Genomic DNA, 72,089 nt, shown 5'->3' with positions numbered 1-72,089 from the left:
GGAGCAGCTTGAACGCTGTCCTGATTGGTTAATGCCATTCTGCTGGTCTGAGCATGTGCAGGCAAGGGTGCAGGCAGGGTTGCTCAGCCCCACGTGGCTACCTCCAAACTGCAGGACCACCTGTGCCTCCAGGTGGCTCCCAACATCTCCCCCTAATTATTGTCTTTAAGAGCAATAAGGCAAAACTATTTTCCAATCTGGTCCCCACCTAGACGCAGCATGCCAAGGATATCTGCTCCCACCCATCCCCAAGGAGGGAAAAGGCAAAATAGAGTCAGAGATAAGAGGTTGCACAGGGTGTTGCTCAAGTCGATGGTGTGAAACAGCTGCTCTTGGCACCGCCCAGAAGGTCATCTCTGCTGTCTCCGTACGAATCTTCCACAGCAGGACATTCAGCATCCATTGGGTCATCTTCTTTATCTCTCTGGTCGGTCTCGCTGGCATCCAGATGTATGTCAGCATTCCTAGAAAAACATAAACAAAACTCTCCTCCCAAATTAACATTTAAGAGTATTAAAAACTCTCAGTGTAAAAATTCAGCACAATCAGTACTGGAAGTAGGCTGGTTTTGAACTTAGAGACCTGCAGGTCTCTGTATCACAAAGCAAATCTTGTTTGCCTGTACCAGCAAAATTTTGAATTAAAAATTAAATATAAAGAATGCAAGAGAAAAATCCTTTCTCTGGGGGAAGCTGTCACTGGTAGTGTATTCCCCCTCTATTGTTTAAAAACCAAAGCAGTTGTCACTGGGAATTGAACTCATGACCTTTGGAAGAGCAGGCAATGCTCTTAACCTCTGAGCCATCTCTCCAGCTCCCCTATTCAGATGGAAAAACCTCTAGGTAGCATTTTACCTCACCCGGTGCCTCAGGCAAAAGGTCCGCCTATGTTACCTAGGATACGGTAACCAGGTAAACACGCCTTTATTATGATAATTAGGACCAGTTCTTTGAGGGAGAATGGGCGTTGCTCATCAATCTATGACTGCTTCCTGCTGACGAAGGGGCGATGTTTGGGGGATAAATGTTTTTATCTGACTGAATTTTTGGCGACAAATGTTTTTATCTGACTAAATTCTTGGCGACCTTGGCTGAGGGCGGCGGCAGCGGACGGCGGACGGCGGCGGCTGCCACAGCTCCGCCTCTGAAGCCCAATGTGGCGCGCTCCGCATGGCCCCGCCCCGGGCCGTGCGCGGGCTCGCCGTTTCACCTCAGGCAATGAACTCGCACCACCGGCTGTGAGTCTTTTTCAAGCTCCGGCGAGGGGGGGCATCCGCCCACCCGTGGAGGGGCTTCTCCTGCCCGGTCCGCCCGCGCGCAGAGCCCCGTTCTCTGGGAACTCACCTCCCCGCTCGCCCATGTTGCTATGGAAACACAGTTTTTCCGCAGAGCCGATTCAGCTCCTCTCTGCCTTCTATGGCGCCGCTGCTCACCACGCAGCTTCCGCCTCAGTCAGGCGAGTCCGCTCAGGTGCTGAAAAAGTCCTCCAAAAACCATAGCCCCGCCAGAAGGCCGGGACATATAGCCTCTGATGTCACACGGACTTTAGCCCGCCCGTCGCCATGGTGACCTGGCTGTTCGTAGGCCTCCAGCAAACTCCCCGCCAGCAACTGGTTGCGTCTCCCTCCTGAGTAGCTGGGATCACAGGTGTGCACCACCGTGCCTGGCCCACTTCCGTGTTTCTAATCAGGCATTACCGCTCAAAGGCGGGCCGGCTGCCGCCAGCACTCTCAGCACGATCAAGCAGCTTGTCTTTCTCAGTCAAAAATTAAAGTTTTTTGTACGTGAGAGCCAGAGACTGAGCTCTCTTATCAAAATTAGGCGAAAATCACCTCCAAAAGCTCTGTGGCTCTTTAAGAACAGGGAAGGCAGTGATCAAGCTCGCCTCCCTACGAGACTGTTGCCTCCAGTCTCTAACAGCGAGTACGCAGGTGGACAGAGAGGGAGCGGAAGCCGCGGTCTCCCGTACCCCATCGTCCTCAAAGTCCCGCCTTAGTTACCTCGCCTTTTTTGCTGCTGTTTACATTCCTCCTGCACTGAACTTAAGGGATTTTTCTTCCCCGTTGCTTTCTGTACCTTCTTTCAGATACCTTAACTTTGATTTTTTTTTGTATTTTCTTTTCTATTTAGGCCTATCCTTTGAAATTCTTTTCCCCCCCTTTCTGGAGGATTAACTGACGTCACTCACCGCTCCACGTTCTCAGAGTTCTGAAATTCAAGGCTCTCTGTGCTGGTGTCTGATTTCAGCTTTTTCTCCCGGGCTTTCTCAGGGTCCCCCGGCGTAGTTGTCAGGGTCCCTCAGCGTCCGGGGTTTCGAGCACCAGTTGCGGGGCGCCATCCTGTCCAGCAGGAATGAACCCCACCAAAAACGAGAATTCCTTCTCTGGTCACATCTTTATTTGGAGCATTCCCTTGAGGAAAATTGGGGGAAGGGACGATAGAACAGGGACGAGAGAAAGCTTAGAGAGAGAGCGTTGGGCCCCGAGGCAGCTGCTTTTAAACGGTGGAGCAGCTTGAACGCTGTCCTGATTGGTTAATGCCATTCTGCTGGTCTGAGCATGTGCAGGCAAGGGTGCAGGCAGGGTTGCTCAGCCCCACGTGGCTACCTCCAAACTGCAGGACCACCTGTGCCTCCAGGTGGCTCCCAACAGGTTAGTGTAGCCTCTTGGAATACCTGAGGGGATTATCTTGATTACCTTAACTTAGGTGAAAGACTTACCCACTCTGGGTGGCACCATTCCCTAGGCTAGAGTCCTGAACTGTGCAAAATAGAGAAAATAACTAGGTGTGGTGGTATTCACCTTTAATCCCAGAACTCTGGAGGCAAGGCAGGTCTCTGTGAATTCAAGGCAAGCCTAGTCTATATAGCTTCCAGGAACAACCAACAAAAACAAGCAAAAAAAAAGTAAAGAAAAAGAAAAGAAAGGAAGGAAGGAAGGAAAAGAAAACAAGAAAAGGAGCTAAGTGGAAGCATCCATCACTCTCTGTGTTCTGACTACAGATGTACTATGTATGATCAGTTCCTGTTGCTGTGACCTTCCCAGCATGGTAGAATGTAAGCCTTAATTGTGAGCCAAAATAAGCCTTTATCCCTTAAGTTGCTTTAGTCAGGGTATTTTATCATAACAGCCGGGAAAGACAATGAGGTTGCTTACCTCCTGGCACCTGGGAAGGAAAACAAGAAAAAGATGAAGGTGCTTGGGGCAAGAGGCAATTCCCATGGCTCACACACAAAGACCCACTACCTTCAACTAAGTTTTCTCCCATTGACACCCCAATAGCCAATTAAATCATGAACACATTGTGGCTGACAAGGAGGGCTGACTGAGAAGCCAAGGACAATGGCACTGGGTTTTGATTCTACTGCATGTACTGGCTTTGTGAGAACCTAGTCTGTTTGGATGCTCACCTTCCTAGACCTGGATGGAGGGGGGAGGACCTTGGACTTCCCACAGGGCAGGGAACCCTGACTGCTCCTTGGACTGGAGAGGGAGGGAGAGAGGGAGGGGAGGGGAAATGGGGGGAGGGAGAGGGAAATGGAAGGAGGTGAAAAATTTTAATAATAAATAAATAAATAAATAAATGTTTTTTAAAAATAAAAAATCATGAACCCATAGTGAATTAACTCATGGATGAGGTCAGAGCCTCTATGACCCCACCAATTACCAAAGTCCACAGCTGGCAATGATGTCTTACCCACAGGATCTCTGGACATTTTAGATACAGACTATAGTAGTTATTATGGAATTCCACCATCTACTTGATACTGATGACACAAACTTCAGGTAAAATGTTTCCTTCCCAACAACATGAGAGAATACTTCACCGTGCTTCTCAGAGATACACTAGAAACTTTCACTAGGGTATTTATTTACCAGTGGAACCTTCACTAGATTATGTCTTACTGCTGTTAGAAATGAGGGATTGGTCCTGTTACCTCTCAGGATACATGGCCACCTATCTCACATGCTAATACCATCCTAAGGTTTCCACAATGCTGGGCTTTCTGGGCCTTCCCTTAATATTCTGTTAATGTTCTGCTGATGTGGGATTCTCCTCTATATACTGTGAGTGCCATTGGTTAATAAAGAAGCTGCTTTGAGCCTACTGCAAGCAGATAGAGGATGAGAGAGTAGACAGAGTCAAGGAGAAACCATGTAGCTGCCTAAGGAGACAGACACTGGAACTTTACCTGGTAAGCCACAGCCACATGGTGATACACAGATTAATAGAAATGGGTTAATTTAAGATTTAAGAGCTAGACAATAAGAAGTGTGAGCTAACAGGCCAAGCAGTGTTGTAATAATAAAGTTTTGTGTGATTATTTGGGGTCTGGGCAGCCGGGAAACAAATGAGCAGCCTCTGACTCTATTCTGCCATCACTATCACATGGCCATGGGTAACTTTCTAGGCTGTCTCACTACAGTACTAAGATCAGATTTATACTTCCAGAACATTGGATTATTTCTGTGATTCTATAAATTCTCTTACCCTGTTCATATGCTGGACCTCACTTCCTCAAGGTCTTAGCCTACACACATTCTCATATCCTTGCTTGCATTTATATATATATGTTGTGCAATGAAACCTTTCCTGGGGAGCTGCAATACACACATCTACTTATCCCAGATAGGACAATCCAAGTACAGATACCACCAAAGTCCAACTTGGTGAACCAATGAGTTTTATTGATGTTAGGTACAGGAATATGGGGGAGGAATTACTTATAGAATCAGAAATTAATGACAGACAGTTGCATTACCAAAGCCCACCCCGCACAACCTGGAGCACACTGCGCAGACTACAGGCAGCTCAACAGACTGCAGAGTGTCCTTTCCAGGTGCCTCAGTTGGTCTAAGGCTCTTTCAGGGAGCTTGGTTGGTTTCTGCTTCTTCTAACTAGCTGGTCTGGTCTCGGGGTCTTTGCAGTTTTGCTTTTCCTGAGAATCTTCTTTGAAGTGTGGCTTATTTGAGAGTGACTCTCAGCAGTCTTTATTGCTTATTCTGGGAGAGAAGGATCTAGTGAGTCTGGTCAGTTTCAGGGACTTCCTGAAGCTGTTTTGAATTGTTGTCCTCAGGCTTAAGAAGCTTCCCTGCAGAATGGAATGTCTTAGAGGAAACTGCAGCCCAACAATATGTCCTGGTTCTAAAAAAGCAAAGTTTCTTTTTGTAGGCAGTTTTGAACTTCCCTGTTCAACCTACGTAGAGACGTGACACAGGTTATTGTCTAGAACAAACAAATATGGCAAGGAAAGACATTAACTTTCCATGTGGGAAAAGTCTATGGCCTCAAGTAAATGAGAAGAGCTTGTTTCTGATGATCAGGGATTCTGAGAAATTGGGTATTAATTGTTCCCAGGTACATTTACCCATGTGCTAACATATCTCACAGCTTAGCTTTTGTCAGTGTCTTCTGCAATGCCACCAGATATACCCAGTTGTTCTATTACCAGAATTCTCCCCCATCCCCTGGTTTTTAAAATTTTATTTGTTTTTATGTCCTTTCACATTTTTTTCCTGCACGAACGTCTGTGCAAGGGAACCAGATCATAGAGAGTTGTGAGCTTCCATATGGGTTCTGGGAATGGAACCCAGGTCCTCTGGAAGAGCAGCCAGTACTTTTAACCTCTGAGTCATCTCTCCAGTGCCCTAGAATTGTTATTTAGACAGAATTATTGAGGTTTCATATTTGCTTTTCTGCTTTAGAGTTGTCCTATCATGATCAGATTAAACGTCTTTATTTCAGCCCAGTCAGTCCTTCAGTTTCAGGAAATGCCGATTTCCTTTAAGCTGCCATGAAACAGTTCTGGCTCATAGCACGATGCTGATTAAGAGCTGTGTGAGTCTATATTGCTTTTGTGAGGCTTCTGATGACGTCAGAAGCAGAAATTCTAAACTACAGTTCTTATAATTAACCCTGCAACCACAATATTCATGTAGTGAAGGCTCAATCTTGTAATGTTATGTCTCATTTGTACCTAGGGAAATTACCCATGGTGGAAATTCTCATAACTGAGATGCCAGAGTACACCAGAGATTGTTACCAGAAGGTGCCTACACCAATTGCCTTTTCTTGTATTTTCTACAGCTTTGTAACAAGATGTAATTGATGAGCTAGTAATATTGGCACCCCATGGAAGCTTGTTGGAAATAACCTTGGGTCTAAGTTCGAGAGATCTGAATCTAAATCTCTGCTTTTATAGAATTCTCCAGGTAATTCTTATAAACATTGAATGCTCCAAGCAAATCTCAGCATATAAGGATCTTAACTCTAGAAAACAACTTGAGGCAAGCATGATCTGTTGCCGTGTAATCCCAATGAGACTGGAGAAATAGGAAATTGAGACAGAGACGAACATAAAGTAGAAGTACTGACAACTCACCACAAATACTCAAGAAAACACAGTCCAAAAATTTAGGCATGCAATATATGTCCAGAGAAGTGCCAGGGAGTCATTGTATCTTGGAACAGACTGTCACTGGGAGGGACATGGGGGAAAAGTGAGACATGTATTTGCTCAATCACCTATTTCCTATTTTGCATGTTGAAAGATAAACCCAAAGTGTTAACTGTACTCCTAGATGTATTACTGGCTCTTCCGTACAGACATATAGGAAGTCATCGCTTCTTTGGATCTCACTGGATAATGCTGGGGTGCTGGAGCCATTAGCTATTGCCAAGTACCCAAGAAAGCCCTCTAGTCTGAAAACCGGTAGAACAAAGTAAGTAGATAAAATGGGCATCTTAGAGGAAACAATGTAGCAGGACAAAAGGGTTTTAAAATTCTGATAATAGTTGCAGAAAAGACAAGGTAAATTAAAGGGTACTACTGATTATAGCATTCAATATTTCACTTAAAACTATAATTCAATCATACATCCTACAGCTAAACTTTTACCAGTATCTTCTACTGTTACCAGATATAATTTTGATATATGAAACATGTTAGTCTTCAATGAGATGAGAGAGAGAGAGAGAGAGAGAGAGAGAGAGAGAGAGAGAGAGAACTGCCAAAGCAAAAAGAGAAGTAGTTTTAAGGAACAGACAGAAAAAAGAAATAAAGAAACCTTGATAATGAAAATATCATAGCAGAAATGAAAGTTAATGGAATAGATGAGGGGTAATATTGAGAGACACTCCAAAAAGCATCAAAAAGAGAACATGGAGATCTGCTGAAATAAAATAACAAGCTGGGCGGTGGTGGCACATGCCTTTAATCCCAGCACTCAGAAGGCAGATGCAGGAGAATTTCTGTGAGTTTGATGCTAGCCTGGTCTACAGAGCAAGTTCCAGGACAGGTTCCAAAGCTACAGAGAAACCCTGTCTCGAAAAACCAATACACACACACACACACACACACACACACACAGAGAGAGAGAGAGAGAGAGAGAGAGAGAGAGAGAGAGAGAGAGAGAGGGGAGGGAGGGAGGGAGGGAGAGAGATAAATTCAGGTCTTACAATAAAACAAAAGTGGTTTTGAAGAAAGGGATACAAAGTAAATGGGGCAGAAATTTTTGAGAAATTTTTATATGTAAAGGCCTTGTATTCATAAACTGCAAGAAACTTATTTCATGACTACCTTAATAACAACCTTAATAAACAACAAACAGATTCCCACTGTCCACGTCATCGTGGCATTTCAGGACACCTAGGACAAAGCAGTTAAGGATTTTCTGTCAGGAAGGGGTTGTGCATGCCCAACGAGAGAGTCAGACCTACCCAGTATGACACTGACACTAGAGAGGGACAGGTGTGTGGATCTAATGGCTTTAAAAGACTAGAATAAAGTTTGAGAAAATTCTTTAGCGGTCAACTTTTCAATCAAATATAAGAATAAAAGAAATATACTTTCAAATATTAAAGTTCTGAAAAGTGTTGTATTGCATGTGCCCTTTAGCTGGGGACAGAACTCCAGTAACCCAGGGGTGTTCAGAAACGGGGAAACTGAGTCCAGATGTCTAGATGTTGAGAATGAGTGAGCTCCAATGTTGCTCCTCTCCTAGGACAGGAGCTGTGGCTAAAGTACCCTTCGGAAGGATGAGAGGGCTCAAGAGATAGGAACATGCTCGAAATGTTTATGTTTAGCTATGCGAAGGGTTGCCATTAACAGGTAACCCAGCCGATGGCAGCACTTGAGTGGCTGTAATAATGTCGACACCATAGGCAGATTTAACTACATTATCCATAATTCAGCTGTTTCCTTAGGAGGGAAGACGGAGGGTGTGTGAGTTGGGGGTGGCGAGGGGAAGAGCGCAGGAAGAGCAGGAATTAGTGGTTCCCCTTCCACACTAAATGTCAATTTAAAAATCAAACATAGGAAACACATGTTTTATATGATCTAAGCTTTTATTGTCAGTCTCTATAGCCTTAATTATGTTGCATTAAGTGTTTGGCATCATCTGGACCTACCCTTTATTACTCCAATCGCTGGACTGGAGCATTTGTACAATCATTTATGTTTAATTACTCAAAACTCTGTCGTGCTTACTTCTCTTTTGGAGTTCAATTATTTAAAGAACCCGAGTCTTCACAGAATCCTTATGTTTAATTGAGAATATTGACAGTGCACTTTTGGCTTCCTGCTAAAGCAGGCAGTCACACTTTTTCCTATGGGCAGCTTTTCCTAGTGTTTCCTCAGACATGCCGTGGTGATTTATATTCACTCATCGCACTAATGAAATATATGTTAAAAGATTAATTAAAACGCTTATTTTTAAAATGACCAGAGGACAATACTTCAGCAGTTCGAACTGTCCTAAATGGTTCTCACTAAAAGCAGGGGGGATCTATTTTGTGTAATGTGGTATTAATCTCATTGTCTCCAAAAATAGCAAGACTTTTTTTATTGGCTTAATTTATAATCCGTAGACAGCATTAGAGTAGCAATCATAGAACTATATTTTGGAGGGTGTAGAAAATTAGGAAAGGCAATCATTATTACTATCACTAAATAAATGAATTTGCCAAAGCTATTTTGCCCTTATATAAATACGGCATATGCTCAGGTTCAGCAATTATTTGTTTGCACATCAACCTCTGACATGAACACTCTCCCATCTCTGTCATAGTGCTTCATTTTCTCGGAAGAACACCATGTAAAGGTAGGTTTTACTATTATCTCTGTTAAAGGAAACAGAAATTCAAAGAGGTTACACATCTTGGCCAAAACCCTCAGCTTTGAACGTTTGGGAAATAGCCACTGTGTTCTGTTGTTCATGCTGCTCACACCACAGGTTAGTGCAGAAGGCTTCGCTGGTGAGCAGAAGGGCCGTGTCTTTTCCGCTCTACCTACTCTTCCTTGAGGACGCCACCTCTTTCTTATCCCTAAATGATCCACTTGTTTTCCAGCTTTGAGGCTCTGAAGCAGTGGCTCTCTACGCCTGGACCAGTAAAAATAGAATTCCTAGGAACTTATTGCCTTTTAGCTATCTCGGAACGTTTGGATCAGAATGGGGACTAGTGGGTGTGCCTAACAGGTAATTCTGAAGTTTGGGAATCTCCACACATACCTTCATCTTTGGTAAAATCTTAACTCTGAAGTTATTGGCCTGAGTCTCCATGCAGTTTGCCTTCGAGGGAATAAACGTGGGAATTAACCTGGTAATTTCACCAGGTGTATCACTCCTGAAACTGCCTTTTGTTAACTTGTGGGACAGATTCTCATCTGATCGCCACTCTGAGGTACCTTCACTACTTCTTCTCTTAGTGCCTGCTCTCCTAGGTAGGTTTGTATTGCTGTGATAAAGCACAGACAAAAGGCAACTAAAGAAGCAAAGAGTTTATTTCATTTTATAGCTTGTAGTCCATTGCTAGGGAGGTGGAGGCAGGAACCTCGAGGCAGGAACTGAAGGAGAGCCCATGGAGGAAGGTTGCTTACAAACTTGCTCTTCATGGTTAACTCAACAACCCAGGGTTACCTGCTCAGAAATGGGGATGCCCACAAAGTCTGGACCTTGCATATCAATTGTTAATCAAGAAAATGCCTCATTGAGTTCCCTACAGGCCAATCTGATAGAGATATTTTCTCAAGTACCTTCTTGACCCGGGCCCATGAAAAATTGACAAGACAAAACAAACCAAACAAACAAACAACCGGCACATCTACTGAAACAGAATCCCTAAAATGTATAAGTTTCCACAGCCTTGAGCATCATGTATATATTATATTCAACACTGGCTTCCAAATTGTTGTCTACTTCCCAGAAAGCACCATTAGAGAGCTGCTTTGCGGTTGTTAACTCAACCTCTGTTTGCTACAAAGAAGCAGGCACAGTCCAACACTTGGGGAGGGGCTTTTCAGAAGCAGGAAGAGAAATTTACAAAGCCTTTAGAGCATTAACTCTTCATGTCCAAGGACATTAGCGGATCGTGACTTACAAAAATCACCCTTCTTCCCTAAAATGAGTTGAGTGGCAGGCAAAGTATCACCATCCACATTAAGACTATCTGAGTCTTCCCTTTTCCTTCACGTCTTTTACCTGAGGACTGGAGAAGTCTGCAAGCTTTCATACTTCTTTAAATATATGCGCCACCCATTCCTTGTTGACAATGCAGTGGGCTCTGGTCTCACGGATAGTGTCAGGCTGCATATACTATAACTATACCAAAGGAATACACTCTACCCGTTTCTCCATTCCTTTCCTGCCAAATACATCTTCCATAGTGTTTTCTGATTCGTTTCCTTCAGATGTGATATCTTGTCTCATCTTTACCCAGCTTAAAATCCCTCCGATAAACAACTGGAATAAATGCTCGAATGGTTCCCAGTTGCTCACAGAGAACAGACTCTTACACACACTTGAAGTCCTAAATGCAGCTTTAAATTTAACTTCCCCACCACAGCCTCACTGGACTCCTCGTTGGAGCCCCTGTATGCCAAGCTCTTTCTGCTTTGCTGTCCTGCTCTGTGTCTGGACGGAAGGGACTTCATCAATGTTTCTCCATGCTGAGCTGTTCCATATCTGGGCTCAGTGTTGATGTCCCCTTTCTTGAAAGTTTTTCTCAGTCTCTTCTAATGCTGCTCTAGTTCCCACAGAAGCAACAGCTTTCTCCTTCAGGCTTCTAGACTATTGTGTTGATTTGAGTAGCGAGGGCCTTTGGATTTTACACACCTTGAGAGAAAGGATTGCATCAACTCACCTAGAGAGCCCTGGCAACTCACTCAGTGCTTTGCACATTAACAGATGGTTAATAAACCAATTAGACTCTGATATAATCAGTTTGGTTTCTAGACTGCAGCTCTCTGGAAGCAGAGAATATTAAAAGAAGAGCAGTTTGACATTCTAGACAGGTACATTGCAAAGCTGACATGGAGAACAGAACCACAAGCAGCATCCTTCCAAGCACACAGCAGGGGGGATGCCAGGCTGTTGTCCACAGTGTCTTCAGGCTTTGGGGTGGGGGAATGCTTGTTAACTTAAAAGACATTAGATTACATTTACAAATATTCTTTGAATAAAAGAAATGTCATGCCTCCTTAAATATTTTAATTAAAACATCAGGAATTTAAACTGATATTTATAACATTTGCAATTGGTAAAGAAATTAACACCAAGATAGAATTGTTTTTTTTTTTAAATAATGAGGGGCAACGAAAGAAACATAAGGTTAAATGTGGTAAATATAAATATATATACATGATATACTTGAATAAAACTATCATTTTAAAATGCACCACTCTAGTAAAAACTTGAAAAATAAATGGAAACATCGATTTCTTTTAATGGGACCTTTTTGCTTTGTCTTGCTTTATTTTTGAGGCAGGGTCTGTCTACATGGTCCTGACTTTTCTGGAACTCATTATGTCCATCAGGCTGGCCTTCAACCCACAGAGATCTATCTGCCTGCCTTTGCCTTCTGAGCCCTGGGATTGGCCCACTCTGCAAAAATGAGATCTTTTTATTTGTCACACAGACTCTGAGACACAAAGAAAGAATACAAAAACTGAGTATGAACATTTAAAATTTGCAGTAGTTTTATATCTCTGTGGCAGCCAGTCCTTCCCTTGTGTACTAACCTCACTGGACAGAGTACAGATCTGCTCTGGTGTGATTTGGTTTTCATTTTAAGTCATATGATGCACTAACAATGTTAAGTCTTTCTTTCTCTCTCTGTCTCTGTCTGTCTGTCTCTCTCTCTCACACACACACATGCACACCAAAACAGACATGAAAGATTTAAGATTTTTTCAAATTATGTTTATTGGTGTATATGTGTATGTGTCTGTGTCAGACATGCACATGTATGTGAAGGTGCCCATAGTGACCAGAAGAGGGCATCAGATCCTCTAGGACTAGAATTATAGGAGGTTGTTGTAACATGAGGGCTTGCTTGTTGGGGTTTCTGTCCTGCCTAGTTTCCACGGCCGGTAAATCTCAAAGAAATCACACAGAGAGTCTACATTAATGATAAACTGATTGGCCCATTATCTCAGGCTTCTTATTAAATCTTATAACTTATATTAGCCCATTATTCTAGTATACGTTAGCCACATTGCTCAGTATCTTTTTCAGCAGGGCAGGTCACTTCTTCCTTCTTCTGTGTCTGGGCAGGACTGCAGAGGAATGGGCTTCCTCCTTCTCAGAATTCTCCTGTTCTCATTGACCCACCTCTACTTCCTGTCTGGTTGCCCTGCCTATACTTCCTGCCTGGCTATTGGCCAATCAGCATTTATTTAAAACATGATTGACAGAATACAGAATTGTCCTACACCAGGTTGTGAGCCATCCTACATGGGAGTTAGGAACCAAACCCAGTTCCTCTGCAAGAGCAGCAGTGACTCTTAACTTTCGGGTCATCTCTCCAGACCCATAGGAAAAAGTTTAAAGACATTTTTTTCACAAGGAGTTTGGGGCACTTGTGACTACATTAAGTTAAGGGAAGAGCTAACATTTCTGGCTTTTGGCTCAGCCTCAGCTACCTGGCTTCCTCACACCTCTCAGATGGTGGCACTGACAACTTTAACCCACATCTCTGACCTGTTGGGAGCTCCAGGGCCATTTGTCATTACAGCTAAGCCCACCACAATGGGGAAATATTTCTAAAATTTCACTAGCTCTGGACTGGTGGTGGACTTTAGAATGGGTTCTGGTGTGGGAGAATTGTCTGTATTCTGTCAATCATATCTTAATAAAACGCCGATTGGCCAGCCAGGCAGTATAGGCGGGAAAGCCAGACAGGAAGTAGAGGTGGAGCAAAGAGACTGGGAGTATTCTGAAAAGCAGGAAGCTCCCTCGGCAGTTCTGCCCAGACCACCGGGGAGGAAAGATGTAAGTTGCCCCGCTGGAAAAGGTACTGAGCCATGTGCTAACGTAGATAAGAATAATGGGGTAACATAAGTTATAAGAGCTAATAAGTAGCCTGACCTAATGGGCCAATCAGTTTATAATCTTATGGAGTCCGTCTGTGATTTTCTTTGGGATTTGCCGGTTGTGGGGCACTGGGCGGGAACAGATACCCCAACAAGCAGGCCCTCATGTTACAGGGTTCCAAAGTTCCTCGGGGGCACAATATTGGCCTCCACTCACAGTTCTTAACCTCATCCCATTGTGGATCTTGCCCTGTACGGTCACCAGCTTTGGAAATCTGCATTGCCTAAAGGTTGCCAGTGCACTGTTTCCTTTTGCCTAAAGCACGTGTGTGTGTGTGTGTGTATGTGTGTGTGTGTGTGTGTGTGTGTGTGTGTGTGTGTGTTTGCACAGAGGAATTTGGATCAAATCCACTCTCATTTAAATCAATAATCACCAGATCCAGGAAGGGTGGTAGTACAAGCAAGCGATTCTAGAACTTGGGAGATGGAGGCGAGAGGATCAGGAGTTCAAGGCCAGCCTTGACTGTACAGCAAGTTGGTGCTCAGTCTGGGTTACATGAGACTCTGTTTCACATATATAATGAGTTATGAGGTTCCAGACAAGCCTGGACTTCAGAGTGAGACTGTCCATAGATAGATAGATAGATAGATAGACAGACCGACAGACAGACAGATAAACATGCATGCTAGGTATAGTAGTTCATGGCTATAATTACAGAACGCACATCAAACAAAAAAAAAAATCTTATTTTTGACAGAATTGTTGATAATGAATGAATTGAACTGCTTCTTTCCAAACATTCAGTTTTAATGGTTGGTCATGTCAGGCCTGTCAGATGGCTCTATGAGCAGCCTGCTCAGTCAGTTGACTGTCTGTTTGTAGGTCACATTGCAGATGCCGCAGCTCTTTCCTAGGGCTCTCCATTCAATGTGTGAGCAGAAGGACTTTCCCTCCATTATACCTCCACATGGCTCTGCATGCCTACAGGCTGTTCTTTGCCTTGGCTCTCTCTACCCTGCAGGTGGGGAGGCTCTTAAAACTTCTCCACCTTATAAACAAACAGTGTGTGCCCACAGACATCCTGAAATTGGGATATAGTGCCATCAGCAAGTGCCACCATACCTGTAGTTGGATTGTGTTTCTGACCACAAAGAAATGCTTTCAGTGAAGTCTGAAGGAGAAAACTGATCTCTAACAAAATGACCGCTTTTTACCTGTACTTATAGTGCCAGATAACATACTACAAAGATCACAGGACCACTAGCTCCACCCAAGTGCTGTTTCCTGTTGGAGTCTTTCCTTGTGTTGCAGAGAGGAGCCACAGCCACTTGTGCCTGGATGAAAGAGTGGTGAAGGAACATGGGGAAGTAGAGAGAAGACAAGAGAGGACAGTGTGCAAGAGCAACGCCTGTCTGTCTTGTCCTTTACTGAGCACTTGGCCATCTCAAAGGATTTTCAAGTTTACATTTCTTTCTGTGCTCAGCATCAGTTAACACACTCTCAGGGCCCACTTTATTCCCCTTCCCTTTTTTCAATTAAAAAAATTGAGGCTTATAAAATATTTTTTTTAAAAACTTCCTGTAAGTCATAGAATAGAAGCAGGGAGCAAAAGAATGGACTCCAGAAACCACTGTTCAGCTTTGACTCAGCTTGGCCCTGACTCCTACATGGTTGGGTTTTTTTTTTTGACATTTTTGCCTAAAAGAATATTGGCCAAATAGTTTCATCAACATTTCCTTTAGGTAATGAGTTTGCTTCTAGCCATGACTTCTATGCTCTACTCATATAGTTAAATGGCCTTTTACAATTTTTTCATACAGCTCATTTGACTCTAAAGTCTTAAAGGCAGATCTTCTCCATGCTCCGCACAGTTATAATATAATATAGGTGCTCACCAGGCCCCCATTTCATTCTTCCTTTGGCTAGGAGTTTCCTTTGGGTGCTTTGAATACAGCCAGTGATCATCAGCCATTCACACCAATCACACAGTTCTGGCTGAACTTAGACCTACACACAAGTTCAAGAATGAGACCAATGTCAGACTATCTAAACAATAAATGCAATTGTTCTAAGAAGAGGCAACCTAGGGGCTCCTTCTAATCTCTTTGCCTCATCACAGGTAGCTCGCATGGCTCCTCATCTGCACTAGAAGTGGCTGACGACCTCGTGTCTTCTGCTGTGCTTATCATCTGGGAAATTTGACTGCAATCGAATATGTGCTAAATGATACGACAATACACTCTTCAGCCAAAAGGTAAAACTCAAGACTGTGTTGGGAAAACCTTCACAAGAAGACTGCAACCACTTCACATGTGTAAAACTCCGTCCATCGGGGAGTGGGGGCCCTGGAACTTTCCGCAAAGCACATGGAAATGACATCAGTGGTCTGTTTCCCCGCCTCGTAAAGGAACCAGACCTAGGCAGAGACATTCAGGCAATATCAGCTCTTGTCAAGCCAAGACAAGGTTTGACATCTGTTAAACCGTTAAAGATACAGATAAAATGGTGACCAGGATGGAGGAGGGAGGGGAAGTGTGGATGACATGTATAAAGTCTGAAAGTGACAGGCCAGGGCTAATTGAGTCTTGGATTTGGAAATATCACTAACGCATATTGGCTAAACCTTCCCAAGTTCTGCATCGCTGGTAACACACTCATAGTAAAAGAACTGTGGAAGTCTGTAACAGAAAGCTTTGGGGTTTTGAACACTGATGAGGCCATTTCCAGACTAAGTGGGTATCTTTTGGTGCCTCACACCCTTGCCTTCTTCCAGATAGTTTGTTTAAATGCTATGGAGTGTAATTTGCCCTGACGGCTTAGAGAACATTGTCCTTGAAATTGCCTTATAAGAGCAGACCCACACACAGCTTATGATTACTCCAGGTTTGATTCCAGGTTAATCAGGAGACCTGCCTTTCTCTGTCCTGGGAGCATAGTGGCTTTGGAGTTTCCCTTCTAAGTTTATGACAAGGACAACGCAAAACAGTCATCAAATTATTTTATTTTTATTTTCCTGGGGAAAAGAAAACATATCCATATCTCCACAGGCACGTGGGCTTTGGAGTCGACTTCTCAGCAGCAGAAATTGGACAGCAGTCACAGGGATCCATTCTGGACCGAGGTGATGGAGGAAGAATGAGCTTTCCCCACAGGCGCTCCTCTTTCCATGAGGAATTTAGCATAGGTACAGGAAGTTAGCCTCTAGATGCCCTCAAAGCCACCTGACCCGATGGTACTGGGTTACTCAGCTGCCATTTGGATACACCTTACATTGGATGCACCAACAACTTTTGGATATACCTTCCATTTAGTTTCATGACTTATGAATAACTTTTGAGATGCTTACTTTTCCCACATCAGCAAGACTAAACCTTCCTTGGTAAATGTACCATGAAAACAGATGACTATGCATCCAGGTGAGCTCGGGAAACTTCAGGGCCCTGAGCAAGAACAAGAACAGTTTCCATACATGGATTAATCTGGATTTCCTATAGCTCCAAGGAAGTACAAAGAAAGCACCCAGCCCAGTGGATGGGGGGACGCGAGTAAGGATGGCCGCAGTGCCTTAACGCACGTCTTAAGTTAATTTCCTGTTGTGATAAAATACCATTATCAAAAACAACTTAAGAGAGAGTTTGACTTACAGGTCCAGGAGAGTCCAAACGGTGGGGATGGCATGGAATACACAGTAATACTAACTGAGAGTAGCCAACAGGAAATGTGGCAAGGTCATAAACTCTCCACATTCACCTCCAGAAACGTATTTCTTCCAGTGAGGCTGCACCTGCTGGAGGTTCTGAACTCTTCCTTAACAGCGTCACCACTGGGGACCAAGAGTTTAAATATATGTGCCTGCGGAGGGTATTTCTCAGCCAAACCACCTCACTCACTGAAAGGAACTTTCTTTGCTGTGTGAGAGTAGGGTTGGGGAAAATATTTGCTCACGTCCAGCCCTTGGCCCCTGGCCCATCCTAACCACACCCCTCTGCATGGAGCTACCTCAAGTGGCAATACTGCCTGCTGTTCTGTATCCAAAGGATCGATGTTAACACATTGGGAGGCTTCTGGCCTCAGGGAGCTTATGACCTAGCCGAAAGGAAGATGCACATATACTTTTTTAATTTACAACTGGAAATAAACTGAACTGCACTGGGTGGATAAGTAACCCATTCTGAACCAGCAAGTTTCAGCAGGAAAAGGATGGACACCCTCCCCCCCCCCACCGCGCGCCCTAGGGTGTGCTGAACAGATGGGAGGGAAGAAGGGAAGCAGGAAGAAAAGGAGGAGGAAAAGGAGGGAGACAGGCAGGAAGGGAGGGAGGGAGGCAGGCAGGAAGGGAGGGAGGGAGGCAGGCAGGAAGGGAGGGAGGGAGGCAGGGATGAAGGGATGGAAAGACACTTGAGGAGAACACCTTCCCAGTGAGCCAACTCCTGTAGTCTTAGTGGATGATCCAGGACAGAGAACTTTTCATTAAACTCAACCCATTTCCTTGACTGAGCATTTCGAGGTGAGATAGAACAAGGGGAAGACAACTTTACCTTCTTGCCCAGTTTCCAATTCTTCTATTGTTCGGAGAATACTGATGATTTTGTAGTGACCCTCAAAACCATAATGACACACTCTCCTTCCCAAATACCCAGATGTATCTAGCCGCTGCGGAAACTCATTCCTGGAGTAACCCAAGCCACATGAAGGCAATCCTGACTACCCCACAGTTTGCTACACAGAGGCCAGGTGGGCCTGCATCCTCTGTACTGACAGGTCTCAGAGGCCACTTTGGTTGTTCCCATTTGCTCCAAAATATAAACAGAGAAATGCCCTCAGACTTCACAGCTGCCAGAAAGCAAACTGGGGAGTAACAGCTGAGGTACACTGAGGACAATTAAACCATCAGGGACAAGCTTAGGTGTGATGGTTCAGGCCTATAATCCCAGCACCCTGAAGCTCTGAAACTCCTGTGAGTTTGAGGCCAGCCTGGTCTACATGGAAAACTCTGTTAAAGGAACATTTCTTAGGTGTCAGTCCTTTCTATAAAGCAAATGTCTTCATATTGTAAAGAGTATTAAGAAGAAGGGAAGGAGAGAGGAAGGAGGGAAGGGGAGGGAGAGAGGGAAGGAGTTTAGGCACTTTGCCAATGTTTGCACTTCTGTTGGAACCCTACGAAGTCAGCACTGAATTCAAGATTCCTACGTTTCTTTAGATAAAAATGTATTCCTATAGCATGGCTGCTTTGATTTATAGGCAGAAAAGTAAAACCACAATCCAAGAAGTGTTGGGTGAGACAGGGCCAGGTGATTCCCAAATGGAGCAGGACATAGGACATACCACTCCTGCTGCGGCTGCTGCTTTGGACCTCATCATCCTTGTCAACTTAGGGAATATATTACATTCCTTACTGTGAAGACATGGTTTGATTTCTGAGGGTCCTGGTTTACTTCTTACCCTTGCTGCTAGGAAGCTCAGAGGCAAATTTAAGCTCCCCTTTAGTAAACTGTCTACTGTTCCACGTGCACATCAGAGCTCTTGTTTCTTCTCATCTTGACTCTGGATTCTGATTTCAATTTTATGCAGTCTTAAGTTTTTACATAGCATTTACATGCTTGTTGTAAGTATTCTCACAAGGCATCCCCAAACCTTAGCAGAATAAAGTAAGGCATGCATGACATTAAAAAAAATAATAATAATTTACCTGGGCTGTGCTTTCATCTGTTGTACCCTACAGATTCTTCAGCGCTTTGAATTCTATTGCTTAAAAAAAACTGAAGAAAACTCAGACACCATCTGGCTGTCTTTAGAAAGACAGAGGTAGTGCAGGTCTTTGATCTGCACTGCACATGGGCTGAACGAGGGAAAGAGGACCAATCTCCCTGACACAGACAATCGCTCGCTTTATTAAACAAGTGTCTTGTATTACACGCAGAGAGCATGCATTATGTGGATGCACACGGGAAAGTTAGAATGAAAAGTAGACACGGAGTGAGGGTAGGAGACTCTGGGTTTGAAACATTCACCTCGCAGCTGTTTCTAATAAAGTCCTCTAAAGGGGAGCTTATTTCCACAGCATAGACTAATGCAACTGTAACTGCCCCGGAATGTTGCATTTATTTTTTTAAATATAAAGTATCAGAAATAACTGTGCAACTGAGAACCCATAACCATTGCAGGTCACCACCCTGTGGACAGGTTACTTTGCATTTTTATGTTAGTAATGCTGTCATTCAAGACCGGGACCCTTTGTCACCGTAGACCTAGTAATAAAGTTGCGAATGTGACCACGAGAGAAAAAAAAAAGAAAGAAGAAGAAGACAAAAAGGGCTAGGGGAAATAGAACCACACCAATGAGAGAAGTCAAAAAGGTCATTGGGGATTGCAAATGGAAATGATGGCCGGCAAGAGGCTCTTTCCAGCTTGCTGTGTGGGGAAAAGAGAACTGGATGGATCCTGGGAACTTCACCGGCAAGTGTTCCTAAGCTGGCTCAGGTTTGGGGTGACTGGAGTTTTGGTCAGTTCATTGGCTCAATTAGCCCTGAGGTTAACCTTCACATCAGTCTAGAAACGCGTGTTTCCATTTCCCAGGTTCCCCTCAAGTTACCTTTTTAATTTCCCACCGTCTTCCTCCATCCCATGTGGAGGCTTCCGCGTCGATGCAGTTTTACAGTTTTGTAAAAAAAAAAAAAAAAAAAAAAGGAGATTTCGAGTTTCTTTCGGTGGAAGTTGGGAACAGCAGTCCTTCCGTGTCTGGCCTGGTTCTCCAACTCACAGCCGTCTCCACTCTGGCAAAGAGGGCCACCTGCAAAGCGTCACTTTCAGGGGGCATTGGATTTTCCGGGTGTTCCAAGGGGTCCACGAGATGCCCTGTACTGGACACAGGCAGATCCTGGATCTGCAGGGAGTGCCTGGCAACTCTGCTACACTGGCTCGTGACTGCACCGACAACTGTCCCCAGAGGGCGCCCTGGGCCCGCACCCTGGTTCCAGACCAGGCCTACAGCTACAGGAGTGAGTGTGGGAGGGAGAAGGAGGGGTCTCTGCGGACCCTCTTGCAGGGTGAGTCCTTCCCTTGTGCCCTAGGCCGGGGCTAGGGGGCTGGAAACAGCCACCCAGCGGGATTGTTGACAGACTCTCCGCCACCCCTTCCTTTCCCGGATCAGAGAATATTGTCCCACCACCGCCCAGACAGCCATCCAGGCTGGGATTATAATTATTCAGGCTGTATGCAGAGGTTATGGCTGAGACTCTACTGAATCTTGCTACAAACACTTGCCCGAATCGCGAAGCTCGCTAAGGTCGGGGCACTGTCCCCTTCGTATAGCCCGGGAATGTTCCGGATTCCTTGCTTTGGGCCATACCCCCACGCTGGGGTTAGCATTTGTGGCAGGCGGGAGAAGCGGCACGCAGCGGGGGCTAAGGCCCTAGATCCCTGGGCGGTTCCTGAGCTGCTTTGCAGAGACTCAAGGTCTCAGGTAGTGACCACGAACCACTGCGGATGACCCTGCCAACACGCAGCCTTGGAGAATTGCTCTCATGCCAGTAGTGGCAGTGTCGCCCGACCACTGGAACATTTCCCTTAGAAGTTTAATTTTGCGCTCAGTATTCTGGAACTATTTTTTTTTTTTTTTTTTTTTTTTTTTTTTTTAGTTTTTAGGGTATTCTTAGTTCAAATGTGCAAAAGGCTCAACAACCCCCTTTCTGGCACTGCGTTTCTTCTCTCGTTTTCCCGCGGTCACTGAGGGTGACCTGAGGAGAATCCGCAGACGCACGCATGCTAGCTCGCCGCTCTGTCTACTGAATTACCGTCACTTCTTAGGTGGCAAACCGAAGGGACGTGGTTTCGCGGGCTCCAAAAGTTTCTGGGGATTTTGATGTGCGCTGTTAGCCGCGCGCCCTGCCCGAGGGCTAGAGAGGCGCAAACTCTTGCGTAACCCAGGGACAGCTTTGATGTCAACCCGCAGATAGGTGCGAGTGACAGACGCTGCTAGAGACGCGAAGTCTTTACCCATTCCGTTCACTGTGCGCCTCTTCGGAGGGGTGACCCACACCTGCGGTTCCCCGCGGCCTTATTGGCCGCCTGCTGCTCCGGCTCTTCAACAGGTGCGCTGGCCGGGGCATGGACCACTCTAGGGTTCAGCTAGTCAAACAAGCCAGGAGATGGAGGGCCGCTTCCAGCTCTGGCGAAAGGGATGTGGGCTAAGTGGAAGCCTGGCTCCCGGGATGAGGCGCGTGCGCTACGGAGTGGAGGCACCAACAAGCTGCACTGGGAAAGCCTGTACCGAGCCTAAGTGCGCAGAGGGCCTCCCTTGATTGTCGTAAAGGGCTTCCTGGTAAAGAACGGAGACAAATCTCCCTATCAAGGGACAGGGCCAACAAAGGGATCCGTGGAGAGAGTCCTGGCTTCAACACTACCCTCTCCACCTCTCTCTTTTTAGCCCATTTTGGTTGCACACACATCACCTGGGAGAACTGTTGATGGAGAATTAGTAAGAGTCACTTAGGAGTGGCCAAGCGTTTCTCTCCCCACCCCACGTATCACGCCCCTTCCACGGATGACTTTGAACTCTACGTCCAGTCCGACCCCCATTTGGGCCGCAGCTTCCGAGCCATGAGAGTCTGGCAGATGCACAGGGGCAAGTGGGTGCAGGGCGCGGACTCTGATTTATGATCCAGCGATTCGCGAGAACCCAAACGCTTTGGCTAGGTTAATTTTTGTCATTGTTCCTCATTAGGTTGAGATAGTTTGAAGTTTGGAGCGGGTTTTATTTATCACCCCGCACATTTGAAATACAGTCAGACATAAAAATACGTGACTCTGAGACTCTGGCGCAATATTGGAACCGTCGGGGAATAATTTGGCTAACTGACTTGGACGTTTCACCTTCTAAACAGAAATGCAGCTCTCAGTCAAACTGTAAATCAGATTGTCTTCAGCAAGGGGGTTGGGGAGTGGGGGGGGCAACCAAGACCCGAAAGAACAGAAACCGAAATAAAAAAAAAAAATGCAGATACTGACCCAAGCAACTCAAGCTTCCGAAAGCCTGACTGGATTTTAATTTCAGGTGTGGAACCTCATAGGAAATGTGAATTCCTAAATGTTTTGCCAGTGTGTTTTAGGATACCCCAGGAAATTGGACTTTTTTCTTCCGTTTTGTGTCAATACCAAGGACTAAATGACAGTTTGAAAACAAACAAAAACCACCCGATTAAGCTTACTCTGGGTCAAAACCGAGGTCCCCTTCTAGAGTTGTAATTATAGATGAAAATAAAGAGACAGGGACTGGCCTGGGATCAGACTGGGGTGTGTGTGTCATGAAAGCAAATTACATTTTGATAAAGAGAAATTTCTCCTGCAGCTCCCTTGTTCCCAACTTGCTCTGGGTCTTGGGAAAGGGATCTGATAGCCTTTTCTTCTCGGGGATTCTCTCTCCGTCTATCTGGAAGTCCGAATATTAAACGCTAGATCTCTTACCGCAAAAGCAAAAGCCTCCGCAAAGAAGGAACTGGAAAAGAACGAAAAGTCAATCCAGGCAGCTACACAACAACTGATCACAAAGGAGAATGCAAAATACAACCAAACTAGACTGTCTTCCCAGGAAGGGAGCATCTGTTATTATTTTGCATTATGTCCCCCGCCCCCCCCCCCCGCGGAAGTTTCTCTGGAGCTCCAGCCTGGACCCGGAGACCAGGACGTTTCTCTTCCACTATGGAAAAACAAGCATGGTTTTCTTGATGCCTACCTGCAGCCATAGCACCTGTAGTCACCTGCTCCACTTTTAAGGCATTTAAACAAATACGTATTGATTTAAACTCATCTTTTTATACCAAAGCCATTCACATAACTTTTTAAGGAAATATTTTTAAATGGGAGTAAGAAACCCATGCCTTTTTTAAAAAAGTCACACTATTAAGTTTTAATTTAAAGATAACACTGAGATTTCTGGTAGAAACAAAAGTCACTTTAATGTACCTTTGAACTGTGCTAGAAGATTTCCTTGGTAGTAGATGGTACTTAGTGTTTGTTGATAATAGTGAATGTACAATTTAAATTGTTCTTGCAATCAAAACACTTCAAAAAATTTAAATAAAATAATTAAGATCAAAATACATTTGATAGGCAAAGGGTTGACAAGATGCTGGGTTTTTTTTTCTTTTCGAGTGTTTTGGTTGTTTTTTGTTGTTGTTGTTGTTGTTTGTTTGTTTTGGTTTTTTTGCTTCCTCCAAATTGAAAAGTTTTTGAAATTTGTAAGGTCAAGTTCTTAATCTGATGGTGTTTTGTTTTATTTTGTTTTATATCAATTTCACGCTAACTTTGCTTAGATTCATTTATCTGCTTCAGAACAGGAACTCAAGAAATGCAACTTAATCTACCCGGCACCTTTTCCTGTGTTGTGAGTGATCTTTTGCCAAAATGACCTGAAGTCTTTTTTTTAGGCTAACCAGCTGGGCAATAAAGCAAAAATGTTTTTCTTTCTATACATTTATTTTTATTTGTTAGACTTTTCCCTCCTTTGCTTCTAATGAATTATGAAGAAGAGTTCTTTCTCTTTGAATTTCAAACCACAAATATTTTTTAAAACGTGTATTTCAAGAACTAAATCTACAGATGTAATACATACTGTGAACCCTATAAAATGCGTTTACAATGCTGACTTAAAAAAGAAATTTATAACTTTCATATGTACCTTCCTTGTGCAATAGGCAACCACCATATGTTTCCGACTTCCATAATTCAGTTTTCCTGGACATCTGTAGCAGGTAGTGAGTGCTTCCTGAAGAACATTCTGGGTAATTTGAGAAGGAACCACACTGAAGACTAAAGGTGAACATAAAAAAAGTTTTTCTTTCTAGAAATGCTAGTTACTATAACAATTTAACCTGAGATAACTGTTTTTGCCTCCTTGAGGAATGTGACTGAATTTAGAATGTGACAGTTTTGACACAAGGTGGTGATTCTGTTGAGGGTTCTTCCCAACCACTTCCTAAGAACCTGTGGAGTAACTCCTGCTACCTCCAGGCCACTCTTTAGCCTTTTGCTTGAAGATTTTCAAGGACTCGTCCTGAAAATCCAAATTGAGAGCTGAAGAAAGGGCTCTGCAGTTCCCAGCTCTGATGACAGGCAGCTCACAACTGCCTCTAACCTGATCACCAGGGGACCCCACCACCTCCATCTATGGGCACCTGCATCCACCTGCATGTACCCACACTCACAGTTAAAAGTCATTTAAAAATATTTTGAAAGAGACAATCAAATTTGAACATATATTCAGTATGTTTTATTTTAGATATGTTCAAATATTTGTAATAAAAAGGGAGAGAATACCATCTCTTCCATTTTTGACTACTTAATTGTTCATGTACAGTTTTTAAATAATAGGCGACTTTGTCCAATTCAAAGAGAAAACAAAACAAAAGGTATGTAGGCAGGTCATTGCTTTTGGTCCAGTTTCTGCTATGTGCTAAAAGACAGGAACCATTTCCAATGCTGCTTTTCAATAGCTTAATTTGTTTTGTACACAGTTGTAATGCTAGCCTTAAATTAATCTGCCAAAAGCCCTGTCATTCAAATAAAGGTGAAATGTATCTTTGCTAGTATGAGATATGAATGAATTCCATCCTCATTTTTTGGTTGTTGTTTCAATAGATTACATGGTTGTGAGCAGATTCTATTGTTTAAGAATAGCAGGCATCTACCAACATAAGATACAAAAACAGTTTCAATAGAGGATAGAATAATTTTTATAGAAAGTCATAATCTTAAAACTTGGCTAGAGCCTGTGGTCCCCTGTGAGGCTGTATGGCTGGAGGGTCACTTGGGATGAGGTGTGGAGGCCAGCCTGGATGCACCCTCTCATCACTAAACAAACAAAAACCGAAGCACTGAACAGCGGTTCTTGAATAGGGTCTATGCTTAGTCCCATTTTCAAGTCATTTGTCAAACTGGGAGCCACAAGGTTGGTTACCTTTGCTTACAGGGAGAAATGGGATCAGTTCAAAGTATATGAAGATAACTATATAATGAAACGGAGACTTTTTATTTTTTTTTTTATTTTTTTTTTGTTTTTTTTTTTGTTTTTTTCTTTTAGTAATTTTATTAAATTATAAAAAGTTTCCATTTACGCCCCTCCTCCCAACGCCCTCCCACTCCCCCCCTCCCTCTCCTCCTCCCTCTTTGTCCCCAAGGGAAGTCAGGGTCTGAAACGGAGACTTTTTATAACATAGACTTCTTCTCAGTAACTGGAGAGTATATATTATTTTTCAGGTTCCTTTATTGTCTGTTCCAGATCGTTGCTATACTGATGTAGTGATGCCCAGCCACTCACCCCCGATGTTAATTGCGTGAGCTCCTTCAGTCTATCTTATTTTATCAGGTATAAGAAGATACAAGATACAATCATTGTATTTCACATCTAATAGTACTGTATGAGGAGTGTGGGTCAATAAATGAGAGAGAAGGGGGACCCCTTCCTCAATTACTGACTGAGACAGAGCAGATATATCTGGAAATAGTTTGAATGAATTGAGATAGGCACGTTTTTCACCCAGAGCTCGGTTGGGTTTTCTTCTGGCTGTATATGGCAGGTTCCTTGTCTCTTAGGTTGGGAGGGTGAAGATGGAGGATTGATTTGCACTCAGACAACACTTCACTTGGCCCTCCCGAAACCACATCTTCCCAGAGCCCAAGGGAGAAGGAAGTCTGTGTTGAGAAGAAGCTCTGGGCACCAGTTGAGCCCTGTAAGGGGGTTCTTGTGCTGTCTGAGCAGGGTTCTTGGGTTCATTGAGAGGATGAACTAATTGAAATTGGGGAAATCCATTTTTAGGAGACAGTAGAAGAAATGGGGGGGTTGTTTAAAGTGTGGGGAGTTGGTGAGGGTTGTGAGCCAATAACAGAAGCCAGTTTAAAGGAACCCCAGTTTGGGGGTCTTTCCAAACCCTTGACTTTGCAGCTGCATTCTAGGAGGGTGTCCCTTGAAACACAGACTTGCATTCCAGCCAGCCCGATTTACTTAGGGAGCTTTGGTAAACGTGCGTGCGCGTGTTATGGTTTGTTTGTTGTAAGCCAGATTAGAGGAGGAAGCAAGGAAACGTGACCAGATTGAAGAGAGGTGGGAGCAAGAAGCGAGCGGTCTGTACTGTAGGAGGCGTTGATGTACAGAGTCCTGAATTAAGGATCCAGCATCTCCTTTTGCAGTTCAGTTACAAAATAACAACCAAACACCCTTCGTTCTGGCGTTTGTAGTCTACCAGTTGTTCACCCCAATACCCTTGCAGCTTCTGTGTTTTTCAATCTTTTAGTCAAGATTTTAAAATATTTATTTTAGCATGTAAGAAGGATCCAGGGACCACTGCACGTGCCCCGAGTTCAGCTGATCGCTCACTGTATCAGTGTGTGTGTGTGTGTGTGTGTGTGTGTGTACTGATACAGCATATATATATTATTAATATATATAGAAACTATATATATTATAGTTTCTACTATAAAAAAATCAAACGTTAAAGTTAGGATGTTTTACAGTGATTGTGAAGTGTAAAAGAAAAAGACTGCCTAGTATAGAAAGAAGTCTGGACAGGTGGGCCTACTTTTAGAAAATCATTAATTGTTTATAAAAATAGGTGTCTTATAGATCAGATAAAATGAAACAGTAAGTAACACACACACACACACACACACACACACAGTCGTTCAAACAAGTTCCAGGCTAAAATGCATCGTGGAAGCCAGAGGAGAATGTTTCTCTTCTTCTAAAAAGGATGTTTCAAGAACTGCATCAAGAAAAACAAAGAACAGATACCCTTTTTCAAAATGCCTATCCTTCCATTCATCCGCCCCCCCCCCCTCCGCCACTGGCTGTCCTGTGGGATTCTGATTCCAGCTTGCATCCTTGCCCTACCCCACCCCTAAATACGGACAACCCAGGATTTTATGCCTCTCCTTCAGTTACAAGTTCGTCCAGGCCAACTCCATCCTTAGAGTGGCTTTTATTTAAAATGGTGTCTGGCTGGTGCTGGGAGAGGTCCGAGTGAGTACTGTTTCAGTTCTAATCCATCTTTAGTGTAAGAAATACAATGGAAAAGACATTTTCTCTTCCCGCGTTATAAGCAAGCACTCCCAGATACTTAGCTCTTTCTCAGGTTTTTACAGGTGCTTAGGTGCAGGTGCCCACACCAACACATGTACAGAAGATGTACCAACACAAACAGAGCCTTACAAATGAGACCCCAGGATTCGGAGATTCTCGGAGCTTCCGCTCAGGAGGATTCGTGGTGGAGAAGGGCCTTAGGAGAACGCGGCTTCTCTGAAACCCCTTTCTTTGAATCTCAACTTACTGGGGTCTAGTTTCACTCGCCAGCCACGATAAGGTTCTCAGTCAGCTTCCTGGGAGTATGGGTCTCACTCTATGTGTACAGTTTCCAACCCAATGGGAAACCAGCTTGTTCTCGGAGCCCGATTCCAGCAGGCGGTGGAGGCAAGTGACTGAGCGGCCCGGTAGCAAGGATTCGCAAAACCCAGCCTGGCCCAGGACTAGGGGAGCTAGCGCCCTCACTCACACGCACGAGCTCTGAACACACTTGTACTCATAGGGGCTACTTTTTGTTGTTAGTTTGTACTATTCCGGATGTCCGCAAGGTCTGGCTTTCCAGTTTATTTGCTATGTGAACCTAAGTCCAAATGGTGTGACCTGCGCCTCCAGCTGCCACGGGTAAGGTCGCAAGAAGAGGCAGAGGAACAGAGAAGGACGTGGGGCCCTGTGATCCTTAGGTCACCCCTGAAGGCCTGTTTAATCATCCCAAATCAGTTTGAACTGTGCGACATCTAAAAGGACAAGATCATAACCACAAAGCAGGCTTCCGGTCTAGAAATCCGGGAGGTTTCTTGTAACCAGTCGCTCCGCCAACTCCTGCTGCCTGGTCAAATAGGCCAGAAACCTCTAGAGACTTCACCCCTGGGTCACAGAATTTATGAATCTCTTGGGCTGCAAACTTGGAGAGCCCCTCGGATCGCGCCACTGCAGGATCTAGTAGGGCCAGGGCCCGGCACTCCAGCCTAGGGGGCTACGGAAGATGGCTTCGCGCGCTGCTGAAGCTTTACACACAGTCGGAAGCTAGGGGTGTAAACTCCATTGAGGTCTGAATCCCACTTCATCCCCAGATCCCCTCCTCCTCCCCCGGCAGTCCGAACTTTGCAAGCTGCCTCACCACGTTCTTTTGTGGGCTCCAGCTTTCGGCCAAACGTCACAAACGGGTTGTTTAATGTATTTCTTTAGGACACAATATTGTTCTGCTCACTACTGAGTTTGGAGATCTCCGGACAGCTCCAAGCCAGTGACACAGGCTCCCATTACCCAAAATAAAACAATGCCCTCCAATTACACGTCTTTCTCAGGCATTTAAAGTCTGCATACTAACCAGAAAGAGAAGGTTGTTGCCGGTTTTGCCCTGGGCCTGCTAAGTTCCATCTATCCCTAGCATTCTGGTTCTGAAGGAACTGCGGGCTTCTCCAGCTATGATCAAAACAAAAAAACAAAAATACTAGTTTCAGAAGTGATGCCACTTCACAAGCCACTCTCCTGAAGGTTGAAGGGAAGCCGGAAGAAGGTCGAGAGTTAAAGTGTTCAATTGACACTGAAACAAAACGAATCGTTCTCAACGTGTTTTATACTAAAGATTTATGACCACAGTGAATTTCATTCTACACGAGATTTTGTTAAAATTCACATCAAATGCATAGCCTGTTAGTGCTAAGAAAATGTTGAGTTTAAACAACAGAATTGCATATACGTGTTTGCTGTCGTTCAATTTTAAAGGTCTGCTTTCCTTCAAACTTATTTTAAAGAAGCACGCCGATTCTTAAAAACCCAGTATGAATATGAAGGTACTTTAACTTACAGATATTAAAAAAATGTACAAGTGCGTCGTAAAACAGGTTTTACTTTGTGAAGTTGGAAGGCGTTTTAAAGTTAAGCCCATATCATTAAAGACATGTAGAATTAAAATTCCATGATCTACGTTTTAAAATAATTACTCCGAATTAAAAGGGATCTCCAGAAAAGAGACGTTTTTCCTCACTAGTTTATATGAAGGACTGAGAGATAATACAATAATTAATTTTAAATATAAAAAAGTCAAATATCCTTAAATGCATCTCACCTAAAAAACAAAAAACCCTACAGAGTAAGGTTTAAGCCTATGGCCATGCTCTGTGTAGTGGGCATTACTAAACGCGGGAACAGTTTACATGAAAAAACGACAGACATGTTGGTTGTGAGTTTTTGCCCCCTCCAAATGTTGTGCTTTGTAGTCACATCGAATAAGGATGTGGGACCAGGGATTAAAGGTTTCTTGGAAGACCGTTGATAATGCTAACTTCAGTGCTATTTTTTTCGTTTAAACCTGGAGGCTCAACCTTTCCTGGTCCTGGTAAGGGAAGTTTGAGCGTCAGGGTCTGGACTGGGCTGGTGGGCGTCAGCGAAAGAGCCCTCAGTTTTCGCGAGGCTGGCACACCCGAGCCAGATGGCGGCGCTTCTCAGTCCCTGATTTTCCGACCTTCTAAGGAAGTGGGCGCGGGCTGAGCGAAGTCGACGCCTCCTGATTGGTGAGCGGTCTCGGTGATGGACAGCTCCGGAGGCTCCGCCCCCGCCGCTTTATTGACACTAATGAGCAAGTTCTTCCCACCGCTCTCCTGCCTGGAAGTGCTGACAGATCAAGGCAACAAATTTCAATTACAATCCCTAATTTGTGTCCGCAGAGTGTTTTTTTACCCGTGTTAGTCCTCTCTGGCGCATCAGTCGAGGCAGATCTTGGAGCAGCAGGAGGAGGTGAAGGGTTGGGAGTAAAGAAGTGCATCACTGAGCTCTAGGCAGAGACCAAGGGAAGGAAACTTGACTGCTGCGTTCCTGCTTCCTCGGATCCCAACGCCACAGAGAAAAAGGAAACTGCAATTTTTTTTTTTTGGGCCGGCCGCTGCGGGGGGGGGGGGCAGATCTCGGGAGGCGTCGGGAGCTGCAGAGCGTTTGGTGGGGCCAGGAAGGCGAGCGCGTGCGTGCGCCCCAGCCGCGGGTATATGAGAGAGGGGCGGGCGGGCAGGGGGCGGCGGGGATGGCCGAGAAACGGAGGGGCTCGCCGTGCAGTATGCTAAGCCTCAAGGCGCACGCCTTCTCGGTGGAGGCGCTGATCGGCGCGGAGAAGCAGCAACAGCTTCAAAAGAAGCGAAGAAAGCTGACCACGGAAGAGGCGGCTGGGGCACCGGACGACGCAGGCTGCAGCCGTGGTGGTGGCGCGGGCGATCAGGGCATCTCCGAGGCCGACGAAGACGCAGCTCCCCCGCAGCCGCCTACAGGGGCGGCGTCCGGAACTGCGCGGAGCTGCTCGGACGTGGAGCGGAGCTGTGGCTCCCGCGGAGCGGCGGGTGAGTCGGCCCCTTCCCGTCCCAGTGACTTCCCGGAGCATCCCCCGCCCGGGTCCCGCGAATCTGAGCTTCGGCGAGGCTGTGCTCGTGCGGGAAGGGGGGTCCTCCCCAGTCTCTGTGGCTGAGCCCCGGGTGTCAGGCGCTGACCTGTCGGCCTCGCGCACCGTTCGACCGGGCTCCCAGTAGGGCCCCGCGGGCTACCGCCGTCATCGCCCCCGCGTCGGAGATTCCAGCCCAGGGTGCTACTCTAAGCCGAGCTAAGTTTTAGGAGCGCGTGCCGGAAGGCTCAGGGTGAAGCACTGAAACAGGGACGGACGCCCCGAAGCCGGGTGTGCCAACCTGGGGAGGCTGCGGCGAGCTCGCCCACGCCCTTTCCCGGGAAGTCAAGCGCTTCTGGGCCCCAGCTCTGGGCGCCCGAGGGCTGGCTTTTCGCCCTCTTCTAGCGGCTACGCCGCGGGACCTGGGACGCCAGCAGCCGGGAGGATCGGAGGGAGCGGGGTCTGGAGATGTTTCCAGAAGGTGCCTCGGGCCGGGCCCTGCGAGAGGCAGCGCAGTTGCTCAATTGAAGGGAGGCCCGGGGCTATCGGGGACGGGGCGGCCGGTGGCTGTAGGATATGGACCTTGAGCTTGGGGTCGGGTCTTAGACCTAGGAGTGAGATTGAGTGAGTGAAAGACGTGTGTGTGTGTGTGTGTGTGTGTGTGTGTGTGTGTGTGTGTGTGTGTGTGAAGCGCCCGCGAGCCGGGGCCACGCACAGTCGGGGCGCCACCTGGGGAGAACACGGCCCTGGCTTTCAGAGATGGGGACTCAGTGGGACCCCGCAGGCCTCTAGGCAGCTTCAAACGCCCCGCGTGCGGCCGGACTGCGGGCGACTCTCGGGCCTGGCCCTGAGAAGGTCCCCAAGGTCGGTTCTCTCTCTCACTGCTTCCCCGTCTCTGCCCTCTGCTGTCCAGGCAGCTGTGAGGACGGCTTCCTGCAGGGCGCCTCCCCGCTGGCTTCTCCGAGAGGTTCCCCGAAGGGGTCTCCCGTGCCGGGCCTTGCCCGGACTGGGACCCCACTGCCCGCACCGCAGGCCCCGAGGGTGGATCTGCAAGGAGCGGAACTCTGGAAGCGCTTTCACGAAATAGGCACAGAGATGATCATCACCAAAGCCGGCAGGTAAACTTGAGCTCTCCTGGACGGCGGGGGTGGGGGTGCTCCCGCAACCTGGCTTCACCCTACCCCTCGCCTGGCCCCAGCTGTGACCGCTCCAAATGCGCCCGGAGCAGTAGGCCCTCTTTGGAACCTTCTTAGCCTTCTATACCGAAGCGCTGTCGATGAAGGGCGCAGACGAGCCCACTGTTGTTCAAGTCAGGGAGATCTTTGTCAATATGGATGTAACAGTCTTAGCTGTCGATTGTTTGAGAAGGTGCGGAGGTGCATTTAAGGCTCTAGTTGTCTGTCCTGGACTCAGTAATAGATTGACCACTCTCGCTTTAGTTATAGTTAACTACTTTCTTTAACATACTTTTTAGTTCAGAACTCTCGGCTTAGTCCTAGCACCGTGAACTTAATGGTGTTTTGTACTATTCCGATATTAGACAGCCATGAAAAGTTACTATGGGCATGTTTGCTGTAATAACAGAGCATTGCTTAAAAATTAATATTCTGCTTCTTAAAAACTGTACACACACACACACACACACACACATACACACACACACACGAAATCCAATCCACTGCCTTAAATTTACTGAATACAAAAGCCTTTGGAGAGAAGTAACTTTGTACACTATATAATGTGTGCATCGTTCGTTAGTCAAATAAATGGACTTGTTGGCCACATCATACTAATTTGAGGTCGGTGAGCGAAATTTGCGCTTTCAAGTGTTCAGCTCATTTAGTGTAATGAAGTCTAAGAATAATGTGTATCCTTTAAAGGTTTTTTAAAACGCACGCACAACTCTTTCAGGGAGTACACATGGTAAAAACCTGGGTAGCATAAAAGTATCCAAACTTATTAGAAATTACAAAAACATATTTTATTGAATCCATATGCTACCTTCTGCATTCTCAGAGAGTTTTTTTTTTGTATTAATGATCCAAATGCGGTCTTCAACAACACAAAGCAACAGTTGTCTTATAAAGGATGTAGTTAAAGACCTTGACTCTTTATCTTACAGGTGCACTGAAAGACCACTAAAACAGCCAGCATATTAAACTGCTCTCATGCTTAGTTAATAATCATGGACTTTCCTTTCCTTTGTCTGGCAGTGGTCTTTAATAGCATTGCTGTAAAAAAAATTGGTAGATAAATTTGTGTTATAAGGTTAAATTAACAAAAATGAGATTAGTTGGAGGGTCCTAGACATAAATCATTAGAAGAAAGTCTTTTTTTTTTAAGGACGAAACTTATGTTGTTTTTAATACACAGTAATGTGCTGCTGTATTCCTTGCTTCTGTGCCCCTTTTAAAGGGATTATGTGCATTTACTTCAGCATCCCCTTTAATACACATATCTGGGAAGTCAAAAGAAAATGGAATTTTTGTTTGCATTAATTAGCAATAATTGTGGTTAGAAAAGAAAACATTTTGGGGTTACGGTGGGGGAAGGAAATTCGTAAATATATGTTGTGTTTAGTTTCTGCTTCCAATAAAGAAGTTTTACTATACCTTTCAAATTCAGAGCGCCTTTTGCACTTTACCGTACCAGGCTGCAGACAGGAAGTCCTGTCTCAATAAAGAACATATTGTTTGGTTACAGCATGGCACATTGGCTCCTTGTGGGTTTTTTATAACCTCCTTTAAAATTTCACATTGTAATATATTTTATCACTTTCAGGAATTTGAAATCTCTATCAGTGATGTATTCATTATTTGTAGTAAGATAAGTAAGCTGGTTGGTTCTGCTTCAAAAGCAAAGTTTCTTTCGTGTTAAACCCTTTCACTTTTAAGATACATTGAAGTTTCAGTAAACACGAAGCGTGTGTGCCTGGTGCAACAAACCACATTTCTAAAGCTATAGTTCTGACGTAGCCTATGCTCTGACACCCAGAATTATGTTATCTACGTGTATGTTATAAATTTGTCTGCATTAAAATGGAAATTATGGGAGGATTCTAGGCTTTATTCAGTTTTTATTCTTAATCAACCCCCCCCCCCGTTTCTCCCTCCCTCCCGTCACAAACAGGCGCATGTTTCCAGCGATGCGAGTGAAGATCTCCGGATTAGATCCTCATCAGCAGTATTACATTGCAATGGATATTGTGCCCGTGGACAACAAGAGATACAGGTACCTCTAGCAGAGCCATAGCAACACCAGGATGCTGCTGGCTAGTGCCTGTCTCCTCTATCGCCCCGTGACCCTTGTTTCCCAAAGTCTGTAGAATTTCCAGATTCAAGATCTAACGCCCATGGGTTCTAGACGCTGAAATGGTGCTTCTCCCCTAGCATGTGTGGAAACTCAGCGTTCCTTTTTGATAGGTAAAGAGGTGTCCTCAGTCTCTGAGGCTTTGAGCTGAGGCCAATCTGGCATTTCTGCGGTGAAATATATATATCTTTAATGTTGGTTAGCGGTTCAGTTAGAATTTTGATAGGAGGTGTTTAACGCAAAATTTGCAGCTACACATGATAGTAAATGCTATATATATTTTTTCCTATTTTTGATCTTAATGCAAATTTTCTTGTTATATTAAAAACCAGATGTGTGTTAGACTTTCATTTGAAAAAACCGTGTTTATAAGCTAGAAAAGTAAGATCTCGTAATTCATTGTGACTTCAATCGATCTGTAAGCTTGTACTGAATTGTTGTCCCTGTTTTGTTTTTAAGTTGGTAAATTGAGAGTTCTTTTAAAATTTCTATAACACTTGAATTTTGAAACAGAATACATTTGTCTGCGCATCAAGCAAACTCTGAAAAGATAATGAGTTCTTTAGTTTCAAGCCTCTTTGCAAATTAGAGATTTTCAATGACAATGCCTTTGGTTTAATGGAAGAGTGTAAAATGCTGATCTCTTTAAGAGGAAGCCCGAGTTTGGGAGAGCAGAGGACGGATCTCTGTTTGAAAGCTTCTTTCTCCTGTAGTGTAGGTCTAAATGAAATCATCCGGTTTCTGTCGCTTTTTAAAAAAATGGATGCTTGTTTTGGTAAAACAAGTTTTTGATGTCAAAAGTATTCAGACTGAAATCTGTATATGAGTATAGGAAATACTAAACGTGTTTAATATAATAGTTTTATTTGTGTTTTCTATTTAAGTTATATTACTTAGTATAATTAAATAAGTTACTAGAAGTTTTGCTCACATTATCTGTTGACGAAAAGAGAGTAGAAGATACTAAATTTATTAACTAAATGTGCATGATTTAAACCCATATTCTGATTTGAGTTTTGTGTTGAGGATGGTAATGTAATTCTTAGTGAACGTCTAATTTACTCTTTCCTTTTTCAAGTTTCTATTTTGTTTCTTCATCCAATTTTCCCCTATATACTTTAGATATTTTATTTACACAATTCATATTTACTTTCATAGAAGGCAATGAAAATTTGCATCTTAATAGATCAAACTATGAAACACAAATTTACCTTCTTCCATTATTTTTTAAGAAACATTTAGATTTGGTGCTTGGAATGCTTTTTGAGGAATGTTTATGCCAGTTCATTCTCTTAGAGGGTGTTGGATTTTGAACTATCTAATATGCTTAATTTTGCAAGGTTTTGTTAAAACAATTTGATTTAATTTGTCAGAAACTCATTATACCCGAAGTGCAGGTTTTTTCCATGCATCTCCACGGTTCCTATTTTATTTTCCAACTTTTTTCATCAGTATCAGAAATTATTTTTGACTTATTCTCTGTCAAAGAATGGCATTCGATCCAAGTTAAGAAACCTTATGAAAATTGCTAATCTCAAAAGCTTATAGAAATTGATTTATTAAAACCACATCATACCAATTAAGGGAAGATTTTGAAAATTAACTTAAATGCTATTTTTATGTACTTTAAAATGCAAAGAATATCAGGCTTGCAGTTGAACTCACTGAACTACGTAGCCATGGTTGAGATGAAGAGAATTGTTAAAGACAGGTCTAAGAAAATGTTTCCTGCTTTTAAAAAGATGTGTGTTTGCTACCCAGGTATTTCTGAACATTATCACTGTAAATTGTCTGCAGTATCCTAACCCATGAGCAGCAGGCAATATATCTAAGTGTGTAATCGCAATCATTTCATCGATATACTACTTTCTAGTTTTTAAATTCACATTGGCAGATAATAATCTGAATATTCAGTTAAATTGTAAGATGTTGCTTATTCCTAAAAATTTTAATATTTAAATGTTTTCCTTGCTAAGTCAAGTTATTTGTGTGTATTAAAAAAAAAACAAAATAAGCTATTGTTCTTAACTGTGAGAATAACATTAATTGGATGTACTAATCAAGTGTGCTTTGTATGTTGAATATTGGTAGAAGCTAGTATTTGTTAACAAGTAATTTTCTTAGAATGAACAAGAAAGAGAAACGAGAAAGATTAATGACAGCATACAGTTTATAATTCCTCAAAAATTTAAATTAGCCCGAATTATTTTATTCTCTACTTACAGTGTTAAAGAATTGGGGAAAACAATTATAAATGTTAAAATGACTAACTCTCCCGCCCAAAAAATGTGGCATTTTCTTTTCACCTCCCTCAACTGTTTATTCCATCAGGCTGTACAGAGCCGAAAAGGGGAGTGACCTCTCAGGAAGTAGAAACCTTTAAAATAAGAGACTGAAGTATTTTGAGATTTGCTCAGAGGTGAGATTGACAACTTCATAGTGTCTTCGGGCCAATTAAATATTCAGATGAAAAATATCAGAATAGAAATTATGTGCATTACAAGCATAATGCATTAGAATCAAGATACTTGGTGTGTATGGGGGAGACAGCCTTATATTGTCACCAGGCCGTCAATATGATGTCTACTCCGAGTCCATCGGCTCCCCGGTACAATCTCAAAAGTTATTGTGTGTGCAGAGATGTAAGTTTATATTTAGTACAGGGTGCACACTTGGTCTTGGTTGGTAATTCCAAGAGCTGGGTTAGTCCACACTTGACAGTTTGGCCTTTGCCTTGTAGGTATGTTTACCACAGCTCTAAATGGATGGTGGCAGGAAATGCTGATTCCCCTGTGCCGCCCAGGGTGTATATTCATCCAGACTCGCCTGCCTCTGGGGAGACTTGGATGCGGCAAGTGATCAGCTTCGACAAGCTGAAGCTGACCAACAACGAACTGGATGATCAAGGCCATGTAAGTAGACAGCCTCTCTGGCAAGAGCCAGCAGGCGACACAGCCCAGTGCCTGGCTAAACACTGCTAAGATCCTAACACCTGATCCTAACACCTCTTTCTGTTTGTTCTGTATGTGAGCAGGACATGTCAAATCAAGGTTGTATCTGTATCAGAGACCATGCCTATAACTGAAGTGTCCCATAAAGCATTTAATAGGTTTAAACTAGATATTGGAATGAAAGGACCCAAGGCAGAGAGACTCTTTCTTTCTTTTTTTTAAACCAAAACATTTATGTGAAACCCCACGAGGAGCTAATTATTATACTGAAATGTGCTTGGAAGTTTGGTCAACAGTGATTTATTGTGTCCTCTCTGTGTCCAGCTCTTTTCCCAGCCGAGGTTCACCACAGTAATGGCCTGGGCCTGTGTTATTTGTCTGCTCCATCTGCAAGTTCCCGGTTGTTTTGCAGTGACAGCTAATGTGTCGAGTATATTATAATTCCCTTACTCCTGGAGCTGCTGAAACCCAATACGCGGGACAAGGCCAGCTGTTCCAAAAAGACAGTCCTTGTTAACAGCTTGCTGACTTAGGCAGGATTCTACATTATTGTTTCAATAACTCACTACCTCCGGGTTTTGCTCATTCCTGTTCAAAGCCAGCATTTCAGTTAGGTGTTTGGAGTTTTGATGAAGGTGAACTGAAATGCCTTTACCAACCTCCTCATTTCTCAAATGAAGAAGATACCTCGCTTGTTTGTAAATAAGTCACTTGAAATAAAGCTGCGAACTGTAATATGCATCCACAGCTTGTGCTGTGGTTTGCAAGTGTCTAGACAGGACGTTAAGTGCCCTGGGGAGCTCCTTGGGGGTACTAACCTTCCTGTGACAAAGACGGTGTCTACATGGAAATGCACAGCTAGAAAGATTTCACATGACGATGCTTCTGTGGTCCCTCTATGATTTAAAACAGAATCAGAGAAAGAGATTTCATTTCTTCATATATTTTCGTCTATGACTTCATATTCCTTTTTATGTTTACAATTCCATAATCAAGTTGAGCACTTATGGTTCATTTGGTTTTAGCATTGAAAACAGTATCAGGCTCCTCTGTCTGATTGAACTATTGGTAGCATATTTGTCTGCGGGATCTATTTTTCTGCCCTTTACTAGGAAATTTAGACAAAATGCTATGTGTTGTTCCTTGCTTTCAAAACCTTGTTTGTTGGATTTTTCTGAATTCTACAGTTTAAGAGATAATTGTACCTCAAACCACATTCTGATAAAGCACTCAAATCAATATAATCATCTTTTAATTCTAATTCTTAGTTCTAAGTAATGGTTTTATATATGGTATGTACCATGCCAAATTTTATACATAGATTTATAAATCAAACTATGATTTTAGATTTGCAATTTTAACAGCTTTTATCTACAAGAACATTTTTCAAAAATATAGTATGTGCATGCGTATGTGTAATAGATATATACATATAGAGAAAACAGTTATATATGTGTATGTCCCACATATATATGTATGGGAGAGAGAGGAGACAGAGAAGAAAAAGACAAAGGTAAGAGAGAGTACAGAGAGAGAGGAGGAGGATATGAGAGAGAGAGAGAGAGAGAGAGAGAAAAAGAGAGAAAGAGAGAGAGAAAATAAATGTGAATATTGCTTTATGTGATTGTGGGAGAGTTGGCCAGGCCCATGTTTTGGAGACCTAGGAAGGGTGAAGCTGTGGCTTAAAGCTGAAGGTAGTCTGTTGTCAGAGTTTTCTCACCTTCCAGGGACTTCATTTTCTCTCAGAGCCTTTAGCTGTTTGGATGGTGGCCACTCATTGCTACTAATCTGCTTTTCGCGGAGTCTACTGACTATTTATCTCTAAGCCATACTTTCACAGCAATATTTTTGGTGCTGTTTGGCCAAAATTATGGATATTGTGTCCTAGTCAAGTTAACAGATAAAATTAACCATCACACAGTTATTCATTTAAAACATAAAAGAACAGTTCCAAGTTGAAGTTCAGTTACTTGGACATAAATAGTCTTACTGTTAGGGAAATTTATTATAAAAGCAGCAGAGAACAGTTAAAATTAAGGAAATGTTCTTTCTGCTGGTGAAATTTTCTGCTATGGTTGTGACAGGATGTACTCTCTTTGATCAGGCTGTGTAGAGAATGTGCACAGGGAGCCTCTGGGAACTGGGTGAGATCAAGAAGTGGGGCATTTCTTTGGGGAGGGTAGTGTTTGCAGGGGCAGCAGCTCTGTCCTTGAAGACTGTTGCGTGTGATCACGGACGCTGACGGCAGGCAGAGACTGGCTTTGTGAGTTTCTTGCCTTGATGGACGAGAAGGGAGTTTGCACACTGCTGTCCTGTCTGTTCATAGAGGTTCAGATGTTCATCCCAGCTCAGAGAGACTGGGAGGAACGCCGGAAGTCTTCTTCTGTGTGTACTCTATTTGATGGTCCCAATGGAAGCAGATTCGAGATTGGGAATATGTTTGTGATTCTACCGCCATCTGTGACAGGGGTCTAAGAAGGCAGCACTGTCATGGTGGGATCTCAGAGGAGACCCTCAGGGACTTTTGTCCTTAGTCTTTTGCTTTCTATCATTCCTTCAATTCTAAAAGACGTCATCGTCACTTCTAATAAAACTGTACATGCACTAGTTCATTTTCTAAATTCCTTTCCTAAATTTTGCCCCCCCCATTTTACTGTGCTAAAGACATACATGTAAGCGGCTTTGTGATGTGAGAACTCTGTGGCTCTGCGAGTTTTACTAAGTTAACATAAGGTGATCACAGGAATCAAAGTCTTGCAGGCAGTGAGTAGATTTCTGACTACACAACATGACGTCTTTTCCCCAAAGTAACTTTTCAGCTTGCCAAATACCAGACCTGGTTCAGAAAAGAAAATGAAAGCAGATTTGGAGTGGCAGTATCCCTCAGAGCCATAGCAACTCGTTGGATACTGTGGTAACTTTGGAGTCCGTTGTGTTCCTTGGGGGTCTAGCCAGCTCTGTGCCGGCTGTGGTACACACTGAGGCTGCTTCTTGGGCTGCCCTTGTGCAGGGGATTTGCATGCTTGGATGCCAGTTTCTCACCACATGCATGCCTCCTTGTTTTCCTGGGATCCGTCCTCTGGAGGAAAGTATGTCCATGAGCATCTCTCTGAAGAGAAGACAATTGGTGGTGTACCATAGACGGCAGCAGCATCTGTACCTGTGCTGCCGGGGACTCTGGCAATGGGCCCTGCCAAGTAGTCACAGTCTTGGGCTCGTAGGAGTGAGTGTGCTTCCACTGCTGGTTACTTTGTAACACACATGCCCACACTCTCTTACTGTTTCTCCTTGAAAAACCAGACGGGAAAGCAGGATGATGCAGGAGAGATAGCTGAGCTCTCTCATGGGGAAGGAAGTTGGAATGGTTGAGGACCTCACATCAGTGAGCCAGGGCCGGTCGGTTCCACTCTCTGAGGCTTTGTTTCCTCTGGGTTGTATTAGAGACCCAAAGAAACTGGCAAACTTGAAAGAACGTATTTAAGGAGGGCCTGAAACACACTATCATGTAAGAAAAAAAAAAAGGAAAAATTCTACAATGCCTGTGATGGACTGATAAAAGTTTAAACATTGCTTAAAGTGAGGTGTAGCTGGTGTTATAATACATGCAGGAAGTGGGGGTAGGGTTGGGGTGATGTCAATTTGGTCCTTTTAGGTCATTTGCTTGGCCTAATCCACTCTTTTATAAAAATGCATTCTTCTCTAGTATATTACATCCTGACCACAGTTTCCCTCTCTCCCTAGCACCCCCCTCCTAGATCAACTCTTTTTCCTTTCCCTGGGCAGGCCTCCCGGGGATATCAATCAAACCCAACATATCAAGTTATAATAAGACTAGGTACAAACCTAATCCGACCTCAAGAGTTTGCCATCTAGGAAAATTTCAGTTCCACTGTCAAGCTGAACAACTAGACACCCCGTCTGTTAGACTTCAAACACAGTTCACATGTCAGATAAGTAAGTATGCTTTTGATGTAAACCGACTTTATTATTAATTAATTAGTTAGCAGTGTTAGAAGTTAAGCCCAGGACAGGCGCTTTACTACTAAGACATATCCAAACCCCTCAAATCCAGTCTTTCAAGTTAGAAACGCATATAGAAGCCTATGAGTGGGAAAGCACTCTGTGTTTGTGGACACAGGCCTGTATGCCTTTTCTAATATTATAGTCTGCCCAAATTCTGTCTAAACAGATCAGACAGTATAGAAAGTACACACAAGATATAATTATTTGAGTGATAATTATGATCTCCTTTTTAAAAGGCCAATGGTTCTACATATCCTACTAAGTGAACAAAATACTGTTGATTTACTATTATTATAAATGGGACAGTTTATTGTGTTTACTTGTTTATTGACTGTTGAGGTTGTGTGTCCCTGCATGCCATTGCACAAATCTAAAGGTCAGAGTACACCTTGCAAAAGTCACTTCTCTCTTTCCAACATGTGGGGCCCAGAGATGGAAACTCAGGTGGTCAGAGAACAGAGTCTTCATAAAACAGGACTGTAAACGGGAAAGAAACTTTTATCACCTCCATTCCCAGTCACTTCGTCCCAGTGACTGAAGTTGGCTGTACACTCTTTGTCAATTTGTGTAGAATATTTTATCTTTGATTTTTTTTCTGCTTTGGAAATGACTTCCAAAGGGATGATGATTCTCTCTTGGAGTTTCTAGGTCATGCCATTTATGAGCCACTGACGTTTTGGTTCTTAGCTTGGGGAAGAGGAAGATTTCTCCCTTAAACTTTTCAACCCCCAAAGCTACCTATTGCAGGACAGTTTTCCAAAGAGGAAGTTAGTTAAACAAAGGAGTGCCAAGTTAAATGAGCATTAAAGTTATTACTTTAAAGTGGTCATTTGCTATTTTGTGTTACTATTGAAAAGAGTGTGCTATGACAGTAATAAGTTTGCTATTTCATGTTAACATTGAGAAGGGTTTGCCATTACAATAATCAGTCACAGGAAAAGGACCAGGACAGTTTGGTTTGCAGGTCGGGGCTGAGACACAAGCTGCAGTCACAGGTTCAAACTCATTCTTGTGTTTTCTGTATTGGGTCAGGTGTAGGGCCTATGCCTGCCCACATGGTGTAAACTCTTAAGGAAGGTACATAGACCGGAAGGGAAAGAAAACTGGCCCTGGGTCTAGGGAGCTGTGAGGACGTGGAAGTCTCTAGGTTCTGTAGAATTTAGCATTAGAAAAAAAAAAGCAAAAAAAAGTTGAAGCTTAGAAATGTCATGCAGAACCCTAACTACTACATAGCTATGCTCTTCCCCGGAAGTCGGAATAAGATGGCAGCTTCCCTCTTTCCTGTGCCCCGCCCCAAACACATCTCAGAAAAAAATAAAAAACCTGCAAAAATATAAACTGCATTAAGGTTAGAAGCTGAGATTTATATATCTGTTAAAAACAGAATTAGCCGACATAATCTAGTAATAAGAAAACAAACAAAAGACATTCCTCACCCACTGCAAATCTGTTAATTAGACAATGCTAATGGTTAGACTCTTTGAGTATAATTTTGTTTCTGCATTTTTCAAGTTTTCATCCTGACTCACAGCAAGGCATACCTTTCGTGAGATGGCTGTGTGCATACCTACTAACAGCCAACAAAAGCTTTTGAAAAAAATAGTACATATCTCTGGTATAGGCGACACAGTGTTTATATTGCATAATTTTACTTATTTAAATTTTTTTTGGTCAAAACTACTAATAGTTCATTCAAATTATGCCCTTAGTCCTAGAAAGAGATAGTGGATTGCTGTCTGTGTGTCTCCCTCATAAGGACTATTTTCCGTTTTGCATTTTCTTGTATTCATACTGCCTCCTTCAGAGGCTTGTCTGGTTGGCAAGATCTTTAGATCTACTTCTCATGTGTGTCTTCCATTTGACACAAAGAAAACCGTAGGGAATAAACAAAAGCAGAGCCCTTGACTGCAGGGTTGGCTGTCCCGAGAGTAAAGTCATGCTCTCATGACAGACACATTCTCCGACTACAGGGCTGTTTGTGTTTGAGCTGACCAAAGGCTCTGAAGTTGGCTTATACAAAATGAAGCACATCAAACACCATGTTTCCCATGACTTTTATTTAGGTGTTTTTCTTCTAGATTCATAATAACCAAAACCATGGATTTAAAGCTTACAGTTCAGAAACACTGCATGCTTGTTAGCTAAAGTAAACTATGAGTATCTCAATATAGACGCCAAGAAACAAACAAAAACCTGCTGTTTATGAAAGTATTGCAAAATTAAAGGAATATATATGTATGTGCATGCTTGTGCACACATACACACCATGCACACGCATACACAGGCATGTTCATGCACACACATACCTACTTGTGATGCCATCATCAGAGGTGGTCACTGTTCATATCTCTGTATGAATCCACTGTACTCAGTTATAATTAGCCATAAAATATGTCTAAACAACTAGCTACCATGTTTACCATTTTAAGTTTAAAAGCAAAGCCAGGCGTGGTAGGGCACACCTTTAATCCTAGTATTCAGGAGGCAGAGGCAGTCAGATCTCTAAATTCAAGGCCAATCTGGTCTATAAACCAAGTTCTTGGACAGCAAGGTCTGTTACACAGAGAAACTTGTCTCAAAAAAACAGAAAAAAAGTTTAAAAACAAGCAATTTTATTATGTTGACTAAAATTTGCCTAAACACCATTTGCAACGGCTTGGTAATACCATATCTCACAATGTAAATTTCTATAGGTAACTCTAATCTACTCATGTAAGAGGTTTATAGGTCTTCCATTGTCGTAGATTATGTAATGAACATCTTTGTGTATGAAAATCTTTTATGAATGTGGAGCAATGCCTTAGGACAAATCTGAAAGGGGCTGCGAGACCACATGAGAGACTCAGGGCAGGGTAGGTTCTCTGTTCTCCAGTGAGATTTGATTGAGAACATGGGCACTGTACTCTTCCAACAACCCAGAGATTTTGCAGAACAAGGCCAGGAGACAGTAAGGTGTCCTTGTGTGTGCACTATCACCAAGGAAGGAGCAATTCTCTTGGAGTTTGATACTGTTGCGTGTATCCTTCAGGAGGTGGATTTGATACAATGATAATTTCAATCTCATTTTTAATTTAATTGGTCTAATTCAGCTTATTATAAATAAAACCTTTATGAATATATTACTGTATTTTAAGCAATACAAATTTGATGTTGACTTCCTGGGGCTGTAGTGAGGGTTTCTTTAAAGTGCTTTGTATTTTTATGTAAATGTCACAGATGTCTTCCTAGCCTTTCACTTCAGCTTTGCTGTATTTTGTTAAATTGACTTCCTGCATCTTCAGAAATGTAACTTTCCACATTATTTTTCACATTTATTTTCCACATTACATATTTGTGCACGCCGTCAAATTGGGAGTGATTCCTGTCTAATGTGGCTTTTCCCCTTTGATCTAGATTATTCTTCATTCTATGCACAAATACCAGCCACGCGTGCATGTCATCCGCAAAGACTGTGGGGACGACCTTTCCCCCATCAAGCCTGTTCCCTCTGGGGAGGGAGTGAAGGCGTTCTCCTTCCCAGAAACAGTCTTCACCACTGTCACCGCCTACCAGAATCAGCAGGTATTGTTTCCAGCAGTCCTCTTGCTAGACTCCTGCTCTCCATATTGCTATATCCAAATGTTAGGAATTATTATAAAACATTTGCTCTACATGATGCCCACAGTGTATACGTGTGTGCACATAGAGATAACCCCTAGCGCGTAAGTTCCCAAGCAGGGCTACTCCAGGGATGACTTAACTGCAATTAACGGTGCAGTTTTACTCTCCATCTTGAGACAGTGAACCATAGTGTCATAATTAAAATTAGAAAGCATGTTCCTTGCCCAGACAATAGACAAGTAAAATATGAAAAGCTAGTTGTATCTTAGCATGAGATGTAGTTTTAATACTGCAGCCTATGAATTACAAGAAAATTTTCAGAAGGTTTATCCTGTACATTCCTTTTGTATATTTTTAAAGGGCTGTTTCATTTAACTATGATTTAAACTATTATTCAGGCTACTGATACGCATTATAGTCTGAGAGATCGGCAATTTTGAAGTGATGCTTTTATAATGCTTTAAATAATTTGAGAAGTGAAATGTTTCTATTTTTATATGAAAAAGTGATTGTATTTCTTTAAGGTTATTTTACATGGGTCAAGAGTGTGAGTGTCAAGCCCTCTTATTGGTTGTCCAATGCAGACACACACACACTCATTCACACGCACCACACACTCACGCACACACGCTTGGCACAGGGCACTGCTCAGCAAATACCAACAACTTATTTCAGAATCAACAAATTAGAATGGAAATGGGCAATGCTACCCCGTTCAGCTTTTAATTTTTCAGAACTATCATATTTAAGAATTTAGGAAATTTATAAAGACTTTCTGGTTAATGTCAATGTGATATCCATTGTACATAACTTTTAAAATATTGCTTTTAAAGAAAACATAAAACTGGGGTAATAGCTATGAATAAGTTGTTATAATAAGTGACAAGTTTGCGTAAAACTTGGTATGGTACACTTAACCTATGTTGAATAAATCTGATAATATTAGTACCTAAGCATAATGTTGATAATGAGAACAACAGAGCTATATTTTTGTTTAGAAAGGTGCTTTAGAAAAGTATAAATCTATACTCATAACTAACAGCTGAAATATTTAAATTATTTAACGTTATTTAACTTACTTAAATGAATAGAGAGTTGAGCTTTAATATAGTCTGTAATAGAAGATTCTTTTCAGTGATAGAATGGCAATTAATAATAAATTAATCAGCAAGCTTTTATAACATCATTTATAATGTAGTTATAGCCACATATTAAGACAATATCTGATGGAACTCATGTGTCTGACGTAGTGCAAGACTGATGAGGCTAGGGGCATGCACAGGCCAGGCACCGAGGTTCCAGGGAGGCCTTCCGTCTCCACCATGCTAACTAGCAGTCTCATTCTTAGCAGGTTAATGTGATCACAAACATGCTCATTAATGTCATAGATTTTATAAGACCTGGACTTTAGAAAGCAAAGCAAAAGACAAGGAATAGGCTCTGAGCAATAAGAACAGATCTACTAAGAAACGGAAGTGTTACTCAAATGTCAAGTTTAGGATGGTGTGAGTCCACCATTAATGGAGATGGTGAAGATATTTGTAAACTACTTTCTTCTAGACTTTGAGACCTTAGTGGGCAAGAAGCCAGTTTTGAGGCAACAATGTGAAGCTACTTAAAATTAAATATTTTTGAGCTAGCATTTTTTTCTGCCACTTTCATATGATTTTGCTCTATTAGAAACTTTAAGTCATGTGTTTAAAGTCATTACAGTTCGATGACCGGTTAGCACTGTACAGATAAGAGATGAAAGAAAAAGCAAAGGGTAAGGGAGAGACAGAGAAAAATGCTGTGGCAATAAGGTGAGGGAGTGTGGGGACTCCTGATTCTGAAGAGGGCAAACAAGCTTATAGTTCGTCATTAATGCAGGCTGCTGGTTGACACTCAGTTCTCAGCACTGCAAGATAATTGGGGTTAAATCATACTCTAGAGTTGAAGGGAATAACTTCAGTCTGAGTAGATGGTCAAATAGGACAATGTGGCAGGAGGCTGTTCAATTCAGGTTCTTTCTGCAGACATACTCAAAACAAAATAAGCCTTTATCCGTGTGTAAAGATAGAAAATGAGTGAAGAGGGCTGGAGAGATGGCTCAGAGGTTAAGGGCACTGACTGCTCTTCCAGAGGTTCTGAGTTCGATTCCCAGCAACCACATGGTGGCTCGCAACCATCTGTAATGAGATCTGATGCCCTCTTCTGGCCTGCAAGCATACAGACAGACAGAACACCGTATACATAATAAATAAATAAATAAATAAATATTTTTTTTTAAAAAAATGAGTGAAGAAATATAGAAGACTTCTGAAATCTTGTATCTTCACTGTTAGGATATTAAACCTAGAGAGGGGAAAACACACACACATACACACACACACACACAAATCCTCTGTCAGTTAAAATTTGGATTGTCGGTATTTCTACAGTTATCTAAAGTTTTAAATAATGCTCTGTAATGTTTATATAAGATTTAATGTGATTTCTTCTCTACTCTGCAGATCACTCGCCTTAAGATAGATAGGAACCCATTTGCCAAAGGTTTTCGAGACTCCGGGAGGAACAGGCAAGTGCTAGTGAAATCTCCTGGTTGTTTTAGTAAACATATGTAAAGTTTTAATGTGATTTTTTTTTGTTATGAGCTTAAAGGTTAACTTAATAAACATAGTATTGGAATCACTTCTGATGAAAATTTAAGTTGGTCAATATTATTGTGTCTTGGAGGTAACTTAGGTATAAAGGGTAGTCATATGGCTGCCCTGAGGTGAACTTTAATGTGTGAGGCTGGGGTGAAGATGCAAGCTCCTGGCATGTAGTTTGTGTGTTATTCTGGAAAGGCCATGCAGCAGCCGGCCCTATGGCCCCTGTGTCTTTATAGTCCAAGAAATTGTTCTTTCCGCCTTATTTATTTATTTATTGGTTTAGAATGTTCTTAGTGATGATACACAGTCTATTGATTCTGTGTGATGTGATAAGAGTATGATAGTCTCTTATTAACTCAGAATTTCAACTGGAATATGAAAACATGTCACATTTCCAAAAGACCCAAACTTCTTCAGTTTTCAAATTTGTCTTGGCCCTACTGACAGCCACGTACTTATTATTTTTTATGTGTTGTGTTTTACGGTGTTTGCTCTAAGTGGGCAGCAGCAACAATTAACTCCACTCTATCATTTTTATCAAGGAAGAGGTCACCCAGTCTGTTTGCTGCACACACAAATTTATCGATACGAGTCTATTCCAGTAAAGTTCAGTGTTACATTTTCTAAAATAATTGCTAGTCATAGAGGGTGATAATAGAGAAGCGGTCTCTAAATGTCCTTTCAGGTAAGGCTTTGATGTGCATATGATAGATACATTCTTATAATAAGAAACATTTGAACTTTATTACTTCCCTCCCCAAATTATTCTAATGTGTTTTGAAACTGGCATTCACTGGGTTTGTCTACATGAACTGAAAACCGTCAGTTATCGAGAAGCAATTTCACTCGACACTTTAGAAGGAAAAGCAATCAGGTAATATTTTAGATTTCCAGTGTTTTCAGCTGATCAGGCAGTCGAGATAGGTGACGGATAGGACTCAAAATGTGCCGGAGAGACTGTGTCATCCTCATTTACAGTCCTGTTACCTAGCAACACACAGCTGAAGTACCAAAAGGCAGCTAAGATTCAGTGAGAAGAGAGAGAGTGTCCTTCCAGCTAGTGTTAGGAGGATCAACAAGACTAGCCAATAGGAGGGAGTCTTTGGAAGTGCTTCACTCTGTGAGAAGGTTTGCAGGAGTTAACAAATTTATTTCGCCCTGAAATTGCTTAATGTCGTTTTGGCTACGTTTCACTGTGGTGAAAAGTTGTGCCTGGTGGTTGTTAATATTATGCTTCTAGGTATCTTACTTTTCAGGGATGTTTTTGAAGATTGAGTGAAAGATTGAGTCGCCCTAAACTGATGAGTGCGGTGGTAGAAGGGAACTATGAAGTGAATCCTTTTCCGCCTTGGAAGATGTTTGGGTGAACAGCAGAACAACTCCGTAGAGTCTTGCATTGGCTTTAGTTAATGTTTTTCATCAGCAGAAAAACTAAGTATTAAAGCTCCTATAGGAGGACCTCACTGAGGTCTGAGAGTAAATACCAGAAGCCACGCCCAAGTTCTGGTTAGTCTGGGAAAGATCTCGTGGCTACAGACAGTGGAGAGAGGCTCACTATGAGGCAATGGCTTATGAATAGTCTTAAAATATATTTTGACAAAAAGTCACAACAAATGACGTTTCTATAAGAAGCTTAGCTGATGGGACTGGAGAAATGACTCAGTGGTTAAGAGCACCAGCTGCTCTTCCAGAGGTCCTGAGTTCAATTCCCAGCAACCACATGGTGACTCACAATCATCTGTAATGGGATCTGGTGCCTTCTTCTAGCCTGAAGGAATAAATGCAGGCAGAATACTACATACATAATAAATAAATACATTTTTTAAAAAGCTAAATGACGGGTTCATAAGATAAAATTTGAGAAGGAATTTTAGATGTGCCAGAGCTTTGGCAACTTCAATTGTGCCATTAAAAATACTGTGTATTTGGTGAAAATAAACCACGAAGTCTGTTGTTGAGTTTGGAGGCCACGGGCTAGGTTTGACATTGACATGGGTTCCCTTCACTTCTGGCTGTTTGGACCTACGTAGGCTTGTCATCAAATGGCGCTTTGCATTATCTCTTTTGATTCTAATAAAACCTGTGATGTTTTAAATCAACACACAGAAATAATGAATTATGTTTTAACACTCTGAATTTTGTTAAAATTCAAAATTCTTATTTTGCTCCAAGTGATTGTCTTGCTACAGGTGAAGTACGCTGTGTTTGTATAGAGCCGTGGTTCTCAACTTGTGGGTTGAGACCCCTTTGAGGGTCAAATGATCCTTTTGCAGAGTTTGCCTAAGACCACAGAAAAACATAGATGTTTACATTACAGTTCATAACAGTAGCAAAATTACAGTTATAAAGTGGCAATGAAAATAATGTTATGGTTGCGGGGCCACCGCAACCTGAGGGTTGCAGCATCAGGAAGGCTGAGAAGCACAATGTTAGAACTTTCTGGTTAATGACATAAAGTTTCCACCTTTTCTCATGAAATACCGCTCCATGTTTAAAAAAACTGACCTTAACAGTGTGAAAAAAAATCTGTCAATTTAAAATATTTCAAAGTTATATGTTGTTTTCCTTAAAAGATTAAAAAGAACCCGTGTTCCGTGTGCAACTTCATTGAAAGTATAGTGTCTCTGAGGGCATAGAGGGACATGATAGTTTTTCAAATATTAATAGAGGAAAGTCTATGAAAAACGTCCACAATATTCCTTTATTTTTCCTGGTTCTGCTGTGCAGGTTTACTGTTTTTTAAAACAAAATTTTATTTTTATTTCTCTCATATATGAAATAAACAAGTTGATCAGGACACAAAATAAACACAGGCGTATGATTGCTTAGGTTTTATAAACACCATTCTGTTTAATTAAAAAGTGTCCTCTGGCTGCTTGTGGCACTGCGGCCTGTTTTACGGGAATCGGTAGCTTCGGCCCTTGCAGCCCTCCTGCAGGCGTTTGCTCCGTGGGTGAATTTATATGCTGAGAATAGCTCCATTCCGCAGTTGGGCCTTAGGTTTGACCCTATAAAAGTTTTTACTCAGGAAGGTACAAAAATTTCTTCTCTTAAATACTTGAGGAAAAACATAACCATTTTACTAAATAAACTCAGCTATTTGATAGCATAAGCGAGGGTGCTGGTAAATGTGGAGGCTGTTCAAAGGCACCTTGTATAAATTATCGCCTTGGCTACTCTCCTGCAGGAGAGACCTTTCATCTTCTCCTTAACTAGATGGGAAAAGTCTCCATTACTGGAGAAAATGAAGGCTGTTTAACAAAAGTCCAGATTCAACTAATAAATATTTTATAACTGTTTCCTGCAAAATCTCCGAAATCCTCGGTGGAATTGGCAGTGTGAAGTGGCAGCCTCGGGCAATCAATCGCTCCCAATCAGAATGCTTGTAGTAGGGGTGTCCCCTCCAAGTTGTCACTTTCAGCGTAAATATTTGCTCTGCTCAGTAACTTCTCCCTATCCATTTGATTTGTGGATTTGAAACATAAATCAGTTAACATTGCTAAAATAAATACAGCAGCAAAACACATCTATGAGTCTACAAACTTCTGGTTTTAGTAAAAGTTTCATAATTATATTGGTATTTTCAGTATCCAAAACTTTCTTTATTAAAATTAACCTGTATGAGAGTGAAAAGTAAGTAGTTTGTTTTTTAAAATAAAGGTGTGCACTAATATTCTTTAACAAAAAATGTTCTCTTGAAAACAGTAAAGACTTAGTATTGCTTTAAGCTAAATACAGAGACACCATCAAAGCAATACTTAACACTCAGTAGTCCAGAATTAAATAAAACCTACAGATAACACAGTATTGAGACAGACAAAGGCCACAAACTTCATAGAAAAATTATTTTACCATAATGAAAATATTATTGAGTAGTATGACCTTGGGTATTTGACTTGTAGTTTGGCCACAGGTATGGTATCTGATTTACAGAAAGTAGAGTAAAATAAAAGCCATTTGGAATGAAATGAATTATAAGTAGATATAATAGTGCTCTGGAGCTGTATAGTTCAATCTTTACTTCTCTGGAAACTGAAATCCAGGGAGGGCAAATGGGTTAGAGTGACTTGGAGTCCCTGGTTCTTCTGATTCCGGGCTAGTATATACACATGTGTGTACCCCATACAGTCCTTTCTGTGACACAGTGGTTATATCAGAGGACAGACTCCTCTCTTCCCACCCACATAGCCCGGGAGAAACAGCTGGGGGTGTTTTCCCTGTGGCAGACTGCGGTAGCCTCTGTATGGGCTGGTGATGGCTTCTCTGAGACTGAAGAAATTAGGAAGGGCCCATGCGAGCTCAGGGCAGCAGGAGGTGTAAAACCTTGAAGGATGGCGTTGGGAGATGTTTTCCTTGCGTAAATCGCTGCTGCTCTTTGAGGAGCTTTCACTGTGTTGGAGAGGTCATACAGCTGGCAGGAGGTTTTCTCTGCCTTAGTTCTTTGTTCATGGTTTGTGGGTGCAGGGAGGCAGCAGCTGAGTTGAAAATAGTAAGAAACGTTAACAGTCACAAGAAATTTCCAGGTAGAACCTTACCCAGAACAAGGTTTTTCTGTTTCTGTCGTGCTGAGGATGAACCCAGGTCTTTGTGTGTCCTAGATACATTGGCTGGTTTGTAGTCATCAGAGAGGAAGGAACCTCTGCTAAGGAAATGCCTCCATGAGACCGAGATCTAAGGCATTTTCTCCATTAGTGATCAGTGGGGGAGGGCCCAGCCCATGATGTGTGGTATCATCCCTGGGCTGGTCCTGGGTTCTGTAAGAAAGCAGACTGAGCAAGCCAGGGGAGGCAAGCAGTAAGCAGCACCCCTCCATGGCCTCTGTATCAGCTCCCGTCTCTGGGATGCTGCCTTGTTTTAGTTCTTGTTGTGACTTCCTTGAGTGATGAAGGGCAATGTTGATGTGTAAGCCAAATAAGCCCTTACCTTCCCACCTTGCTTTTGGTCATGGTGTTTTGTTACAGCAATAGGAACCCTGACTAAGACACTAGATACGTGGTAAAGTACCAAGATGCACCCTGGCCCTGACTGTGTTATCTAAGAGGTTGCTTAGGGTTGAAGTGGTTGAAAATGAATAGTGAAGTCCCAGGCTGTCTTGAGAATAGCTAATTGAAGGGAAAGGCTCAACCCTTGATCCCAGGTTGTATTCTTTAGCCTCCCATGTAAGAGGAAAAGAAGACTGAATCACTATGGTAGGAAGTTATTTATGTTTGCATTTAGAGTAGTTGCTTTTGTTTTAAAATATACGGATGAGATAGAAATATTCAGCCACCAAGTTTGTCGCTTTCCACGTCAATTCATTGAGCGTGTATGGTGAGGTTGTATAATAACTTACAATGTTGCTACTGACTCTGTATAGAAATAGCTAGCTTTGGGGACCTTTTCGCAGCACGCGGTGCAAAGCTGAGTGGGAGGTCAGTGCTGCCCCCTCCTGGCCTAGCCTGGTTGATAGTGGAGATTGTGCCCCAGAGCAGAAGTTGGTTTTCGTTAATTGGTTGTTCCTCTGAGCTAGCTCCTGAGGTACGGAATGACGGCAGAAATGCAGAAATGTCTCTTCGAAAAGAGAACTTGACATAAAGATGTCTTCGTAACTATCTCCTTCATTATCAGAGGGCAGACTCCTTTGACAGGAAGCAAAGCCCCAAAGCACTACAGAGCCGTGGACTCAGAGTAACCAGGATGGACTCAGATCCTCAGGTCCATGTGCTAGCTTGAGGGTCCTGAGAATTTTGGCAGGCATCTTGGTAGGTTTCCATTTTCTTCCCTACATCCCTGTGTGATGATGGAAGTCACAAAATAATCCCACACCAGTCAGAAGCAAGAGAGTAGGTACAGGAGGACGCACATTTTACAAGTTTTACAACTGCTTTTAAAGTATCAGAGACCACGCCCAAGTGGGCTGGTATCTTAAAGGCTATTGACTGAAGGAGTGGGTTGTGCTCCCACAGCACCTGTGTGAAGCATTTCTTTTTGCCCGTGGCAGTCTCCTAACCTGCCACTGAGTGTATAATGTATATGGCATTACCAATACCATGGTGTTTATTCAAATGTATATCACTGGTTAAAACCCCAACCTTTCCTAACCAGACTCCATTTGTCCTGACCTTTCCATGTAGAATGGGATTGGAAGCCCTGGTGGAGTCTTATGCTTTCTGGAGACCATCACTACGGACTCTCACCTTTGAAGACATCCCTGGGATTCCAAAGCAAGGTAATTCAGGTTCCTGGTCATGCAAGCAGCCTGAGAAGAGGCGTCATAAGAGGTGCACACTTTGATATTTACACACTACAGTGTTGACTCTATCGCCAACACCCTCCTACTCTAGGACCGATCCCTTTTCTGCATGACAGGAGACAGGCCAGGAAAGATGGCTGTCTTATGGTGTCAGAGGTTAAATAATGCCTGTTTTAGCTGTTTATTTCATAATTCTTGCATTTTCCTGACATCTCTCATGGAGACATGTGAGGCTGGGCTCCAAAGTCAGGCGTGCTCTACAAGGGTTGCCCATGCCAGTTCCTCTTAGTCATCTATTGTCTTTCAGCAGGGTTTTCTTATTGGGTCTGTGGTGAGATTTGGCACACTAGATCAAACCATTTTGAGCTCATTTCTCACAAGCCTGGAACTTCTGTCTCCTTAGAGAAGGGTGGCATCTCCACTCTGGTCTGCTCAGGAGGTCGACTCTCAGGTCACCCATGTAGGCAGATTTTACCAGGATCCTGCCAGTTCCCAGTGAGAACTTCACATACTTGGGTTTAGATTATTATCATTGGTTGTTTTGGGCTTTTAGATTATTTAAAGAAGCAGATGAAATACTGTTGTTAGAATAATGAAGGTTTTACAGCTTAACCAGCCCTTTGGAATTTTCCATTCTTAAGTTATGTCAAGTTTGTAAGCATCAGTCTGCCAGCAAATGCAGAGAAGGGAGTTGCTGCTGATTGGTTGTGAGATTAAACCGCCCTCTTTGAGTATCACAATATTGTTTATTTCTTAGACGTTTGGTTTGTGTTGCATGTGATTTGCCAACCTGGTTTCTAGCTGGAGTTGAGATTTTGAGGGTCAAAATGATAGCATAGCAAGACTATCTATCTATAGTGGTAAAGATGTCGATGCACACAAGCCTCAGTGGGAAGCTACAGAGGTACATGAAGCGTGGCACCCTGGACCATGCTGTGCTTTCCTCTGTAAGGATTGATCCTGAAAAGACTGTGGGGAGAAAGGAAATAACACAGGTTGAAAAGAGCAGTTTATTATACTGTCAAGGCAAAAGGCAAAATGAGATGAAATTTGATCTTATAAAATTTTTGGTAAGTTTGGCATTTGTAATATTTGTTTTTGCAAATAAGGAAATTCCAAGAAAGCAAATTGAGATAGAACATGAAAATTCTATGTGATCGTGTCATACTGTTTTTTGTTGTTACCGAGCATTTTGTGTTCATCATTACCTAGAAAGATATTAGTCCTAAAATAGTGTTCCAAAATTTCATCACATTTAATCAATTAACTAATTTTTTATTTTTATATTTGTGTGTGTGTGTGTGCATGTGTGTGCTTGCATGTGTGATAGCACATGTGTGGAGATCAGAGGACAAATTTTGGGAGTTCATTTTCTCCCCCCACCTTGTGTGTCCCAGGAATTGAACTTAGGTTGTTGTGCTTTGTTGCAATTATTATTATCCTTGGAGCCATCTTACCAGATCTCGGCTTAAAAGTAGTGAGAAAATGGGCCAGGCGGTGGTGGTGCATGCCCTTAACCCCAGCACTCGGGAGGCAGAGGCAGGTGGATCTCTGTGAATTCAAGGCCAGCCTGGTCTTCAAGAGCTAATTCCAGAACAGCTAGGACTGTTACACAGAGAAACTGTGTCTCGACTCGAAAAAAAAATTGAGAAAATGTGTGTTACTCATTATGAGTTCGATGAAATGAATTCATTGGAAGCTAAGCCACTTTTGACCTTTGTAATCCCCACCCTTGAAACAAACGTTATGTATCATTCACTTATCAAAATTTAGAGGAAAGATGACAGTTGCCGAGTCATTCTTTACATTGCAACTTCTGTTATAGGAAACACAAGTTCTTCCAGTCTACTGCAAGGTACTGGGAATGGTGTTCCTGCCACACACCCACACCTGCTGTCTGGCTCCTCTTGTTCCTCTCCTGCCTTCCATCTGGGGCCGAACGCCAGCCAGCTGTGCAGTCTGTCTCCCGCTGACTATTCTGCCTGTGCCCGTTCAGGCCTCACCCTCAACAGATATAGCACGTCTTTGGCAGAGACCTACAACAGGCTTACCAACCAGAGCAGCGAGACTTTCGCCCCACCCAGGACTCCTTCCTATGTGGGTGTGAGCAGTAGCCCAACTGTGAACATGTCCATGGGTGGCGCTGATGGGGACACCTTCAGCTGCCCCCAGACCAGCCTGTCCATGCAGATCTCGGGGATGTCCCCTCAACTCCAGTACATCATGCCGTCACCATCCAGCAATGCCTTCGCCACTAACCAGACCCACCAGGGGTCCTACAACACTTTCCGGTTACACAGTCCCTGTGCCTTGTACGGATACAACTTCTCCACATCCCCTAAACTGGCTGCCAGTCCGGAGAAAATTGTTTCTTCCCAAGGAAGTTTCTTGGGGTCCTCACCAAGTGGAACCATGACTGATCGGCAGATGTTGCCCCCTGTGGAAGGAGTGCACCTGCTTAGCAGTGGAGGCCAGCAGAGTTTCTTTGACTCCAGGACCCTAGGAAGCTTAACTCTGTCGTCTTCTCAAGTGTCTGCACATATGGTCTGACGAAGCCTTTAAGTGAAACTGCTTTTGAATCGAATGGATCTTCCTTATTTTTGAAAAAGGCAATATGGAAAAAATGTGCATATGGTAGAAAATGAAGGCTCTCTGAGGATCTGTACTTTCTCCTGGCAAGACTGTAATTATCTATGCATATGTGTATGCTATATATTCATAGCGTGTAGTATACTGAAGGCTTCTCACTGCCGTGTTTATCCAATGTCAAAGAATATTGACTACATGTACTGTGTTTATCCAGCGTGAGCAGACTCTAAAAGCAGAACGGTACACTTGAAAGTTGGTAATGATACTAACCAAAGACTTCCATTGCTCCTGTGCAAAATGATGGGGTTCATCCCAGCAGTTCCACACATTCCTAACCAAAGATTTGCAGCTTCAGGGTCAGAAGAGTGCTCTGAGCAGTTTGTATCCGGGTGTTGGTAGCATTATGATCTCTACTATTTCTGGACACGATGTGAGACCCTCCAGGGCAAAAGCCAGTTAATTCTCAGTGCGTTTCTGTGGTATCTGTAACAATAAAGGCTTAGCTTTCCATCCCTGCATATTCTTATTTACTGTACACCTTGGGGCTAAAAAGCCACAGCTCGACTGGTGTTTATTTTCTGAAGGAAGGCGGAGCAGACACGTGTGGCTTTTCGCTTTCCATTGGACAGAAAATCTTACTTACCTGCAAAAAATGCATCTCTACTATTTTAAAATGGTTCCCCCATTTCATTTAGTTTATCAAGAAGGCCATTAAAAGTGTCCTGTAAACAATCTGAAAATTTAATTTTCACCAGGGAAGGGGTTGGATTGTGTGGTATGAGAAATTGCAAAAAGAGAAAGTCAGTCCAGCTCAGATTCTTTTGTCCCAATGAGTAATGCTTATTTATTGACTTTTAATTAGAGGAATACTGCCATCCACCCCCGAGGCCTTGGTGTGGCTTGGTTTTTAGATTTAGGGTCATTTGTCCATCTTTGAGCTGCCTTGACCCCTGGTTCGTGAGTAAGGAAGAGGCATTTATGCTACTTATTTATGTCTCATAACTCCAACAAATTGAACAGTTCCCCTCCCTAGCCTTATCTCCCTGTCTGACTCTTTTCCAAAAACAGATAGGTCCTGCCTTTATGGTGCTAATGCTCCAAGGAATTTCAGAGGGTTATCTCCAGCAATCTGTCTTGTGGTTGTAGTCAAAGGACAAAGTCCATTACTAGAAAGGCCTCCTAGGAGGACCAAGGAGGAAGATACTCATTATGATAAGTAAGATATAAAACTTTTAACCTCAACAGCATTTTAGCTTTGGAAAGGAAGAAATGAAAACAGGATTGACTTCTTCAAGTGCCTAAAATGAACATGACTTGAATTCAAAAAAAAGGAAGTTTGATAGTAGTTAGTGAGATGCGCAGAAAAAAGTGAGGCATGTAGGATGGGGCCCAGCTCCTTCCGCTGAGAAAAGAAATGCTTTCCTTTTGTTTAGCCATAGGCTTCTCTAATCTGTCCCTAATTTGCATGGGGAAAGAAACTACCCCAGTTTACTTCTTTACTGAACAGGATCATTGTTGGATATTTAGGGGAATGTTATGTTTAGACAGAACACATTCAGGATTTGTCTCTGTTTATAGATACTGACAAATTTCCCCATGGATTCTATAAGAACCCCATCAGATTAATAACAATTTGAAAATCTAACATTAGCGCAAAGGGACACGAAATCTGGGTGATAGGGAGCTCTAGCTAAGGTTTTACGCATGGTTTTATTGACTTGGCAGAGAGGCTTTGAGAGTGAGTTCAACCTTTGTGCTTATTATCATTCAAGGAAAGTTTTCCACCTTGAGAAAACACTAAGCGGAGCATTTCCCTTCCTGCTGTTGGTAATTTGAGATGACACCATGATGTGGGTGGATATTTGTTTTTAATCGTTTTGGTAAAATTTAGCAATATTGTTCAAATGCTGTTTTAGGTTTTGCAGTAAATAATAATCACCACATCTCTCCAAGGACTAACCTTTTATTGTTGTATTAATGACATGCGTACATTGATAATTATAACTATCTATCTGTATTTTATTAAGAAGTGCCTAAGAAATTATATTAAAGTACATTATTAAACCTTTCATGGTTTTGGAGGGTAATCATTTTAATTGCTTGTAAATATTTTTTTTCTGAGCATAAAGACATCCATATGTATCCTAGACACAAACTCTGTAGCTCTCAACTACAAAGCCGGGAGAACTGGGCCTGACGTTCATTTTTCAGGTGGTCAATATAATTTCTTGGTGTGGTGACCATGTCATTGAAGGTGAAGGCCCTGACAAATGTTGAACGCATGACTGTTCGGATGCGCTTTTCAGGTCTTGAGAGAAAGGCACTGATGCAGGAATGATCTGCTTGAGCTGCTGGCCGGTGATGACAGATTACGTCTAGGCCTCTTGACTGGAAAACATTCCAGGGCTCATGGAGATGGGAAGAGGGTGTTGTTATCAAGACCAGTCACATTCTGAAAATTAATACCTGCTTCCATACAGGCCCCCCTCCCAGAGGTCAACAGCTTTTCACAAGTGGGGCACACTGTTGCTGACCCCTGATTTCTGGAATGCAGGGGGTCAGGAGACCTTCATGCCTCCCAGAGGAGGCACAGTGTGGCTTCTAGAAGGAAGGGCTCACTCTTTATTTCAGTTCATGAAATTGTGAGAGATAAAGAAACCACTTAAAATGCGAGGAGGTTTTCACTGCTCCTGCAGGTTTAAACTTACTAGTAGCTGAGATTTTATTGTATAGTAAACAGCAGCTTTGGGAGATAACTGGACATTTGATTAGGAGGAAAATGAAAAGTAGGTTTTTTTTTCTGCAGCAAGTTCCTTCTGGAAGATTTGATGGAAGGAAAAGGTACAAAAAGAGATCCTTAGTGAAATCACAGATTTTCTACGTGAAGAATTTCCCACATTTTGCATTGACAACTAGATATTCATTAGATTAATACCATGTTATATTTTAATCTCATCATCTTTTCTGAAAATAAGTGAAAGTTGGGAAGAAGTTAGACATGAGCATTTAAGTTAATGAATATGACAAGTTAAAAGTGTATAACAATACAAATAAAGTATAGGAACCTCTAACAGATCTTAAGCTTGGTATTTCTCTATATGCTGGTAGGTTTTCAGGTAAGTTGTTATTTTTGAGATTTTTGCAGAGTGAAAATATAGTTGTCTTGGCAATTAGAGAAGCTGATTGTACATCATGGATTCCTCAGTCAAGATTTTGTGTAAAAATCGCTTTGCATTTCATTTTACTAGTGTGTAAAGGGTATAGTTAGAATAGGAATCTTAACCATTTCTTTCAGTTTTGAATTTATGTAACATCTACTTATTAATAACTTACCTTAATATCAGTAAGCTTGTTCTATTGAAATATTATATGCATTGGAATGTACATCTTTATTTCACAATATACACATACGTATTTATAATCTTCGCAAAGATCATAGCAGTGTCAGGATTATTTTCATACACTGGGATAATTAAAGATGACTAAGTGGAATGGAGCTTTCCTCAGTTATAGAACAAATTTTAATATTTTCACATTTGAATAAAACTATTTAGTAATGTATTGTCTATAGTATACATAAATATATTACAAAAATTTCCATTTTATAATGCTTTTAATTGCGTGGCATAAATCATCACATGGAACAAGCATGGAAATCTTGTTTCTAGTCATCTTTTTAAGTCTTTTCAAATTCTTGAGAAGACACTTAAACTTGTCTTTCTAAGACTTCATTCATGATGGAACTTGGATGCAATAATATCAAGTAATTTATTAACTATGTTGTTGACTGAGTTTGTTCAAGACTAGATAGAGCCACACAGACATTCCATGTCCAAGTTTGAACCCTATTTCTATCAGTTTTATTGAGATACAGTTCACCCATTGTACAAGTTATCTTTCTGAAGTGAACAATTCAAGGGCTTTAGTATATCCACAGATGTATAAAACTATCATCATTATCAATTCTAGAACATCTTCATCACTTTTTTGGTTCCTTTCCTCCCATGCCTTTCTTACTCCCAAATTCTAGGCAACTATCAATCTACTTATTCTGGGAATGCCATGAGAATAGTCTCATTGTATGTGTGGTCCTTTGTGACTGGTTTCTTTTACTTAGCATAACAATTTCAAGGTTCACCCATTGAATACACATATATTATATGACTGAACCACTGTGTGCGTGTGTTCATAATTTGAAGCCTTTTTCACTTTTTTGTTTGTTTGTGAGACAGGGTTTCACTGTGTAGCCTTAGGTAGGCCCTGCAACTCATCACCTACATCAGACTAGCCTTAAACTTGGAGTAATCTCCTGTCTACTTCTTCCTCCCCAATGAACCTCCCAATATTGCAGGTGTGAACTAGTATGCTAAGTCTGTTTTTACTTTTAACTGTCATGAGTAATGCCATTGTAAACACTGTAAATATTATTGTGAGGACACACACCTTCCTTTCTCTTGGAGTGCTGAGATGCTGAAATATTCTTTTCCTGTCTTCCAAAACCTATTTCTCATGTTTGCCAGAAATGCAGAGCTATTATTTCCCCATACCTTTGCTGACCTTGTTATTGTTAGTCTTTCTGATGATAGTTAGCTCAGTGCGTATGCAGTGATATCTTACTGTGGTTAGATTTGCATTTCTTTCATGACAATAATGATACCGAACACCTTTTCCTAGTCTTTATTGGTCATTTGTTTATCTTCTTTGGAGAAATACTTATACAGATTCCTTGCCCACTTTTAAATTGGGTTGTATCTTTTTTAAAATTGTGGTATATGTTTCTTTGTATATAACTAGATCCATGCTCCTTATAAGATATAGGATTTGCAAATATTTTCCTTCATTCTGTGTGTTGTCTTTGAGCTTTCTTAATGGTGTCCTTTATAGAACAAAGACCTTAATTTTGGGGAGGTCTTGTTTATTTTTCTCCTCTTGATAGTGCTTTTGATGTAAAGACCAAGATATTTTGATGAAGTCTTCAGATCTGATGTTTTATATTATTATTATTAGAGCTATCATCATCCTTAATAGTAGCAATAGTGATAACTGATACGCATTTTAAAAGTGCTTTTAGGGTACATAAATTTAATAGTACTTGATAAATTACCACTCCTCCCAACAGGTCTGAAATGTTCTTAAGGAGATAAATCATCTCTTCTGTATCCTGATAAAAGGATCCTAAAACACCATGAAGTTTTTATTTCCATGGAAAATGGTCAGCACTTTGAACATTTATTCAGCCAATGACTATTTATTAAGCCTTCACTATTTGTCTGATATAGTTTTAGACAGAGGGTAGCATTGAATGACGCCAGTGGTGCCATCAGTGCCTTGTAAAATGGTTTCTGAAAAAAGGAAAAAAAAACATTCTTCAGACTGCAATATATCAGAGTTGGAGGGAAAAATGTATTGCAGCTTGATTTTTCTATGAATTGATGCCCTTGCCCTTGTTATCCCAGATGGTCACTGCAAATTTGCTCACTCATGTCCCAAGGTACAAGCGGGATGCACCATTGCCCTAACTATGAGTTTGTTTTGTGGTTTTCTTTGGAAATCCTAGCATCATTTAGGATTCATTTTTTCAATTGACTTTATTTATAGAATAGTAATAAGATATGTCTCCATTATTAAAAGGAAAGGAAAAACTCTGCTTATTTAAGGTTTTGAAAAACTGCACATTTTTCTTAAAGGTATTTGGTGAAACGGATTGCAGAGATTTACAGACTCCTTTTACTTAATTTGCCTAATTGAGTTTAAAGGAAAAAATGAGTTGAACCAAATGTCTTTCATACAGAATAGAAGCTCTCACTGTGCGGCAGGAAAGAGATTCTTTAAAGAGGCTGCCATTGAGAAATGTTACAAAGTGCCAGAAAGCCTTGCAATGAATGAACGTATTTTGGAACCCTCATAAGCTTTTGCCCCTTTGTTTCCCTAAATTTGATAGCCTTGGTGTGTGGAAACTATAAGGTTGTTTACGTCTGAATGTTTGCTGCCTATTCAGATTTACCTTGAGGTCACCGAAAAGACAGGGAAAACCTCACAAGTTCTTGATTGAAAACCCTTACACATTGCATAGGAGGTAGATATAGAGATGCTTTGTGGGTAGCTTTCTGACTCAGCTACAAATACTGGGATGCTGTCGAACAAATTCAGTGCGTCTTCTTAACAGCTTCCTCCAGCATTTCTGGTCTTCCTTGTCTTTCCATGCCATTCCCTCTGTCCTGAATGTTCTTCCTCTTTTGCTTTCTCAGTTGAAAAGATTTACTCAAGAGACTTCTTTCCTCAGTGAAGTCTTCTTCAGTTTCCGTTCCTCCCAACAAGAGACACAGACTTTCCACAAGAGAAGCAAATTATTCCTGGAAAGTATAACAGCACTCTGAACACTCAAATTTTTGTGTTTATTTACTCATCTGTGCATAGGTGCTTGTGTGAAGGTTAGAAGATGACTTGTAGGAGTGGATTCTACCTTTCTCCTTCCTCCGGGTAGGTTTCAGGGACCAAACTCAAACTGTCAGGCTTTGGGGCAAGCACCCTAACCTGATTGAACCAATATGCTTGCCCTGTGTTTTTCTCTAAAAGAGTATACATGTATTAATGTGGGATTTTTCATTTATGTCAGTCAGCCCACCTAAAATAGGTACCCACTCACTGCTAATGGACATGTTTTTCTGCCTCAGCACCTAATATGAACAGGAACCAGAAATTAAAAATATACACCCGAAGAGTTAATTATTGCCAATTCTATTGTAGTTTACATGTGAAACATCCTCCCAAAAATCACATGTGTTAGAGACCTGGTTCCAGTTTGTAATACCAATCACTGAGAGGTAATTGGATTATGAAGTTTCTGATAGGTTAATCCACTAATAGATTCAGAATTTGGTGATGATTTGGGGTGGTAGTAGAAGTTAGGGGGTAGGACTTAGATGAAGGAAATAGGTCCTCAGAACTTGCTCCTTTGAAGGGTCTCTCATGTCACAGGATCTTCCTTTGTTCTGCATCTCTGGCTCACAGCACGGGTGCCAGAGACCACTATCTCTGCTAAGGACACGTTCCCAGTAAATTCCTTTGTCCTTTTCCCACATTCATTTTCCCTAAAGGGCACCCATTGTCAAAACACTAGACAGACCCTTGCCTGTTATTTCAAAGTCCTCTTCCAGTGTCAAACCAGACCAATAATTTACTTGTGAATGTAATTATTTCTCTTGCCTTACTCAGTTAAATAAGATAATTCCTCATAGAAAAGATAGGAAAAAGTCAGTGTTGAATCTTCCTCATACTAGATAGAAAAGCAGCTAGAGCAGTGTGATAGTACATAGAACATCGTTTTGTTTTGTTTTTGGAGACAGGGTTTCTCTGTGGCCTAGGAGCCTGTCCTGGAACTAGTTCTTGTAGACCACGCTGGCCTCAAACTCAAGAGATCTGCCTGCCTCTACCTCCCAAGTGCTGGGATTAAAGGCGTGTACCACCACTGCCTGGCCATAGAATATTGTGTTGTTTAATCTTTCTAACAACTGTCAGAGGTATTTTTGTTCAAGCTTCACTAATGGGAAACTAAAGATCATAAGCGTTAAAGACTTGAGTTTAATCATTTGAATGTTAATGGTAAATTGGGATTAAGCCTAAATTCTCTAATGCCTAAATGGTGTGTGACAGAAAGAAAAAAGATTGGAATAATAATAATGCTTTGGGAAATAATCTTGACTGAGGAAGGAGGAAGAATGCATAGAAGGGAAAAGAAAAAAAAAGAACAGAAGATGCTCTTTGTTAATAAAGCATGTTAGAAAAAAGCCAGTAAATAGCTGATGTTCTAGCAGCTGGCGTCCACTTAGGGGTGAAGTTCATGCTGAGGATTAGCCATTGCTTGACAGTTGTAGGTGGACTTTTCTCTCATGCCCACAAGTTTCCAAATAATGAGCACATATACTTAATATTAATTATAAATGTTTGACCAATAGCTCAGGCATATTGCTAGCTAACTCTCGCATTGTCAATTAACCCATATTTTTATCTGCACTTTGCCACATGACTTGGTACCTGTTCTCAGTACAGCATGTCCATCTTGCTTCTCTATGAATCTGTTCACTACTTCTCTGACTCTGCCCTTTTCATTTCCAGCATTCTCTGTTTGGCTCTCCCAGTAACCTTATCCTATTCAGCTGGAGCTAGTCAGCTTCTTTATTAGGCCAATCACAATGACATATATTCACACAGTGTAAAAGAATACTTCACAGTCCCCTTTTTGTCTAACTAAAAAGGAAAGTTTTAACTTTAGCGCAGTAAAATTATATACAACAAAACAATTATTAAGTAAGAATTACAGTTGCGCTATCTCATCCATTTGTATTTGGCAAACTTAGAAAAAATACTCTGTTATTTATCTTTGTGACTCTAAAGTTTTAGATCTAATTTACCTTTTATGATAACTAAGAAAAACTTTAACTATGACTATCTAATCTTCAGCCTCATCAAAGACCCCAGAAGAGTGAAATATTAACTAACAACAGGGACATCTGACTGCCTAGACAGTCACCCAAAGTTCCTCTGTAATGTTGAGGCATCCAACTTTGTCCTAAAGGCCTAGTATATCTGACAGATATTTTTGAGAAGCAGGGAATTTTGAAGGACTTAACCTACCTAGTCTTGGCAAAGTTTGGCAGTAATCTTTTTTTTTGGCATTCTATTGGTCCAGTTTGGACAGTATACTGTCAACAATTGAGACAAAGACAGTTTCTTTGCCCAAATAGCTAGTTTTTGCCATGAAGAAAACAAAATCCATATAGAGTTTCTTTACTGCCCATTATCCTCTTTTGAAGTAAATTCGTGCTATAGGAGCAGATGGTTCTCACTGTTGTGAAAAGCCTTAGGTTATTAAACATATTATTAAATGTTATATTCTATAGGTCTTTAAAGTATTTGAAGACTATCTAAATATATCTGTGTATGACCTTGAAAACATACCTAACATGACTATAAGTTTGACTGTTAGAGATGACTATTAATCTGCATTTCTTAATTACATATTATATTTTAAAAATGAGTTGCATAAGCACAATCCCCAAATAAAAGTAAAAACATACACATAGTATAGTAAAAGCTTTAAATTTTTATCAATAAACCAAAATCTATACCAGTGTAAAATATTTTGAGATTAATAGTCATTTTTGGATTAAAGTAGGTTCAATAATCTACTCTTCAATCCCATTATTTCTACATCCCCCCTTTTAACTGAATCTAATCTCCTTTGTTCAACTTTTTTTTTCCTGGGCATTACCAGTAACAACATGTAACAAATGCCCCTAATTGATAACAAACATTCATAACCAGTATTTTTGGAATGTAGGTACCATTCTCTAGATTACTTCCTCTTGTATGGGGGTGCTGGTATCTTTGAGGGAACACTGAGAAAATTGGGATAATAATGAAGTCCTGGCTGGGAGTAGTTGGTGAAGTTGGACCATCTTTGCCAGCAGTCTTGAAGCTGTTTTGGATGTAGAAGCTTGAGAAGACTATAACAGAGGCATTCTGAAATGCTGAGTCATCTAGGCCATTCGCTTTCTTGTTGTTTGGTTCCCTTGTTCTAAAAATATATAAACTTTTAAAGCTAATAGATATTATAAGTATGGAATATGTTGGTGTAGGAGGCCCTTCTTTCTATGTGTTGCTTGTATTGGTTAATGAATAAAGAAACTGCCTTGGGCAGAACTTATGTAGGCAGAGAAGACAGAACTGAATTCTTGGACGAAGAAAGCAGAGTCAGGGAAAGGCCATTTTTCATCTGCCTGAGACAGACGTCGGTTAGAATTTTTCCCAGTAAGCCACTGCCACATGACAATATACAGATTAATGGAAATAAGTTAAATCAAGATACGAGAGTTAGCCAATGATAGAGAGCCAATGATAGAGAGGACAGAGCAAATGGGCCAAGCAGTGTTTTAATTAATACAATTTCTGTGTGGTTATTTTGGGGTTAAGCTAGCTGGGCAGCCGGGATAAACAAGCAGCTTTCCCCTACGACAATATGTGGTGTTTGCATAAGTCAGTTAAAGATGATTTTTTGTTTTATGTTTGAGCAAGAAAAATATACATTACATGTCTTGTAGTTCTTCTAGGTTTATTTTTTTCATGTCTGTAGCCTGAAATTCAAGGGGTCTTCTCCTATCAAACCTGATTTTCTTTAACCCAGAATGAATTCTCAGCTTCTCATTTCCTGTGAAAATAAAAGCATAACTTCTCCCCCAAGGTAACGTACCTTTTTGACTTAAAATTTGGAGTAAAAATATTTTAAAAATATACAGGTTGATTTAATCTAGCAGCTTTTATAAACCAGTTTCTCTCAGTCATCAAAAAATTCAAAGACAGAACAATAACATGCAGACTCCAGACTCTCTGTGTATTTCCCATCTTTACATGACTTTTTTTTCTTATTTTATTCCCTTTTTAGGAACTTTAATTTATTATTTTAAAACTGTATTTTTTAACATCTATGACGGTATATACTCTTCCTCTTTTCTCTCCCAAGCCTCTGTATAGTTTTAAACACACTCTTAACTCATTCAGAGACTTTTCTGTCTGGATCTGTTTTTTTTAACTGAGAATAAGTATTGTTTTTGATTGCATGAGATGAATCTTAAGCTGGTATGTCAACTACCGGCATTGCTTCTGTTAGTACATAGTAGTAATACATGGGGCTTGGCTCCGTCCTGCAGGCAGCTGCCAGGAGATACTTTTCTATGTGGCGGCTGGCATGAGACACATTAGGAACTTAGCTGATGCTGACATGAGAGACTCAGGAAGCTGCTCTTGGCTCCATTTCTGTGTCTAGAACTCTTTCTTAAGCTCTCTCAGGTTTTATGTGGATATAACTGCTGAATGTTTGGGTGCCATTTATAGGCGGAAGCGTCTGTTCTGCAAGTTGCTTCTAAATAACCACTCAGTCTTATTATTAATTATAAATGTTTGCTCAATAGCTCAGGCTTGTTACTAGTTAACACTTACATTTTCAGTTAACCCATATTTTTATCTGCTCCTTACCATGTGGCCTTTTTTTTTTTTTTTACCTTTTCTCAGTACAGCCTGTCCATCTTGCTTCTCTTTGAATCTGCCTATTACTCCTCTGACTCTGCCCTTCTTTCTAGAATTCTCTGTTTGGTCTCCTACTAACCTTCTCTTGTCCAGCTATTGTCTAGTCAGCTTCTCTATTAAACCAACCACAGTGACATATATTCATGCAGTGTAAAGGAATATTCCACAGACAGTCATAATATATCCTTCAAGACAACTTCTTTTCTATCTGTTGTCTGCCTTCAGTGGACACCTTCCCATGATTGTACAGCTAAGGAATTCAAAACTGGGCAAGGGCCACTAGAAAGTCTGCATGGTGTTAAGAACTTATTATTTGAGATCAGAAAGGAGAAATGAAGCTGCCAACCTTCTTTCCTGTGAAACTGGAGATAGATGTACAAAAGTTCAAAATGCTATGGGAACTTTTTTCTAATAGTGAGACAATTCTTTTCTCCAGGTCCCTTTAAAAAGGGAGCAAGCTGGGGCTAGAGAGATAGGTCAGCACTAAGTGAATCGGCTGATCTTCCAGAAGACCAGGGTTCAGTTCCCAGTTTTCATATAGCAACTCAAAACCATCCGCAACTCCAGTTTCAAAGTAGGAGACACCTTTTTCTGATCTCTGGTGGCACCATACATGTGGTTCACATACATAATGTTGAGTATACACTCATATACATAAAATAAAAATGTTTAAGAAGTGTGTGTGTGTGTGTGAGGGTGGTGACTGTGGGTGCTTGCATACCATAGAACAAATGAGATTAGAGGAAAACCTGGTGCCCTGGTCCTTCTTCCTTGTTACAGACAGGATTTCTTTTTTTAAAATTTATTTATTATGTATATAGTGTTCTGGGCACCAGATCTCATTTATAGATGAATATGTGTCAGCATGTGGTTGCTGGGAATTGAACTCAGGACCTCCGGAACAGCAGTCAGGTCTCTTAACCTCTGAGCCATCGCTCCAGCCCCAGACAGGATTTCTTTGCCACTGGTGTAAAAACTTCTGGAGGTGCCCCTGCCTCCACCTATCATCTCCCCATGGGAGTGATCTGGGATTACAGACACTTGTGCTATTACCTTTGGCTTTTAGGTGGGTTCTGGGTATCTGAACTCAGGCAGACAGGCTTACAGAAGTGCTGTGACTTAACAAGCCATCTCCTCAGCCTCATAAAGGAATAAAATTCTAGAGTTTCTCATGACAATAGGGGTCAATCTTGAAAACATGCTTAGGTGAACTATGTATACACAAAAGACAAATACTTGTCCTTTCATATGTCCATTTATAGGATGTACCCAGAGTAATAAAATTTGTAGAACTAGAAAGTAGAGTGGTGGCCAGAGGTGCAAGAAGAAACAGAGAGTTCCAAACCTCAGTTTGAGAAGGTATGGTGGTTAGTTCTATGTTACCTTGAGACAAGCTAGGGTCATCTGGGAATAGGAACCCTCAGTTGAGAAGATCCCCCCACCAGACCAGCCTGTGGTACATTTTTTTGTTTTACTTTTGGATTATTGATAGATGTGGGAGGGACCAGCTCCCTATAGATGGTACCATTCTTGTTCTGGTGGTCGTCTGTGCTCTAAGAAAGCAGGTTGAGGAAGCCACAAGGAGCAAACAAACCAGAAGCACCCTTTTATAACTTCTGTATCAGTTTCTGCCTCCAGCCTCCTGAGTTTGGTTCCCGCCCCAACTTTCTTCATTGATGAACTGTGATGCAGAATGGACTTCAGTTCCCACTCTAACTTCCTTCAATGACGGACTGTGATGTAGAACTTTATAATCTAAACAAATCCTTTCCCAAGTTGTTTTTGGCTATTTTGTCTCACCACAGCAATAGAAACCTTAACTCCAACAGAAGGTGAAAGTCTCTGGAGATCAAGGGCATAGGGTTGGTGACTGCACATCTGGTGAATCTATAGACTCTAACACTTAAAAACCAAGAGGCTTGAAACATGCTTCAGCAATTAAAGAGTGCTTGCTGATCTTGCAGAGGACCAGAATTCGGTTCCCAGGCCCCGTGGTGGGTTCATAACCTTTTCCTAATTCTGGTTCTGGGAGGTCTGATTCCCTCTTCTTGCCTGTGGGCGTGCACACACACAGACACACAGACATTAGTGTGTGGGAGAGACATATGCATACATAAATAATAAAATAAATCTTAACAAATCATCTAAAAGGTGAATGTTTTAATATATATATTTACATATTTACTGCAACAAAAAGTACCAGTGTGAGTCGGGCAGTGGTGGCACATGCCTTTAATTCCAGCACTCATGAGGCAGAGACAGGCTGATTTCCATGAGTTCGAGGCCAAGCTGGTCTACAAGAGCTAGTTCTAGGACAGGCTCCAAAGCTACAGAAAAACCCTGTTTCTAAAAACCACAAAAAACCCACACCATTGTGCTAGTATACTCATAGTTCTATAATAATCCTTGTAAGGAAAATCTAATCCTCATGGCTTTTGGTAACTAAATCATGACAGTACTTGGTGATTCATATCATTTTTAATATATGTGTTGAGCTGTGAATCAGGTGTAGTTCTACATGTTAGAGGAAGTTGTGCCAAAGGAGGCATAGAATTTCCCTGCATGCACAGTGTATGAAATCGATTAGAGAAACAGAATAATCATACCTTGACTCAAATAAATATAAACTTAATGCAGAGTGAGTGTTTCTCATGGAAAGGCATTGGTGAGATGTGATAGTGTACTCTGATTGAAGGGAGGGCATGTGTGTTTGACACTATGCAGAATCTCCCAAGTGTACACTTGAGTACTGGACACAGTTGTATGCTCTTATCACAGCTAGACAGGTGGTAGCCTCCCAAGTCCTCTGTCTGCAAGCAAAGGACATTGGTAATCATGTTCTACCATTCAGGCATGGTGGTACACTCCTACAATCTCAGAACTCAGAGGCTGAGGCAGGAGCTTTATGAACTCACAGTCAACCTGGCGTATGTAGCCACACCTCATCTAAAGAAGTGAGCAAGCAATAAATAAAAAGAAAGGATGAAAAGTTTTTCTTATGTGAATATCTAAGTATGGCATCCCTTTGAGACTGTCTCAGATATAATCGAAGTTTACTTTCTTTGCTGTTTGGTCCCATCTGGTCCTGAGCTGATGTTTTTAAAGAAAATGTGCAATGCATGCATGCCATTCCTTCCACGATATCCTCACTAGTGTTAAATTCATGCCCTATCCTTCACGTCTGATGCCTTTTCACACGTCCATGCCTTCATTTCAATGCTACGTTCTCATGTAAACTTTCTCATTTGATAGTTCAACTCATTCTTGAGACAGTTGTGCAAAGAAGTCAGTAAAATTGGAGCCGCATGCTGCCTGCCTGTCCCACATGTTTGTGAGCTGTTGTACACTCTAAGATGCATTTCTTTTTGGGAGTTTTTTTTTGAATGTGAAAAAAAAACCACATAACTGCGGACCTTTGAGCTTTGGCACATTATAAGTTACTTAAGATGTTTTATGGAACACTTATGGAAAGTCGTGTCGTGATTGAAAGCTAAGTGCCAATGAAATTAATGTGGTGTCTGATCCCACGCTGCTCTACCTCCTCCGCGCTCCTCTCGGTTTTGCAAGCTTTTCTTTCCGGAGGGAGCAGAGGCCTGGAAGATACCTTTGAGGTGTTGTCCTGAACTTAAACCTGGTGTCCAGATTCTTGGCTAGGCTCAGCTAGAGACACCTCAATAAATACTGAACGGCTTTTCTCGCCTGATCTGTGGACACTTGGCAGAAGCATTGATGACAGTTGCAAGAACATGATGCACAGCAGTGTGCTTTACAGCCATTTAATCTGTGTCGTCAGATCCCCAGAAACCATGATTAATAGCAGCACTTGAGGCCGTCCTCAAGTTGTATATTTGGCAGTGGTGAACTTTGATCTGTGGCCTCACTTTAAAGAATGATTTTGACACGAACTTTTCCTGTAGTCCTCCTATCTCATTAAGGCCCGCACAAATACCACAGCCGAGGATGTTTAGTACTATTTCTGCTAGCTGTGTGTTTATTGTACCATTTCAGCCCTTTGATAAGGGATGGGGATCACGTGAGAAATCAGCATTTCAGAGAGTCAGAGAGCTGTGTCATCCCGGAACCTGCCATTGTAGGCTCCGCAAGGTCAGTTTTGGTGAAGGAGGAATGAAAGCCTAGGTCTATGGGGAACTAATGAACCGAAATTTAGTCCTAAGTGGGATTATCCTACTTTCATACAGTTTTCTGGGTGAACTAAGTCTTGTTTTCTCACTTTTATCCATTCTCTGTCCTCTATATTTCAATGTAGAAGATACATTCTTTTCTCCTTATAATTTTCTTTCTGGAGTATCATTACTCAGTAGTTATAGAAAATGAACCACATACATAATTTAATATTTCCTGGTGACCATATTACAAAAGAAAACAGGTGAATTAAATTTTGACAGTGTACTTAGCCAAGTATATTCAAATTTAATTACTGTAAAACTTCTTAATGAGAGATTTTTATATAGTTTTGATGTTTGTACTGAAAAACTCTGTAGTTTGAATTCCAATGACATTTATAGCACATGCAAATTGAATACTAATTCTTTTTATATAGTCCTTTTTAAATGGAAGTATGGGGCTGGAGAGATAGATTAGAGATTAAGGGCACTGACAGTTCTTTCAGAGGTCCCAAGTTCAATTCCCAACAACCACACAGTGGCTCACAACCATCTACAGTGAGATTTGATGACCCCTTCTGACATATCTACATTATAAACAAATACATCTTTTAAAAAGAAAAATTCTTTACATTGCCCTCAGTTCTTTAAAATTTGAATTTAATTTAATTAATATTGAGTAAAGGTAAGAACAAATTCTATAATTACATTGGCCACATTTCAAGTACTCAATAGCCACATGGCTGCCATGTTGGACAACACAGTACTAAAGAATCCGTAAGAAAATGGTGCTATAACCTAC

General features: G+C 41.9%; 1 protein-coding gene and 1 pseudogene across 1 annotated transcript; one reads left to right on the top strand and one right to left on the bottom strand.

The window, feature by feature from the left end:
- Positions 1-1,202: 1,202 nt before the first annotated feature.
- On the bottom strand, positions 1,203-1,392 carry LOC148122253 (Nuclear RNase P; annotated as a pseudogene).
- A 29,004-nt stretch (positions 1,393-30,396) lies between these two features.
- On the top strand, positions 30,397-56,591 carry Tbx18 (T-box transcription factor 18). The gene is made up of 8 exons (XM_048435808.3): positions 30,397-30,706; positions 31,658-31,862; positions 33,874-33,975; positions 36,794-36,965; positions 44,421-44,588; positions 47,120-47,184; positions 53,374-53,468; positions 55,318-56,591. Exons 1-8 carry the CDS (start codon positions 30,397-30,399, stop codon positions 56,040-56,042), a joined length of 1,842 nt encoding a protein of 613 aa, XP_048291765.1. The 3' UTR covers positions 56,043-56,591.
- The last annotated feature ends 15,498 nt before the right edge of the window (positions 56,592-72,089 follow it).

This window comes from Myodes glareolus, chromosome 4 (assembly GCF_982192425.1).
Source record: "Myodes glareolus chromosome 4, mMyoGla1.1, whole genome shotgun sequence".
Classification (NCBI taxonomy): Eukaryota; Metazoa; Chordata; class Mammalia; order Rodentia; family Cricetidae; genus Myodes; species Myodes glareolus.
This window is presented reverse-complemented; position numbering and strand designations above follow the sequence as displayed.

Bases quoted from the DNA above. Each gene is read 5' to 3' on its own strand.
- Tbx18 (XM_048435808.3), top strand. From the start codon at position 30,397: ATGGCCGAGAAACGGAGGGGCTCGCCGTGCAGTATGCTAAGCCTCAAG. The intron at 36,966-44,420 runs GTAAGTAGACAG...CCTTTGATCTAG, and splicing joins AACTGGATGATCAAGGCCAT to ATTATTCTTCATTCTATGCA. The intron at 47,185-53,373 runs GCAAGTGCTAGT...CTTTCCATGTAG, and splicing joins CGAGACTCCGGGAGGAACAG to AATGGGATTGGAAGCCCTGG.